Source organism: Uranotaenia lowii, chromosome 2 (genome assembly GCF_029784155.1).
Source record: "Uranotaenia lowii strain MFRU-FL chromosome 2, ASM2978415v1, whole genome shotgun sequence".
In the NCBI taxonomy this organism is placed as follows: domain Eukaryota; kingdom Metazoa; phylum Arthropoda; class Insecta; order Diptera; family Culicidae; genus Uranotaenia; species Uranotaenia lowii.
Genome location: NC_073692.1, coordinates 82,879,531 through 82,951,619, shown reverse-complemented (window position 1 = coordinate 82,951,619; position 72,089 = coordinate 82,879,531). Strand labels below are relative to the sequence as shown.

At 36.8% G+C, this 72,089-nt stretch overlaps 1 protein-coding gene and 1 long non-coding RNA gene across 2 annotated transcripts; one reads left to right on the top strand and one right to left on the bottom strand.

Annotated features, from left to right (window-relative positions):
• Positions 1-15,339: 15,339 nt before the first annotated feature.
• Positions 15,340-48,040, top strand: LOC129749052 (protein vestigial-like). The gene is made up of 4 exons (XM_055743876.1): positions 15,340-15,427; positions 15,498-15,676; positions 15,797-15,870; positions 42,425-48,040. Exons 1-4 carry the CDS (start codon positions 15,350-15,352, stop codon positions 42,472-42,474), a joined length of 381 nt encoding a protein of 126 aa, XP_055599851.1. The 5' UTR covers positions 15,340-15,349; the 3' UTR covers positions 42,475-48,040.
• A 7,652-nt stretch (positions 48,041-55,692) lies between these two features.
• Positions 55,693-57,376, bottom strand: LOC129747951 (uncharacterized). The gene is made up of 4 exons (XR_008737612.1): positions 57,202-57,376; positions 56,995-57,134; positions 56,786-56,922; positions 55,693-56,615 (listed from the first exon to the last, which is right to left on the bottom strand). It is a non-coding gene; the product is annotated as an uncharacterized LOC129747951 (long non-coding RNA).
• Positions 57,377-72,089: the final 14,713 nt, after the last annotated feature.

Sequence of the window (72,089 nt, the reverse complement as noted above, 5' to 3'; positions counted from 1 at the left end):
CAACAACAGGACCATAAAGTACCTTCAAGCACAAGAAAGATGATCAAGTAAAATTTTAGAAAATTTACACTTTATAGGCTAATTGGGCCACAATGGTCTTAAGCCTTGTCTCCCAACGATTGTTTACATTTTTTGATTGTTTTTGTTGACGTTTTATGAACTTAAAACTTGGGTAACGTAATCTATAAAACTGTAATAAAATGTAATGATTTACATTTACACTTTGTGTTACAATGCTGCAATGATATGAATTAGGAAATCCATTTTTTTTTTTTTAAAACTCCGAGAGGGAAAAATTATTAACGAATATCTGCGAGTTTCTATTGATATTTTAGCAAATTTTGTCTTGTGCTATTTGAGATTTAACAATCTTATGAAGTTTATAATTTGTTTTTCGTTCCAAATTCTCACTTTCTTTGCATGCATATTGTATTGATCATTTTAAATAACATTCTTTACTTACTTTTCAATTTTAAATTGTTCTATAAGGCTTCCAAGCAATTTTAACAATTCGCATGATTTAAATTCGCCAAACTGCTCCTGCATTCCTCTCTTTTTTTATTTTTAAATTTTCAAGTTGTCCTTCCAATTCAACTGGAATTCAAAACATTGTATCCAAGTAATTCTCTCGACCTGCATCATTATTCGCATTCATCCCAAGCTGTCTCATCACCTCGCTTGGTTATAATTTCTATGAGATACCAAAGCTGATCTCTCAACAACTTGTTGTTTATCCCAGTTGTCTTCTTGGACTCGCTTGGAATTCGTATCATCTGTACCGTTTAGTTGTGTTCCCAACAAACTCGATAATTCTAAATAATTTGTTCAAGCTGTTCCTCGACTTCCATTTTTGTTTATTCCTATCTAAAGCTTACTTTTCAATCTGCTCCATTATGAATTTTTGTATATTCAGAAACTATCCTCACAATACGTTTTAAGATTTAAAGTTGTTATCTAAATTCATATGAAATTTGAGCAATCTGTTCAAACTGTTCTCTCGACACGCTCCATAAATTTTTCTTATCTCAAGCTGTTATTTCGACACGTTCAGGCCTTTTCAATGCGCCTATAAGTTTTCAAGCTATACTTTCAATTCGCTTTAGTTGAAATTCCAAGCTGTCTCCTCAACTCTTCAATAGTTTTTTTTTACCTTGTTTCAAAATTACTTCAATTTCCTTGAGTTTCCATCCTCCCCTAGATGTCCTCTTAATTCATTTCACGGGTATTTTCCTAAAATTTTCCTCACAAAACGTTCCAAGATGTTTTTTTTTTATTTCTTTCAAGCTGTCCTTTCAACTCTCTTATTGGTGTTTTTTTCATTTATTTCAAGCTGTTCTCTCAATCCACTTGATCACCAAACTGTCCTCTCAACTCGCTTATTGGTGTTATTTTTTTTTAAATGTATTTCAAGCTGTTCTCTCAACACGTTTGATCTTTATTTTATCAATACGTTTAGGCTGTCCTCTAAACTTGTATATTGGTGTTATTATTTTTAAATGTATTTCAAGCTGTCCTCTCAACACGTTTGATCTTTATTTTAAATATATAAGTTTAGGCTGTCCTCTCAATTCGCCTTTCAATTTCAAGCTGTCCTCTCAACTCGCTTAATTTTTTTATCAATAAGTTCAGGCTGTCCTCTCAACTCGCCTTCCAATTTCAAGCTGTCCTCTCAACCCGCTTGATCACCAAGCTGTCCTCTCAACTCGCTTATTGGTGTTATTTTTAAATTTATTTCAAGCTGTCCTCTCAACCCGCTTGATCACCAAGCTGTCCTCTCAACTCGCTTATTGGTGTATTTTTTTAAATTATTTCAAGCTGTCCTCTCAACCCGCTTGATCACCAAGCTGTCCTCTCAACTCGCTTATTGGTGTTATTTTCAAATGAATTTCAAGCTGACCTCTCAACTTGCTTGATTTTTTTTATCAATAAGTTCAGGCTGTCCTCTCAACTCGCCTTCCAATTTCAAGCTGTCCTCTCAACCCGCTTGAAATTGTGAGCACTACCATGCTGTCCTTACGACTCGCTTGCTATTTCATTATCATTCTTATTTCGGCACTTTTTCATAAAAAAAACTGTTTGCTCATTTGCAAAAACACTAGTTATCTATCACATAACGCACTGTGTTTTCTTTTTTTTTCACTTTGCACGAAATAGCTTCCGAAAATCATCCGACTGTTACTTTTTTTACTTGAACTACGAACTACCCATTTTTCGCAGTTTTTTCGCAATGGGTATTTCAGAAAGTGTCTGATTTTAATTCAACTATGATGAAAATTTGTTCACCGTGAATCGTTGATCGCTTTTGTTTACTTTCCTTGATTCGATTTTATAATTTCTCGTTTAATTAAATTCACGAGAAATTACCTGTCACGGTCGCCAAATGTGCAGACTGGCCAAGTCCTCCGAAGCGATGCCGTCGGTGCACTTGACTGCCCCAGCCGGGGAAACTACGCAATGTCCCACTTGGCTCGCTTTCCTGCTCACGCTCGCTCACCAACTGACTGGCCCGCGTACACGCTCGTGTCGGATGAGCAAGTGTCGCTTTCATCCATACACACACCCCCTACTCCCTAAACTCCACCTGGGGCCGCAGACCTGGTTCCCACCTCGAACTGTTTAGTACACTATGCTTCAATAGTGGGAGGTCTATTCGTACTCATTAACGAGACCACTTTCAGCAAAACCTCTCATCCTTACGACTCGACGCCTGAACTCTCCTCTAACGACTTAAGAACCGACATCTCCTCGCAATGACTCGAGATTCCCACACAAACCTCTCCTCTTCGCGACTTGAGGCCTGATCTCTCCTATAACGATTTGAGATCTGACCCCTCCTCGCATCGACTCGAGGTTTACCTCTCCTCTGCACGATTCAAGGCTCGATCTCTCCTCTAACGACTTGAAATCTGACATCTCCTCGTAATAACTCGAGGTGACCACTTGTACCCCTCCTCTTGTTGGTAAGGGGCCTGATCCCTCCTCTTACAACTCGGGACCCGACCTCTTATCATAAAGACTCGGGGTTGACCACACAAACCTCTCCGCCTGAAGGTTTGAGGCCTTATCTCTCCTCTAACGACTCGAAGCCCGACCTCTTATCTTCAGGGTTCGAAGTTTGCCACCTTGCCCGTCGTGTGCCAGATCAAGAGCAGCTTTTCCTGGACTGTCACGGCACACGCGCGGGACTTAACGCAACGACTCGGATGATTCCCGACGAAGACGTCATCCTACTCCGACTCGAATGGCTCACCCGGCGTCGAGAGCCACTCTACCCGTGGGTATGCCCCGAACGTGGAATAACCCTTTCCCAACGATTTCCACTGCGAAGAAGGTCAAGTCTTATCCCGGCAGCTTCTGTCGTTGAGAACCGCTCTACTCGGATACTCCCCGAAGGTGGAGCATCCTACGCACGAACGCGGCGTGAATCTTTGTAACTTCAAACCGTGGGGTCGGACGCACTCTACTCGACAGCCCCCCGTCGATGGGGTTAGTCTACTCCGACCGTTGTCCGGTCTTCTTTATCCCCCTTGGCTGGCAACCCTAGGATTTTTGGCCCGCGGATTTTCCTGCCCGTTGTGTGCCAGATCGAGAGCAGCTTATCCTAGACTCGCGCCTGTCACGGCACACATTCGGGATTTGGAACGCTACGACTCGGATGTTTCCCGACGGTGACGATATCCTACACCGACTCGAGAGGCTCACCCGGCGTCGAGAGCCTCTCTACCCGTGAGTATCCCCCGACAGTGGTTAACCCTCTTCCCTCGAGATCCGCTACGAAGAAGGTAAAGTCTTATCCCCGCAGTTTCCCTCTTAGGAAGCGGAACTACTCGGATACCCCCCGACGTTGGGGTATCCTACACACGTTCGCGGCGCACCCCTGACCACCGCTACGCAGAAGATGTTGCCTTATCTTTGTAGCTTCGATCAAGGGATCGGACGCACACTACTCAGATGCTCCCTGCCGATGGAGTCATCCTACACCGTTCGCGGACTGCCGTTGGTTCCAGCTCCTCTGCAGGGCAGTCATGATCCGGGTGAACCCATCGCTGACCGCATGCCAAGTGTTGGAATCCGCACAGATTTAACAGTTTCGATGTGTTAAGATTCTTATAAATGAAAAATGCGTGAGTAAAACGTTAGTTAATGAGTGGTTTATTACGAAAAAAATCATTTGTTCGTTAATAAGGGTTGAGGAAAGTGATTTGGGTTTTTGGGAAATGGTTTTTCGTTTTTCAGCATATGATTGCCAAAACGCGCTGTGGCCTGCTGTGATTATTTAAAATAAAGATGAAGAAAAATTGAAACCCCGATGAGTCCATCACGAGCAACTGCCAAGGATATGGAAGTGTGGAAGTCACCGCCGGCTGACGATGGATTTTGGTGAGATTGTTTTATGTTGAAACTTTTCAATCCTATCTGCCAAGTAGGATTTCCTATTTTTACCCTTCCAGATCCCTTCTGAAACAGCTTTATGGGTCGTATAAGTTCTCTGCACCTAAAGAGTTTGTTTTGCTGTTACAGAACTTCCCTACCATGATTACATTGACTTGCCGCGGTGTGCAATATGGTACCACACTGATTTTCAAAAGTAACACTTGAAATAAGTACTGAATCCAGGTATTTATTTTGGCATCTCGTGTTGGTTATGATTATCAGTTTTACCTCTTGTATCAGCCAATGCAAGATGTGTGTAGTCACCCCATGCTATGCTATGCTATGCTATGCTATGCTATGCTATGCTATGCTATGCTATTATTTGGTCGTTGAACATGCGTATGTTGTTGTTATGTTTACCCTACCACGATATGCCGAGAAAATGTAAACATGAGAAATCAGCTGTTCGTATTACAAGTGGTGTAATACCTTATTAGAAAGCTTGTTAATGCCTGTTCGGCATGGAATCTTTTATCGATAATTCCACCTCCAAGGAAGTTCATTATTGGAGTAGAATCTGATTTGTGGGATACTTGAGATCAGGGATGCCATTCTCTACCGTGAAAGACGGAGAACGGAGAATAAAAAACTGCCGTGCGATAGCTGCAGAGATTTTTTGTTTCTCTCCACAGATTATTCGCACCCAGGTTTCAAAAGCCACACAAACCTAGTTCCAATAGCTCCACTGTAGAGCACCACGGTGAGAACACAGGACCGTCTGGTTCAAGCTACGAAAAAATAAGCCAAAATCAAACACGATGGTGTGCATAATAATAGCATCAACAAACGATGAATGTTTCGGGCGAGTGTTCAGCTTTGTATGTATTGGTAAACACAATAAGCCAAGCCAGTTGTCGTCGCTGTTGCTCTCCATGGTGAAAACATTTTTTTGGCTGTAGTGTGAGTTCGCTCTGCGATGTTAATTTCCAGATTCTCTAAGGAGGTGGAGCTGAAAATCTCTGCGGTGCGTTTCAGAGAATCTCTACCTTGAATCGAAAACCGAACTCATCGGTGATTCTCGTAAGAGAAATTGCACGCCTGCTTGAGGTAGCTGACGATCTGTGGAATCTTTAAATCAAAAGTGGTGTATAAAGATTGACACAATAATCGATAAAAGTATTCGACACTGCTAACTCGTCGCATTTATTTCAATTTACAGTTACTCTAAAGAATGTGTGATATTTGCATTTTTTATGCCCAAAGGTTCAGAGAAATGTTCTAAATCTATAGTATCAAATTTTCTATACTCAATTGTACTTCCATAAGGCGGAGAGAATATGTTTGAACAACGAAAGAACACTGATTTTGAGGGAATTATTAGAAGGTCATATGTCAAATTTGAGCTATATCTGCAACGGGTGAGGGTTGCTTTGAGTCTGAAGTGTTCAAGGGATTCAGAGAAAATGTGTAAATAAAAAACTGGGTTTTTCATCTAAAACTTTTTTCTCAATTGGTCGATTGCTAGTTTATGTTAATTGGACTTACATCAAAGTTAAAACAAACATTTCATCTGAAAACCGCATCATTATTAGAATTATTATAAAATAGTTATTGTAGTTATTTAAATTTCTGTCGATTTAGATAGATAGCATTTCGTGAAGCAGACATTTGTATTTCGTCAAATTCAATTTTCCTTCTTTTCTCTTTTCCACGCAAGAGATTTGCTACAAGGTGACGCAGAAATCTAGGAGTAATAAGTTTAAAAATATGGATTTCACGATAACTCCTAGAAAATTTCGGTTCATGAAACCTCTTGTATGAAGTTATTTTTTAAAATCGTGAATTGAGTTTCTTAGGTCCCTACTTATAGGTGAGTCCTACACCAAAATAAAATCATCAGCTATAGGTTTCCTGGCACAAAAACCCAAAGTAGTCATCACTTAGTGAGCCCCATCCCAAGTAACATTTTAAGTTTTATTCCAACCTTAACAGTTTGATTAAGACTATTTCCTAAAGCTTATTTACAAGCCAAAGCGTAATCTACGCTTTAGCACAACCACTTTAAAGCTAACATATGGACTAGTTGGCCCTATTTTGTTAACGTCTTTAAAGCTAACTCTATAAGCAATAATAAAAAATTAAACAGAATAGTTTTATTCGGCCTTATAGACATAGATTTAAGAAACCCTCCAGAGCCCTCTTAAGACTATCCACAGCTCTTTTAAAACTACGTCATGGATTCTGATAGGAATTTTACTGTGGAAGCCGTGGAATCTGATAGGAATTTTACTGTGGCAGCTGTAGAATCTGATAGAAATTATACTGTGGAAGCATTCTGTCCGTGTTTTTTTTCTCGTGTTATGACTTTCTGTCCCAAGCATTTGATGATTGGTAAAGATTCCATTTAAAATAATTTAAAAATATTCTCATTTTTATTTTTAAGATATCTTAGCATGAAACTTACTGCAACCTCGGATTTCTGGTGAAATATATACGAAATAGAATTAAAATATAAGCGCGCCTCAAAGAAAATCAAGGTTGACCGCATTTTAAGCATTTTTTTAGTTAAAAAATTATATTTTAAGGAAAATACAAATTTGCTCAAATGATGCAATTTTTACTTTGCATTGAAATTCATTAGCTCTACAACAAATAGTACCGCCAACATTGTCAAATTTGTTGAAAATGTCTAGTTTTTAGTATTATAGTATTATTTCCAGCAAGATGGCGTCAGTAATTTCGATTCAATTTCACAATCAACATGGCGTTCAGTAAGTTAATATTGAAAATCTTAAGGCAGTTGTAAAACAGTTGTTAAATGGTTTTGTGCCGGTTAGAAAAAAGTTGTAATAAAACATTTTTAATAAACAGTTTTGAATTGGTTTTAAGAGACCTTGAATCACAGCTTCAACTGACGTTTCTCTAAATGGAATACACGCTCATGATAGATTTATACATTTTTGAGAAAGAGAAGTTTTGTGCAATAAATGAGAACATTTCGATTTGTTGCTTGGCAAAAGGCATACATGCAACTTTTTGTTTTGTTTCCTTTTGACTCTGATTAGAGGATGGTCAATTATCTTTAAATAATAAGTAGGTATTGTTATCAAATAATCTCAGACTGTTTTTGAATAGATCATTTCCTGTCATAAAAAAAAACTGGCCTCAAAGCTATAAAAAAACCCGCATAAATGAGAATTATAACCAAATGACTTCTTGTAGCACATCATCACTATTGCTACATCTTAAATCGTCAAACGATTATTTGAGGAAGCGTAATAAAACGTTTAACAAACGATCATATAAATTGTAAAATACATTGCCTTAATCGTGAATTCCGAAATGATTGTACTATGAATATGTAATAAGGTTATGTAACTGTTTAAAACTGTTAAAATAATTGTATGGGAAAACTTTTCTGCAAACAGTAGGCTAGCGATCTAGGAAACGATTTTATTAATAATATGCGACATATCAAACTATAAAGGTTATTGTTGCAATTGGAAGCGATAAAACGATTCTATAAAACATGCTTCGGATGTTTTGCTTACGATAATCAGATAATCAGTAATTTTCAATGATCGGCCAATGCTAGTGGTTTTCATTCTGAATATATCATCTGAAACTTGTTGAGACTGATGAAAGCATAGAATGAGTATTTTCGCTTGTGATGAAGCCTTATTTCTCCGCATTTGCTGAGGAGAAGCCGGTGGCTGCAGTCTTCTAGAAATGTTCAAGGGCGGTTTATCCGGAAATAATTTTGTTAACTCTGGATTGGATGACGTAAATATAGATTAACTTCGCATTGAGAGATAAATAAAACAAGTTATATTTTCGGCGTACTTATACATTAATTGTCTATTATATTTATTCTTATCGAATCACAAGAACGTTTATTCACAGTGTGCTTTTATTCGAACCCTAAGAATTGAGCGATTAATGATGTAATTGTATTTAAATTTGAATGCGGATGCAACAAAGTTGATTTTATTTATCACATGAATTTGGCTGTGTTAATTTATATCATTTTTATAGCCCGTTTTTCTCAATTTTGAGTGATAATCTTTTCAAAACAGGTTATGCTATCTCAAAAAAAGGTAAAAAAGTTTAAGCGTGTAAATGTTCGTCTCGATTGTCAAATCATCTGTCACTTAGTTTTATTATGCCTACATTCACTGTGCCAATAAAACAGTTTTTCAACTTGGCTTGAACGCTAGTTTTAAAAGCGCATTGAGCGCATTTTTAAAACTGATACCAAAGCCCTAATAAAAACAGCAGGGCTGGTAGCGGTTTGACAATGAAATAGTAGGGACTTTAGTGACCAAAATTTGAAAAAATGTGACCAAATAGTGACTTTGAGGACCGAAAAAAGTGACCAAATAGTGACTATGAAGAACGAAAAAATAACTTTGAAGTACAAAAAATATGACCAGTCAGGCCCGTGCGATGGACCCTTCCGGGGGGGTTTTCAAAATTCAAATTTAGATAAAATTAATAACAATACCAAAAATAAACAATTGAAAAGGAAAGGGTTTTCTTACACCATTTGTCACTCATGTTCAACACAAAAACTAAAAAAATGACTGATAATCAAAATTTTGGAAACATATTACAATGAATGTTTCAAATTTTCGATAAGTCAAGAAAGTAAGAAATAAATTAGTTTCAAAAGAATTTCTTAGCAAATTTAAAATTAAAAAATATCTGAATTCTAAAATAATTGTCAAATCTTGTACAAAACTTAGCATGAATAGATATTAGGAAAATGATCATAATTGTTAATTTTTATTCATCTAAATTTGGAATTCTTTTCCTCATTTTTAACTGGAAGTTTAGTGAGAAATTCCGCTGTAATTATTTAATTTGAACAAAAAATATTTAAACACGATTTAAAATGTAAATTACCGATTACTGAATAAGAAATGAATTTTGAACAGAATTTATTCAATGTTTGATGTTTTGATTTAATTTTATAAAAAGAAGAATATATTTATAATTATTTTAAAAGTGCCAGTTATAGAAGCCAGACATAAAACCTTTAATAAAGTAAAATCCTCCATGTTCAACTACACTGACAAAGAAATGTTAGAAAATGAGTAATTATGCGAATGATAAAACTGATAAACAATTAAAAATAATGAGTTCAAAACTTTTGTTATTAACACTGCGTATTAAAATTTATTTTGAAGGTTGCTACTTAGAACAATTTTTCAAACTTTTAAGATTAATTTCAAAATCATGATCGATCCAAAAATATGCTTTCATATAAAAAATATTAATAAAAAGTTTTTAAAGTTTCAATCGCAGGTTTTTAAACTTTGAATTACAAGCTCTGAGTATTTTGTCTCTATTGATTAAAATATTGGGTCCTGAAAGAACAGAAGGTTGAAATTATGTTTTTTTATTTAAAATTTGGAGTTAAAGGCTTATGGTTGGAGAACACAAAAATTTAGAATTTAAAAACAAGGAAACAATTGTTAAAAATATGTCTTAAAAATTTAAAAAGTTTGATTAAAAAAAATCCGGCAAGTTGATTATAAAATTGAAAAAAAAACTGTACAATAAAATTCGGTAGATTTATTTAAAAAATTGAAAAAAACAGTATGGAAATAAAAAAGATTAGCTTTTAAAAACATTTCAGGAAGAGTTTTTTTCAATAAACATGTTTCATCATAACCATTTTGGTCAATTATTGATTTGGTAAATGGTGTCCTCAACTAGAAATTTTGTCAAATTCGGCCATTTAGTTTTGGTAATAAAGAGTTTATTACTAGTAAAATTGATAGATAACTGATTATGGAAAAATGTCATTACAAGTATTTTTGACATCACAGCAGAAAGTGTAAAAAAAACTTGATTCTATTTAAAGCTCATTAGTTCATATAAAACTTTTATTTCTAAATAATATGTTTTTGATTTGAGTTTTTGTAAAAAGAAAGTGCAGAAACTTCTCTAAAGATTATAAATTATTTTCATTTCAATAACAAACCCACCGTACGAGGAAAGGTGTGCTCTGATATGTCTAACCTCACTCGAAAAGCGGCAAGGTTTTATATTCGACACATTGACCAACCGTATTGACTGTGCTTACATTCTACAACGTGTTAACATTTATGTACCAACGAGAACACTTCGACAACCTCAGTTTCTTTCAATTCCTCGCCACCGTACTGCCTATGGCCAAAACCACTCTATTGACAAGTGTTGTAAACTTTTTAATTTAGTGTATAATTTGTTTAATTTTAATATGTGCAAACGTCGTTTTAAAATAGGCTTAAGAAGAATTTCCTAGTTTTAAGTCATCAGTTTGTACGGTAATTAAACCAAAGACGAAATAAATAATAATAAATATAAAAGCTGATAGAAATATTGCATACATATTTAGATTCGGGGAAGCCAAATTAGTTGAATTTACCGTTTAAATTCATTGCACCTAAGAAAAATGTAAATTTTGTGGCCTTGTGTAAATTTTTAAAACCATTTTTTTAAGTATTTAGAAGAACAAAAACACGAAATAAAATTGAGTATGAAATTGTTTTTATAAAGAATATTTCATATCAACATAACATTTGTTATGACATAAAAGATTTTTTAATAAAAAAAAATGGTTCGTTTCAATCTCAATCTTAGTTACATTTTTTAATAAAAACCCATTCTAAAGACGAGATAGGGTTTTTGTTCATCAAGTTTTGAGTTTCAATACAAAAGGTTGATTGAACTAAAAATTAAAATCTACAATCAAAGTTAGTTTCAATTCATGAACGTCAAATAATGTCGTAGATCGAAATGTCTCAATCCAAGGGAGATTCATGCCGAAATTCCGCCGGAGGCGGAAAAAATTTGTGTCTGACTGATCAAGTAATTTACCGTTACTACCGTCAATATTAACACGCGCAATTCAAATCACTTTTTCATTGGTTCATTTTCGGTGGAAAAAATGACTTTTGGTGATAAAAGTGACCATTTTTCGGAAAATAGTGACTTTAGTGACCAAATGATGAAAAAAGTGACTTTTTAGTGAGTGACCCAATAAAAGTGACCAAGTCACTAAAAAGTGACTCGCTACCAGCCCTGAAACAGGAAAGTATGTGTTTTATTGATGCTTTAGCAATACTTTTGCAACTTTTTAACAACACTCTTAAGATAGTGTTTTCTTCAAGTTTTAGCAAAACTTTCAGGGCTCTTTTAAAACACACAATAAATTAATCATTTCCTATGTTACAATAAACCCGTTTTAAAAATTGGATGCCAAAGAAAAGTCTTCATAAAACAATATTAAAACTCAAAAAAGCCAATTGGCTCAATCTGTGTTACTTGGGATCCCAAGTAACAATTTAAGTTTTATTCCAACCTTAACAGTTTGCTTAAGACTATTTCCTAAAGCTTATTTACAAGCCAAAGCATAATATACGCTTTAGCACAACCACTTTAAAGCTAACATATGGACTAGTTGGCCCTATTTTGTTAACGTCTTTAAAGCTAACTCTATAAGCAATAATAAAACATCCAACAGAATAGTTTTATTCGACCTTATAGACGTAGATTTAAGAAACCCTCCAGAGCCCTCTTAAGACTATCCACAGCTCTTTTAAAACTACGTCATGGATTCTGATAGAAATTTTACTGTGGGAGCCGTGGAATCTGATAGGAATATTACTGTGGCAGCTGTAGAATCTGATAGAAATTGTACTGTGGAAGCGTTCTGTCCGTGTTTTTTTCTCGTGTTATGACTTTCTCTCCCAAGCATTTGGTGATTGGTAAAGATTCCATTTAAAATAATTTAAAAATATTCTCATTTTTATTTTTAAGATATCTTAGCATGAAACTTACTGCAACCTCGGATTTCTGTTGAAATATATACGAAATAGCATCAAAATATAAGCGCGCCTCATAGAAAATCAAGGTTGACCGCATTTTAAGCTTTTTTTTAGTTAAAAAATCATATTTTAAGGAAAATACAAATTTGCTCAAATGATGCAATTTTTACTTTGCATTGAAATTCATTAGCTCTACAACAAATAGTACCGCCAACATTGTCAAATTTGTTGAAAATGTCTAGTTTTTAGTATTATAGTATTATTTCCAGCAAGATGGCGTCAGTAATTTCGATTCAATTTCACAGTCAACATGGCGTTCAGTAAGTTAATATTGAAAATCTTAAGGCAGTTGTAAAACAGTTGTTAAATGGTTTTGTGACGGTTAGGAAAAAGTTGTAATAAAACATTTTTAATAAACAGTTTTGAAATGGTTTTAAGAGACCTTGAATCACAGCTTCGACTGACGTTTCTCTAAATGGAATACACGCTCATGATAGATTTATACATTTTTGAGAAAGAGAAGTTTTTTGCAATAAATGAGAACATTCCGATTTGTTGCTTGGCAAAAGGCATACATGCAACTTTTTGTTTTGTTTCCTTTTGACTCTGATTAGAGGATGGTCAATTATCTTTAAATAATAAGTAGGTATTGTTATCAAATAATCTCAGACTGTTTTTAAATAGATCATTTCCTGTCATAAAAAAACTGGCCTCAAAGCTAAAAAAAACCCGCATAAATGAGAATTATAACCAAATGACTTCTGAAATCGTCAAACGATGATTTGAGGAAGCGTAATAAAACGTTTAACAAACGATCATATAAATTGTAAAATACATTGCCTTAATCGTGAATTCCGAAATGATTGTACTATGAATATGTAATAAGGTTATGTAACTGTTAAAAACTGTTAAAATAGTTGTATGGGAAAACTTTTCTGCAAACAGTAGGCTAACGATCTAGGAAACGATTTTATTAATAATATGCGACATATCAAACTATGAAGGTTATTGTTGCAATTGGAAGCGATAAAACGATTCTATAAAACGTGCTTCGGATGTTTTGCTTACGATAATCAGATAATCAGTAATTTTCAATGATCGGTCAATGCTAGTGGTTTTCCTTCTGAATATATCATCTGAAACTTGTTGAGACTGATGAAAGCATAAAATGAGTATTTTCGCTTGTGATGAAGCCTTATTTCTCCGCATTTGCTGAGGAGAAGCCGGTGGCTGCAGTCTTCTAGAAATGTTCAAGGGCGGTTTATCCGGAAATAATTTTGTAAACTCTGGATTGGATGACGTAAATATAGATTAACTTCGCATTGAGAGATAAATAAAACAAGTTATATTTTCGGCGTACTTGTAAATTAATTGTCTATTATATTTATTCTTATCGAATCACAAAAACTTTTATTCACAGTGTGCTTTTATTCGAACCCTAAGAATTGAGCGACTAATGATGTAATTGTATTTAAATTTGAATGCGGATGCAACAAAGTTGATTTTATTCATCAGATGAATTTGGCTGTGTTAATTTATATCATTTTTATAGCCCGTTTTTCTCAATTTTGAGTGATAATCCTTTCAAAACAGGTTATGCTATCTCAAAAAGAGGTAATAAAGTTTAAGCGTGTAAATGTTCGTCTCGATTGTCAAATCATCTGTCACTTAGTTTTATTATGCCTACATTCACTGTGCCAATAAAACAATTTTTCAACTAGGCTTGAACGCTTGTTTTAAAAGCGCATTGAGCTCATTTTTAAAACTGATACCAAAGCCCTAATAAAAACAGGAAAGTATGTGTTTTATTGATGCTTTAGCAATACTTTTGCAACTTTTTAACAACACTCTTAAGATAGTGTTTTATTCAAGTTTTAGCGAAACTTTCAGGGCTCTTTTAAAACACACAATAAATGAAGCATTTCCTATGTTACAATAAACCCGTTTTAAAAATTGGATGCCAAAGAAAAGTCTTCATAAAACAATATTGAAACTCAAAAAAGCCAATTGGCTCAATCTGTGTTACTTGGGATGTCAAACTAAGACATTCTCCGGATCAATCGTCCAGTTTCATCAAGATTGTCCGGGGCACAAATTTTCCACACCAAGCCAAAACTATCCCTCTGCCGAAGACGACATTCATCCCGGTCAAATTGAGCCTCCCTGAGAAAGGCCGATGGATGGTGAGATTCCCCTATACCTGCCCGAGTAAAGCAAATGGTCACCGTCAGTGCAGCAGAGTCTTTGTATCGACCGCCATGCTTCCCCAATCGTATCCAAATTGCCACATCTCGCTCTCTTTGATCCGAGCCGTCGCCTGCAGGGAACTTTACCTTTTCTTGTTAACTCCTGAAAACTTTGCGCTTTTCCATCAGCCGCCATTCCTCCGACCTCCTATCTTCCATTCGGGGTTTCCAGGCGTTCATCCCTCCACATACAGTCGAGGGCCAGAACCGTTTCCAAGTTGTGCAATTTCCCCGTCATCCCCGTCGCCATTTGTGTCTCTGTTTCGTTGGAATTTTGTTTTACTCGCTTCCTTCGTACTCCGGTCGAGCTCTCGGTTGTGTTGGGTTGCCCTTTTCCCCCTTATGTGTGTAGTACTAGTATATCCGAAGGTACAACCAAGCTTCCTCCGTGCTTCCCGGAACCACATCTTCTCCACCTTTCCGACCTGGATTTCAAAATCGATTAAATGCTATTGTTATTGCATTTGCTGCGTTGCGTCGTCGTCGCCGTCGTCCGTCGCGGGATGTCCTTTCTACCGTGGAACCGTAATATACACAAGCAAGACCTTAAAACAACACCCGAAGGGCATATTTTCGCTACTGCCGCTCGATGTTTTTACTGTCTTCATTTTCGTGACTTATGCCCCGTTTTTCGTCGGAAGCGATTACATAAAGTTGTGCGTGCTTGTGGCTGTCCATCGTTTTCAGTCGCTGATGGAACAAGATTTTTGGAAAATGTCACTTGCCCTCAGCAGCGGAACCAACGGAAAAGATTAACAATGTTTCTCCTCGCCCCGTTTATGGCAGATAAATCTATCGTGATTTGTTAGTGTTTATCCCAACAAAAGTATCGACTTTTCTTTACAATTGTTATTGAGATCTTCTAAATGATCGATGTTTTCTTCTTTTTTATTTTCAGAAGGTTACAGTTCCATGTCGAGTAGAAACTTTCCCCCATCCTTTTGGAACAGCAATTACGTTCATCCCACCCCTGCGCCGACACACCATCAGGTAAGTAACACCACTTTCCATACGAAAAAAAAATCAATAAAATATATATTAATTTTCTAAAATCCTATAGGTTTCCGATCTGTACTCGACGGACGGGGGCTACTCGGCAGATCCGTGGCACGCGGCGCACTACGGATCGTACGCCCATGCCGCGCACGCACACGCAGCCCATGCGCACGCGTACCATCACAACATGGCGCAGTACGGCAGCTTACTGAGGTTACCACAGCAATACGGACACACGTCCAGGTGGGTTGATTTGTTCAATTTTTTTGGCAGTTATGCTATTTACGCCTTTTTTCCAAACAGCTATATATTTTTTAGTGTTAGACTAAGACTAATTTTTTCAATTGTTTTCGTTTCATGCAGGCTACACCACGACCAACAGACGGCGCACGCGCTGGAAAGTGCCGCCGCTTATTCTAGTTATCCTACCATGGCAGGTGAGTTGTCCAAACACTTATTGATACTACCGAACTTCCTCGGTTGAATAACATTGCTAAACATTTTTCATGAATTGTATTGACTCGAGACAAAATGTTTAAAGGTTGAATCGTTTTTATCAAAATATTTATGAAATAATTTAAAATTTAAAACTCTTAACTCAAATTTTTTTCGCTAGGAAATTCACAGAAGCTTGGATTCGTGATAAGAAACAATTTTTAATCAGCAAAAAAACATATGAATGTAAAAACACCATTTAAATAAGTATGCGGAAACCTTTTTTCAATTCGATTCAAACCCCATTTAAATCTTTTGTATAGCAAAAAAAAAATCAAGCTATGGTTTTGAGTCTATTAAAACACGTTTTTTGGAAAATATGTCACTTTCAATTTTTACTGGTTTTGAAGCTGCGTTAAATGATTCATACAGAATGAATCATTGGTATTCGAAACATTTGAACTTTTGTGAATTTTGAATGTGAGGAAAGTAAATTTTTGGGGACAGTTTGTAAGCTTAATTTATGTTTTTATGTAGCTTAGGCCACTATTTTACAGCATTTTTGAAAACAGTAAACTGAAGGTCATTTCTAATGTGAAATCGGACGCTGAATCCGAAAATGAAATTCAAAAAAATCTCAGTGGAGCCGTTTTTGAGTTATGCTCCAAATATGAAATTTCTAAAAAATTAAAAAAGTTCTTGTACTTAGATTAAAATTTCTCGGACGGCATAACAGTAATTTGAAATCCCTCTTTTGGATATTGAAGGTGAATAAGTTTTCTATCGATCATCTGAACACTGTTTTTGCGTTTGACCAACAGTATTGATGATATTAGTGACTTTATGAGAAAAAAAATTATAAAAAACGCATTTTTTTAGAGAAAATTTTGTTTCAATGAAAGTTTTAGACTCGATGGTAGCATTTAAAAAATCTGATTTTCTTTTGCTCTTAAATGTCAATTCAAAACAAAGATTTCAAGTGGTTATTTATCAAAATCGGTTGAAAATTGAAGAAGTTATTGCTACTTTACAATATCTGAAATTTTTGAAGTTTTTAATAATTTAACAAACCGCAGTACACTTATCATAGTATAGGAAGAATGAAACATGATAAATCTCACTCGCTCCAAGTCAAAATTATTTATTAGCTTATCAGAAGGTCATATGCCAAGTTTCAGGAAGATCTGACCATAGGGAGGGGTTGCTTGAGTCTCAAACGTGAATAATGTTTTGAGGTTATTTGCCCGGAAGGAACGAAAAATACTGGTTTTTCATCAATAACTTTTTTCATCACTAGTTGATTGTTTTTTATGGTTGATTTTCTTAAAGCCTAAGTTGAGACAAATATTTCACCCGAAGACTGTAACTTGATTGGATTTGAAACAGAAAAGTTTTCACACGTCATCAATTACATTATTGATCGTTATGTTCCGAAACGTTTGGTGAATGAAAATTCAAGAGCTCCCTGGATCACCAAAGAACTACGCCAGATGAAAACTTTAAAATGCAAAGCCTTCCGCTATTATAATAGGCACAAAACACAAGACGCTAAAGACCATTACCGTAAACTTAATGCTGCGTATAAAAAAGCTAGCTGCCGATGCTATAGAAACTATCTGACGCGACTGCAACGAAACTTCAAGAATAGTCCTAAATCGTTCTGGAAACATGTCAAAGATCAGCGGAGAGAATTTGGACTTCCAACCAACATGTTCTTGGAGGGCGAAACTGCAAGTTCGGATCTCGGTATATGTAATCTGCTCGCAAAAAAATTCTCTAGTGTTTTTACCACTGGTTTAATCTCTGCCGATCAAATAGCTAACGCTGTTCGAAACGTTCCTTCCCTAAACGCATCTTTAAACATGATTGCAATTGAAGAGGAAACTATTTTAAAGGCGACTGCAAAAATGAAAAACTCTCTTTCCTCGGGACCGGACGGAATACCTGCCACATTTCTGAAACGCTTTATGCCCCATTTATTGTTTCCAATTAAACGAATATTTCAAGCTTCGCTGGACAGAGCCGTTTATCCTTCGCTGTGGAAGGATGCTTATATGTTTCCTGTTCACAAAAAAGGTGACAAAAGGGATATAAATAACTACAGAGGAATATCTGCCTTATGCGCAATTGCAAAATTATTCGAACTGGTCATTCTGGACCCTATTTTCTCATTCTGCAAGGAGTATTTTTCCAATGACCAACATGGGTTTATGCCCAAGCGTTCAACTAGTACGAACTTAATGAACTTTACATCCTATGTGCAAGAAAGTTTTACAGCGGGTATCCAAACCGACGCAATCTACACAGATTTGTCTGCCGCGTTTGACAAAGTTAATCATGAACTTGCTATTGCAAAACTCGAACGTCTTGGAATCTGTGGTTGCCTATTGAATTGGTTCCGTAGCTACCTGATCGGAAGAAAACTGACCGTTCGAACTAAGGATTCGTATTCCAGACAATTCCCTGCTACTTCCGGGGTTCCACAAGGGAGCCATCTAGGACCGATTGTGTTCCTTATTTATTTTAATGACGCTCTTCTACTGCTGGACGGACCCAAACTCGCCTATGCAGATGATCTGAAATTGTTCAACGTAATCAAAGGCCCCGAAGACACTGCTGCACTACAAAGGCAATTCGACCTTTTCGCTACCTGGTGCAACAACAATTGCCTGGCGTTGAACCGCAATAAATGTTCCGTCATAACATTTTCGCGCAAAAGGCATCCCATTTCCGCCGATTATTTCCTTTCGGACCACTTAATTGCCCGTGTGAACCACATCAAAGATTTAGGTGTGATTCTTGATCAAAAACTTGACTTCAAGACACATACAAACTATATAGTGGATAAAGCTTCTCGATGTTTAGGCTTTATTTTCCGCGTGACGAAGGACTTCAGAGACGTATACTGCTTGAAAAGCCTCTATTGCAGCCTCGTTCGCTCCATCCTGGAATATGCATCGGCAGTTTGGAGCCCTTTCTACCAGAATGGCGCTGATCGGATCGAAGCTCTACAACGACGGTTTATGCGATATGCTCTACGCCATTTGAACTGGTCTGACCCGTTCCACCTTCCAAGCTACGAGAACCGCTGCAACCTCATGAGCCTAGACACGCTACAAGCCCGCCGAGCAGCTACACGGGCCTTGTTTGTCTCCGATATCCTGACATCGAAAATTGACTGCCCTTCGCTATTGGAATCAATCAACATTAGTGTCAGACCTCAAGGACTACGGAACCGGAATTTACAGCTCTACACTCCCCTTCGTCAAAACAACTACGGGGCAAATAGTGCATTGATCGGCGTGATCAAGACTTTCAACCGTTACTCTGAACATTTTGATTTCGGTACATCGAGGGATTCCTTTAGAAGAAAAATTTTAATAGCGTTTAGGTCAAGGTAGTTTGTGTAAACTTTTTTTTAATAATTTTAATTATTTTGTTTTGTATCCATTTAATCATTGGGATCAACATGTGATCCGTTGATTTGTTACCAAATAAACAAATAAACAAAGCATCTACGGTTGATCAGCATTCGAATAAGAAGACAAAGATGCTAAAATTAAAAAATATATCTTTTAAAACTTTTTTCTATAACATCAAATATATTTCCTGGGGTACAACTAAGGTTTGTGGTTCGAAATTTGCATACAGTGGTGGTTGCAGTGGTCTAATATGCATGATATGCATAATATGCAACGGAAAAAAGCTGTCATGGAATACGAAAATTTGGTTAAAGAAATTAATTATTGATTATAGACTTTTCTAAAACTTTTGATCCTGTGCAACATAAATTGGGTACTCATTGCAAAGTTGAATCGACTAGGATTCTCGGTTTTGGCACTTGAATGGACCAAATTCAAAATACGCGCTCAAGAATGTTTGCGTCACGAGTACCTCAAAGAAGTCATCTCGGACCCTTGCTGTTCATAATCTTCGTGAATGATCTGTGCATAACTCTTCAGTACGACAGACTCTTTTACGCCTATGATCTGAATTTTTTTAGAAAGATCCATAACATCGTTGACGCCCTTCAGGCTTACCACATTTTTGAGATGGACCTACATTAAGGTGGCAGCCAAATGGGTCATGTCGAATTTCGCAAACCGACCAAACATTTTGTAGATTGGCCCAAAAAACTGATTTTGGCAAAACTTCAGTTCAACCGGACTTGATTTACAATGTTTCGATTTTTTACCAGAAAAAATCACCAAAGGGGGACCAGAGAAAATATCGGAAAAATCAGAAAATTTTAATGTTGACGCCAAATGTCTTAAAAATGCAGAAAACGTAGAAATCTGGCGCTATCTCGTAATTTTTTTTTTGTCAAAAATGGACTTTAGAATTTCAAAAATAACGTAGGGGGGAACCGTAAAAAATCGAAGAATCGAAATGGTCAAATTCACGTTCAGGGACTTCTTCGGGAACGACAAGGGGTTGTTTTTCCTAAAATCAGAGTGTTTTCCAAAAAAAAGTCTCAGAAAGTCGATATTTTACGAAAAAAAAAATTTACTCGATATATCACCAGATATCGACGTTTCATGCATTTTTAAGTCATTTACCATCAAAATTAAACTTTCGATTTACCAATTTTCCTTTGGTCCCCCCTTACGAGATTATTGAAATTTTAAAGTCGATGTTTGTGAAAAAAAAATTCGAGATAATACCAGATATCGACGATTTATGCTTTTTTAAGTCATTTGGCATAAAAATTAAAATTTTGATTTTTCCGATTTCCTTTGGTCCCTTTTTTGGTGATTTTTGAAGGTAAATTTATCGAAATTTGAGCGCTTCGAGGCACCCCTAAATCAAGTCCGATTGAGCTGAAATCATACACAGGTCAGTTTTTTGGGCCAATTTACAAAATGCATATGGTCGGATTCAAACTCTAACCTACATATGTGTACCTCCTACATTCTACACCTAATAACTTTTTGTCATAAAGGCGGCCGTCGGACGTCGCGTCGCGTCAGCGTCGCGTTGACGTTTCATTTTGGGGATACCATATTCCGTTTGATCCACCACAATGGTGCGTCGCGTTAGTGACAGCATTGTACTAAAACGCAAAACTTGTTCTAAACAGCAGCGTTCTCCAGCGTCGATGTTTTTGTTTTGAAATAAATCAAAATTCCAGCGTGTCAGCATGGTTTGAATATTCATTTTTTATGCTTTTTTGTTAAAGTTCGACTCAAATATACTCAAAAATAAAATTAACGTCATTTTTCTGTGTTTTGTAATGTTTGGCACCCCGAGTTTGGTCTCAAAAATTATGGAAAGCTTTGAGAGTGAACGCTGTATTGTGCTGCAAATAAATTCGAGTGCGTCGCGTCAGCGTTTTAGTACTGAACGACAGCGTTTGCAGCTGACGAGACGCGACGTCCGACGTGCTATTGTGCGGGCGCCTTAGCTCTTACCATCTAAGGGTCTTGAAAGGAAATGTGTTAAATTACTTCTAGTGTAAAGAAAACTAAATTTGTAGAGAAACCTCTGCATGCACAAGTTAGATGAAAAAATGGATTTTGCAGTTTCGTTAAAACCAATAATGTCGAATTTCCATACAAACTTGAGCCCCCTCAGAGTAAAATAAATGAGCTGAAATTTGACATGGGGCTTTCTGTCAGACGAAAAAACGAGTTAAGCTCGCAAAGTTTTGATTCCATAATATACCCCTTTTTTGGACCACCCTAATAAAATGCTGTCTAAAATAATTGTTTGTACCGAATGTCAAAAAGGTGCTTAATAAACAAAAAAAACAATAAATTTACAGTCTGAAACGTGTAATTTTTTCAATATGGTTTTGGAATTGTAACTAATATATATCAAAGGGCGGCAAAGGTAGTCAAACTAGTGATCATCATTTTTTCCCTCTCACGTTCCCATCCACATTTCACCCGGTTATCATCCTAAAACAATCATCCACAAGGAATTCCATCGCTCAATCGAATGAGACATGATGATGATGGCAAGATTTCTATCAGCGTCTCTCAGACTGCGTCGTTCCCGCGATACTTGGACCGAAGGTTTTTTTTGGAACCTAACAAAAACACACATTTTTGACAAGTTTGACGATTTGTTGCGGGACCGATGATGATGATGCCTGCGATCGATGGCGGCGGCGGCGGACCCTCACGAAATTTCGTTTGCCGACGGCTCCGGAATCCCTTCCTCCCTACTGACGGACGACGGCGGCGGCGGTGATACATTTTGGAATGCCAACATCGGTCGGCAAATCACGTTAGACAAAGATTGTTGATTGTGACGCCGCGCGCTCGGTTCATGGTAGATTAGGCCGAAATTTTAGTTTCCTTTTTCGATCAAGTTTTCGGTTAAAATTTGCCAGAATTACTGCTGAGCGCTTACTATTTGGGACCGAGAAAATCGATGAACGAATATTACACAAACCTATATACTGCGGTACATACAAGGAAATTTCCTTTTCCCCAATCGACTTGTTCGAATTGTTCGCCTTTAAATTGCTTTTGAACCCGTCTTTCTAAACATACCCAGGCTGAAAATCATTTGACGATCGTGAGGACCGCTTACACACGCATGTTCTGTGAAGATGTGTTCGAAAGCTAGTCCGGTGGACAGAAACGCGTGAATTCGCCTCACGAGATGCAATCCTGTCGGGCCGGGGCATGCGGGACTCTGAAAACTGGTCCCCGGATGATGTCTGTGCGCTGTCCAGGAACGAGAATTCATTGAAGCAGAAGGAATTTCAGGAATTCGATTTTGAAGCGCTACTCGCGCGACAGCCGAACGGCGAGAATCGGAGCAATGGTTTTGATTTTTTTCTACTCTTTTCTGGTTGTTGTTTTTGCGTGTGTTTTAGCGATCCAACAGTAGCCGCAGTGAATCAGCCACGAATTCGGCAGCAAATTAAATATGATGGAAAAAATGTCGCTTCGGATCACATGTTCTTGTGGACAGAACGCGCATTCCTCAGTTTCTGATGGTCCGGCGGAAAGTTGGATGCCCCACTCGATTGTGACGTTTATGACGGGAGGAGTTGTGCGATTTGAGTTCTGTTATTGCATCGCTAAAGATTCACATATGTAGGTATTCAGTGAAAAAAAAAATCATTTTAAAAATTACTTAAAACTTGGGGAAACTTCGATAGTTTTTATTCAAACACAAACAAACTTACGAGAATAAGAATTTACCGTTTTGAGTTTTTTTTACGTTCTAGAAGATATTTTGAGGTTACTTTCAGTTCCATAGTTTGCAAAAACGAATTTTTCTGTTAAATTTTTGTTGAAAACTTTATCAATGGATAAAATATCAATAACAATTAATTTTTGTTCATTGTCCAATCTAGAAGATCCACCTTTTACGTCATTAACGCTTATAAATACATGAGCGAAGCATTAAGTTGATTCATAAATTAAGAGATTCTCATCCTTTTTACTACGAAAAAATAACATTTAGTTTCAATTAACTTTTAAGACACATCCACTACTCCTTATCTCACCGTTTGATAAAGTTTCTATAGTTTTTATATCCATACAATTTTACTCTTGAGAGTATTGAGAAAATTATTTAACGGAAATTTTCAATCGTTGGCATGGTCTTCCACATGCGATTATTCTTTAAATACGCTTCTTCTTATGTTTGTATTATACAAGACAACAAAATTCACATTTCTAGCGTAACATTTCAAAAGGGCGAAACTGCCAAATGTAAACAAATCGAGTTAACGGTTATTCCGGATGCACGCGATTGCACTTTACCTATCAAACGTGGTTCCATCTTAAAATTACTTAAAACTTTCAAAAAATTGATAAAATTCAATTTGGCGAAACTTCCTGTTGATGCATTTTCGTTGGAACGTGAAGTTACGCCTATTCAAAATGGAGTGAATTTTTCTATTCGTGTAGAGCCAAAAGGCGTAACTGAGTTGACCGTGTGTGACAAAACGGCCTAATTAGTTTTTGCGTGTAGGATGAATGGGCGTAACTTCAAAACCAAAACAAAAACGGCCGATCAATTGGGCGAAACTTGCAGGCGTAACTGAAATCGAAAACAATAATAGGGCGAAACTCGAAAATCTCTGAAATTACGTGAAAAAAGTTAAAGTTCTTGATAACCATCGAACAATAAGGGAATATAATGCAAATTTCTTAATTTTGTTGAACAAAAAGTGGTCGATTTTATTTATAGGATTTGAATAGGTGTTCCGAATTTTCAAACGCGTTTTTCTCGTTTCAAGCTAACTGCTAGTTTCGCCCTTTTTAAATGTTACGCTAGATTTTTCCAAAGTGCAAGGAATATAAGAGCTTATTTTCCAAAATTCAAGCATTCATTTAGTTTTTTTTCTATCAGCTCTTCTTTTCTAGATAGCTTAGGTAAAATAGGTAAAGAGTCAATAAACTAAATTAAGCATTTTTTGGCAAAGCTATGGAAAATCTTTATATATAATAACGGATTTCTGTCTACACTCAGAAACTACAGAACTGATTTGCTTAAAACTTGGCAGGAGGGAGTATTGGATTATTGGACTGGCGAAAGTTCCTATTATGGTATTCCCTTACAGGAAGGGGGAGGTGGCCTCCCAAACAAAAGTCAAATGTTTGAATAACTCGATAACCAATCAAGCAAATGGTACCCATTCGGCATGGGATGGTATTAGCAAAAGTATTAGGGTACGATAAATGTTTCTCTGAATCCTTAGTATCCCTCTTCTTCTCCAGTGGCGAGATAGGAAGAGGGAGTATGAAGAGAGCTTATGTACAAATTTTTGCACAACTTGAAAACTATTCAAGCAAATGGAAGTAAATTTTGCTTGCTAGGACATTTGAATACGAGAATTATTTTTATGATTGTTTGAGACCCCTCCCTTCTTCCATTGGGATGATAGGAAGGGAGGTGTGAGACTCCGACACAATTTTATTGCATACCAGCTGACCCGGTGTGCTCTGCTACACCTTTCAAAAACAAATGATATTTTCTGAAATTATTCAAATTTTTATTTTTGTTGGTTTGTGTGTTTTTTTTCACGCTCTTAATTTAGTTAAATTCCAATTGAAATTTTCATTATAAAAAATGTCAAAATCCAGAGTAATCATATTTAGGTCGGTGTAGAAGTCATTAAAAGAAACAAGCAATGTCTGTCCAAGGGTTGTCCCGAGTCATCGGGCACGGACTTCCGCTCCAAGAGTGTACGTCGGTCGTCAAGCGGAAGATTATCGAGTGTGCGAGAAACGAGCAGTGGAGATTAGGAACTCCCTCTCAGCAGATTGTAGTACACCGGTACAAGGGAGCTAGTTACAGCATGGGTCAAATAGACGATGGGTACCCGAAGATTCGAGCTTCAAGCAAAATCCACTTGGAAATCAGCAATGAAAGTCTTAAAGCTAAGTATTCGCTTTAACTTTAACTTCTGCTTCTTCTCAGATTGGCAACGAGTTCTCTAGGTGTTTTAATTTTTGGTTCTAGATCAATGAAGTGAATTAGTTCAATGATTCAGCTTTTGCAGAACTGAAGCGATAGAGATTTTTTGAATTTATGTTTCGTTATGAACTTCCATTAAAATTTGTGTGCATATTCTAGGCCACTTTAAAGATTTTTTTTTTTAAGTTGGAAGAATGAAAAGCTTATAGAACAGACAAACATTAGAGAGAAATTGAAAAATTCATCAAATAAATAAATTTTTTTGATTTTAAGCTTAAAATAAATTTTTCACTTTTTTATTTTTATTTTATTTTTTCTTATCTAAGTTTGGTTAACTTTTGCTCAATTATTAACAAATTAGGAAGGTTTGGTCTAATGATTGTAATGGTTTTTTTGCCAAATAGTCAGCTTTAAATTTTACGAGATCCAGACGTTTGATAGACATAAATTCTAAAATTCAGCTTAAATTTAAGAAAAATTTGGAGTTTGTTTTAAACCAAAAATCGTGCAAACAAATATAAAACTTTCTCTAATTTCAACTGTTTATGTGCTATTATAAACTCAGTTCAATTTTCACCGAGAAATTGGTCTTTGGGGTAGTCGAACTGTTGAAATAATGGTTAAAATTTCACTAAATTTCACTTTAATTCTATCGAAACGTTTGAAATTAAAAAAACAACTTTCCTTTTTTTTATTTTATTTCTCTTCACTGTATTTTGAGAATATATATAACAGAGAATTCAGTTATAACCATTATGATTTTCTTTAAGGTATCATTTGATTGAAGAAATGATCAAAACTCAAATGGATTTTATAGATTCATCAGTACAGTTGATGGAAGAAATGATCGAAATTCAAATGGATTTTTTAGAAGCGAACCAATTAAAGGATTGAAAATTTCACGAAGCCTTTTAGGGAGACAGAGAAGTACCCTTTCATTGAAGACGTTCTAGTATCCTTTTAAAATGGTACGAGGTAAGATGTTAAAATTGTGCGATTTTTTTTACTTTATTCCTACAATCAAAATAGCTTAACTCTATTAAAGGGGATTAGTGGGGGGTTGGACAGGGCATCAAACGAGGGGAAAACTGATATACAATGGATTGTGGGTTCAAGCCAGCCGGAGTACCTCGGCAAATTTGGAATTTTGATTAGGCTACTTAAGCTCCTTTTCAGGATTCTTTATTTGTTTCGAACAGTTTGAAGGGAGTAAGATGAGTCAAACCTGTCCCAAGCCAGTGGTAACGGACCCCTTGGTTGTGCTGCAACTATTGTTGATGAGTTAAGCATGAACAGTATTTGAATGCGCGATCGAGACTTCCCGTACTGCCTCGGGTCGAAAGACCTATCAGCCACTGGTGGGTTCAACTACATACATACATACATACATTTTTATTTTTGTTGGTTTGTTGGCATTATTTTAAATCAAGTTATAACATAATTCATAAGCAACCGCTATAAAATGACAGCTGCAGCTGGAGTTTCGAATTGCAACACAAAGATTACCTAAACTAATTTTCTGAATTTTGATCCGTAAATTTGTGTTAAAGATCTGTTTCTTTCAGCTTCGCCCTGAAAAAGGAGGGTCTCAAATTAATCGTGTACGCAAACAATCTAACTTATTGAAATGGTTGTTTTTGCATGATATTCTCTGGATTTATGCGAAAAACTTATAAGAGAGCCTCCCCTGTCCTTCCCTTCACCCCCTGCTGAATGGAGGTCGTGGTCTTTAATAATCATAGCCTTTTTTTCATGCCCAAAAATCCTCTTAGGTATATCTAATATAACTCCATTGGTTGATAAGTTTTTAAGCTTTCCAACATAATTTATAGGGAGCACTCCTTTCTTCCCCTCTCTACACTGTGAAGTTTAAGGGTCTATAACATTCGTAGAAACATATCTCGTAACCAAGTAACTTTCCATGCCTTATTTGTTTCCATTTGTTGGCTGCATTAGCATGAATTGAGAGTTCATGCTAAAAAAATTGTATTGGGCTCACCTCCTTCCTCCTATTTACCTACTCACTGAAAGAAGGATGGTGAGTCAGATAATCATAGAACCATACCAAAACGATTATTCATGTTAAATTTTGTCCATTTCTTGGATTTTGTAAATAAAAAAGTTGAATGTAAGCTTTCCTCTTCCCTTCCTATATTCCCAATTCTATCCTCCTACTGCTAAAAAAGAATTGTTCCACATAGAAAAATTTCTCGCATTTGAATACCATCCCATGAAAAAAATTTGGTTCCATTTGCTTAATAAGTTATTGAGCTATGCTTATGCTTATGCTTATGATACATACACAGCCAGATCTTGTCAGCATCCCGGTGAGTAATAAAAGTACATTTACTACTCATCTTAACTTGGCCGGGCCCACTGTGCAGTATTGAACGCAGAGACAACTGGAACATAGGGAGGAAGAAACGTGGACAACAGTACCATACGTTTCCATAGCTTTAACTGAGATTTCAACGTTGGAAGCACATATGCTAAATTTCCTGTGCTCCTTGATTATGTTCCGTGTGGATTCGTCCTTGTATGGATGGAAATGATGTTTTTCTGCACAGAAATCCAAAACCTCATTGTCTAAGTAATATTTTCTTCCAATGTCTGTATTTTTTGCTTTAACTATTATTATTCTCAAATTACAATTTAAGTATTGTATTACAGTTTCTAATAGTAAAAAATTAGAGTTTTGGATTTCGATGCACTATCATTTCTGGTTTTTGACCTTGGATATAGTTTCCCCCAGGAAAACTTTTTTCAAATTAATTCAATGATAAATACAAAATTCACATTATACAGCGTCAAATGTGGTTCAAACTACCAATATATTATTGCAGAGAATCCTGTTGAGAAAGTTCTATACTAAAAGTTTCATTCAGTGGGTTAATTTTTATGTGAGCTTTTAGGTGTAATATCTAACTTCGTTTATATGAGTGTAAGGTTGAGATGTTGTTGATGATTATTCATTTTTTAGATTTTGTTTAAATTTTCCTTAAACTCTATTAAAATTCTCTTCTTTTCATTATTAATTTAGCAGAAATTCTACTACTTCATTTCGGTGATCCTGCACTGAACTTCGCTATCTGCAATGTACAAGCAGTACACTCTGTGAACTAAAATTAACCCTTCTTCACCTAACTCTTTCAGAAAATTTGAGGCATAAATGCTGTTAATTGGAAATAGTGAAAAACGAGCGTTTGAATGCAGCACCATAGCGCGGGACAAAGATGCAACAACACCAAGCATATTAAGAACTCTCCACAGAAGAAAATGTGTCCCACTGTATGTGGCTAGGACACCAAGCTGTCTCTATGGTACAGAATGAGAAAAAAACACTGCCTTGGTTCCTTCATGGTAAGGGTCAAACTAAGAACATGAATTGAATTGAATTAAGATACAGAAAGAATATACTTAGCTTTACAGTCGTTCCCCCATAATTTTCACAGCAAACTCAGGACAAACAATCGAAGCAATCCGAGCGAAACCAACAGCCAGCAGTATTTTCGGCCAGCTCGACATCAGCCTTGCTTAATAAGTTATTGAGCTATGTAAAAAATTATAAAAGAGGCCCCCTCCCCTCTTTATGTATCCTAACTGGAAAGAGGGAGGGTTCTCAAATTATCATTGAAATATTTTTCGTATCCAAATACCTTCCCGTGCCAAATTTGGTTCCAATACCTTGATTAGTTTTCGAGTTATATGAAAAATTGTAAGGTAGCCCCAAGGGGCTGAAGAAAGCAAACATTTCCGTAAATTTTATTTTTAAAGATATAACTATTAAACAAGAAATTCTAGGCAAGATCTGAATCGTTGACTGAATGATTGTTTCAAAATAATAATTATTAATTGTTAATCAACTGTTTCAAAAGCATCATTTAGATTTTATGTCGGTTTATTAGTTGATCAGTTATCAAAGATCGATTCACCTAAAACTGACGAATTTAATAATTTCCATACGCCGTATCACAAAAACTAGAGGTGATAGACAAAATCTAAAAAATAATTTGATTTCATAATAATAATAAAGAACATTTTCACTTGATTTTATGCTTCGAGTAATATTCAATTTAATTTTTATTTCGACGATCTGGAAGGAACATAAAGAAACCAAATACGTACCGCTTCTAATTCAGACGAGCAACCGATAATCCCTAAATCTCAAATGAGCTTTCATTACGTCGTTTAAAAAAAAAATGTAAATAAAAATATTTTATAGCGAAAAAAATCAAAAACTGACATGAACTAGTGGCAACTTCTTGCCATTTAAAATATTTGTAGCCTGGACAACATATTCTATGTGTGAAATACAAATTTTATAGTTGTTTTGATAACTTTTGCAGCCGTTTTCTGTGAATTCTTAAGATGTTTCATCGGACGTAATGAAAGCTACAAATTTTAAAGTTGTTTTGATAACTTTTGCAGCCGTTTTCTGTGAATTCTTAAGATGTTTCATCGGACGTAATGAAAGCTCACGCGAGAAATGCAAATTAGAGCGCACAAGCTTAGTTTCCTAATCTTTAAATATTTTAAGTATTTTAACGTGAATCTGTTTAATTGATGTGTTGTTGATACGTGATACGTATGATGATTGTAGGTTAAAGGCTATACTTTAAAGAGAAAAAATGAATCTCTTCAAAAGAAATTCACAGAATTTCAATTCTTTAATCTTTTTTTTAACCCTTGGATAACAATTTTGATGAATGGTAATCTGTCAATTTTAGGCGATTTCCATTGTTAAAGTAACTGTTTAAATAGAAGGTTTGGAATCTATTTTTTCGAAGCATCTATATAAAACTGTCTTCTTTGCAGAACTCTTACTGATGTGGTATTTTTTCTAACAGAAAAAAGACATGACTCGGGTACTTGGCACTGGCGCAAATTAAAATTTTCCCATAAAATATCGCCAGCAATCCGTCAAAATAATTACAAGCAATTAAGAAACATTAATTCACCCAAGTGTGAGAGCGAGACCAGCCATTTCTCAAACCGAAAAAGTGCGTTTTCTTACACAACCACTAAGTCCGAGGACGCCATTACGATCCCAGCCCTCTAAGCATAATACATACAATTTCCCTTTGATCTAATGCCGCCCATTCGAAGCTGGCCCACATAATTGATACCGAAAGCATGAATGCTTAGAGACTGAATCTAATTAAAACTTGCCAGCTCAGAATCTCCGCTACTTCTTCGGTTCTCCCGATTCCGATAGCATCTCGTCCAACTTGCCAAACTTCCCTTCTTCGAGAGAACTGTCCCGCGGCCATCATTCTCCCCCCGGGCGCGATATTGGACGAGATGTTGCCTATATTGGGCATCCTTCTAGACAGTCAGAAACACAACGGCGCGCGCGAACCATTCACGAAGGGGACAGTCTAAATTACCGCAATTACACCCCATATGCCATACTTCGGGTGCACAAACTCTTCGCCTTTTCGCCCAACTTCGGCCAGCGTTCAGTCTGCTACATTCAGATATTGGCAGGGAGAAAGAACCAACGTCGTTCAGTTCGGCTTTGCGCTGACCACTCGAGCATAGATTACAACCACGTCAATGTGCAATTAATTTAGTAAATGACCATTTCGCGTCCCTCCTCCAGCAGCCCACGCACAGCACCTCGCCTGACCTGAGACGGCGGTGCCCATAAAAGTAGTGACGTAATTGAACCACACTGCAGACAAACCAACAAAACTGTTCAGTTCTCCCCTCAGGTCGTCGAAAGCGCTCAAGAACGCGCGAACGACTGGCGGACGAGGCGAATGAATATAAATGTGTTATATTATAATTAAAAATAATTTATGGCTTCGGTGGCCATCGCCTAGGCTGGCCAATGAGAAAACTGGCCCAGAGCGCCGTCGAGCAGCCCACCAGCCTCGAAGTAAACCTAGCCAGCAGAGCAAATTCTGTAGGTACCAATGTTGCCCGTGGAACGTTTCAATTCAGATATGAAGACACGCCTTTTTATCGCGCGCGCACCCGCGCTTGCATTCTTGGTCCGAAGCGCGCTCGCACACACATCCATGCATTGTCGTTGATGTTGGCTTGGCCAGGGGTGTTCTGAAGTAATATTTGAGGGTGAACGGCGTCGTCGTTGGCGTTTGCGATAGTAGCTAAGACGCAACGGAAAGTCACATGGATTTTGTGTTTCCACCGTATGCTACCTGACTAAATTTACCCCTTCGAGATTAGCACTGGATCGCACATTGAAGCACTACATTAATTTGCCATCAAATAACTCCCAAGTCCTTTGATTTTTTGAAAACCAACTCTAGAAATGCTTTGACTCTACTTTACTTATTCTATATGTGTATGAGAAAATTATTTCTTTGAGCAATAGTTAACTCACAATAAATGATATTTAACATAACGGCACAAAAGTTTTATCGCACATAAGCGTATGATGTTTAATCCGTCTCAAACTTCCTTACGTAGCTTGTACCTACAAGATAAAAATAAAAGTGAAGATCATTATAAAACAAACATAACCTAAACGTAAAGTTTAAGTGGCATCAAGTGTTTTGGAACATGTCTTTATCAACACATTAAGGAATAAATCGAAATCGAAAATCAGCGAAATTCAGCATTTTATATTTCAGAAACCAATGGACCAAATTTTAAAAATATAGTTCCTTTGAGTTTCTGGAAGTATGTATTGGACTTAATTTCGTAGAATACCTTATAGCCCTCTCGGAACATGTTGACTCCATCATATCTAAAATAGAATCGAAAATCATTTTGGATCTCAAAAAAGCATTCGACACCCTCAATCATGACATTCTTTCGTCCAAATTGAACAGTTATGGAATAAAGGGAACAGCTAACAATATCCTTCGTAGTTGAACTATTGTGTCAGCTATTGAAAATACAAAAAAGTGAGTTAAGAAACATTCATACCGGTGTACCACAACGAAGCAATATTAGTCCTTTACTTTTTCTATTAATTGAAATGATTTATGTAATTTACCATTACAGGGTACACAACACTTGTTTGCTGATGGCAATTTTTTACTCAGCTGTATCACCAAATGAGATTAAAACCAATCGAAAATGACTTGAAACTACTTTCTAAATACATAAATTCAAGCTTACTTTCGCTAAAATATAAAAAAAACAACTAAATATATGTTATTTTTACATGGGGTTTAACATTATTTACTTCGAGTTATTCTCATCAAACGTGACATATCCTGTTTTTCATAAGACCCTCTTATGAAAAGCCACAACCTCTCATTGAAGTAGGTGTTCATCTGCAGAATTCATTCGCGTCATAAGACAATCTTATGAATTTCCATGATTTTTCTTTTGGCGCCGCTTCATAAGAGAATCTTATGGCATACACAATAGTATTTTTCTTCTATTTTAGTGTAGAATCGTTTCTTGAATCCAAATGCTCTCCTATGCTATTCCGTTTTGTTCGCTCGATTCATTTGATATTTCATTTCAGGCTTTCTCTAGATGTCACTTCAGGACTACTAAACCCTCATGATTCTTAGAGCAGAGTTCGGCTTCTGACTAACTTCAGGCAGCCAAGTTTGAGATGTTTGTGGTTAGTGATCTTTTTGGCAATCCAAATCTGTCGTTTCGCTTTTCCACGAACCGCAATACAGTTTATTGTTGGAAAAATGAATAAATTGCCGCCGCTCGTGGCATAGAGGATAGACGTCTTATCTCATAAGCCAACGGACACGAAATCGAATCCCGATCACGACATACATAGTATGGGAGAGTGGGGAATCATGGGCCACTTTTTTTTCGTTGTTCCATAACTTCTTTATTATAAAAGATAAAATGAAAATAAAAAAGGGTATGGTTTTCTACATTTTCAAGGTATCATAAGGTATTTTTTTAAATTTTTTATAAGTTATTTTCCCCTAATTCTGACTGTTTGAAAAAAGCAATATTTTTTGGATTTTGAAAAATGGTGGGGAATCGTGGGCCACCAAATCCAAATTGACCAAATAACATGCAAAGTTTATGAATTGACCCAAAACTGTGATTTCCTAATTCATTTCGTTATTTAAAAACAATTTCAGATGATGAAATAAAAAAGAGAGCTGTGTATGATCGCATCGATTCCAAAACCTGGCTCGCGAACGTCTTGGCAAAATTTCTTATATAGGATGGACAAAATATTTTTCATAACTCTTCATTTGGCATAAGAAAACTTTGCAGATAGGTAAAACGTATTTTAAGTTCTGAATGTGTATAAAAACATAATAATATAGATGATTCAAGATGTGTGGCCCACGATTCCCCACAAGCTACGATTTGCAAATTGGTTGCGTTTGTGTGACTTTTTGATGTTTCATCAAAAGTTCCTTTTCAACGTGAAAGATCATGACTAAACTAAGATCATAAACGTATCAGAATATTTTTGTTATGATCGATGAAATAAGCGGGTGTTTTTTTTTAATTATGTAAGTAAATTTTTCTAACTTTTTTTAGCTTGATAAATAAAAGAAGCATATGATGCGTATTTCAGTCAACAACATATAGGAATACATGCTCACGCAAAGCGACGACAATGACAGTTGGTTTGAGATTTTTATCTCAACACACATCTGAGATATTAAAAGTGGCCCACGTTTCCCCATGGCCCACGATACCCAACTCTCCCCTACATATTTTATGGGTCGGTGGTGTTAGAATTTGCAAGATGATAGTCATCATTTCCTCAAAAGATGTACGACTGAGTATTTAGTTGAAGGATTTTCTTCGAAGAAACATCAAGTTTCATTGAGATACTCTCGAACTTTTCTTGTGCGGCCTTCGTCGACAGTGCCTTTACTTTTTATCCATTCTTCAATTTAGTCTCATCAAAAGCTCTTCAACTCTTTGGATCTTGTGAGGCTTGTTCATCCTTCAGGTTCCAACGAAGAAGAGGATTTGGTGTCCCTACTGTTTGCTCAATAAGACCCATACAACACGACATAACTGTTCGAGAGCCATTTATCCGAATGACACTCGATTACAAAATACAAACAAATATGTACATGAAGAAATGTAGCAGTTCAGAATTCGTTCAATGTTAAAATGAGGTGTTGAAAACACTTTCTCCTGAATTTGCTTGGAAAGATGTATCGACGTTTTTTTTTCCATAAACATGGAACACGAAACTGATGACATATGTCTGTCTTGTCCATTTTTCATCACTCGTTCTTGTAATCTATATTCGGATACATTTATATGCCCATTCTCAACTTTTCTTTTTTATGACATATTTATTTAAATATAGGGAGTTCCATTATGTCTAAGCACGATTTAAAATGAACAGTCTAAACACAATTTAGGAGCAAATCCAAATTTTATTTCACTTTTATTTTCTGTATACTCTTCTTTTACAGTGATTCAATACAAATTTAGATTCCAGTCAATCGTAGGTCAATGATCGAATTTTTTATCAAAGACTGCTTATTAGCCTCAGCCTGATGACTGATTTGGGATGAATTTGTCGAACTTTTCTCAAATCCGGTTTGTTGAAGGCCCAAATAGTATCAATCGGTCTCGCTTGAGGATAATTTCGCGGATTCATCTCCTTCCGTACGATCTGGGCTTTGTTGGATTGGTACCAAGCCATCGTGTCCTTTGAGAAGTGAATTGTACTACTTTTAGCGAATTTCGTACGGAATGTTTAGTAATTTTTAAGTTACTAAAAACAAATGATTTAATCATCATTTTCATAAACAGCTTCTGTTTCAGAAATTCAGATTTTAATGGTATTGTGAATTCATAAAAAAGTTCTTTCTAAAAAGTCAGATACCGATATACAGTGAAAACCCGATTTTGTCACACACCGATTTTGTCTACCCCCGATATTGTCTACCCCCGATTTTGTCTCATTTTTTCACCCGATTTTGTCATCATTTTTTATTCAACGCAAAAATACTAAATATCGCCTTTTTTTATTTTCGTCGAACATCTTAGGGTTGAAATCATTCTGAAGGGACAAAACTGATGGATGATTACATCAATATTGAAAGTGAAGATGATTGATCAGGGATATATCAAGATTTTTACACAAAAAAGTCAAGTTTTAAACATGTTTTTTGTTATTACTATTTTAACTAAATCTAAGTTGTTGAATACATTTATAACTAAATATAATGGTATTCAAGTTATCTTAATGCTGTGTTTTATTTGTTTGGGCTTTCTTCAAAGCAATCTCTCTTATAAGTTGCAAGAAGATGACATCAACTATCGAGAGATCTGAAGCATCAGCCCAATCAACTATGTTGTCAAACATACCTACAGCTTCAACACTATTTATGTTTCTTGAAGTTTCACATGAATCATTTGGGGTAGATGCCGCTGATTCTGAGTCTGGTGCCACATCCGAAATTTTTAATGGCTCTAATGATTCGAGGGGCTCGTTTAATGCTGACTGATCATCCAACGTCATGTTCAGAATTTCTTCAACCGTAAATGCTTTACTTGCATACGTAGTCGGTGGCGGCGGCAGCAAACGAAAATCAAAATGGGTTGCTCGCCTGCTAATATTATCATCGTTTCGTTTGTTCTGCTAACCAAATTTAAAAAGGGCTTTTTTTTGGAATAATGCCTTCCTGGTTTGGCCGATCTCGGGTACCAAAAGTCCGGGAATATCATAAGATAAGTATAAATCTTGGCTTCAAATTTGATTTTTGTTCCCAGTGATCTAAAATAAGAAATGTGCGCTAGGAAGTGTCGAGTTCATCCACAAAAATCAATCTGAAATATTCCTGTTCAACGATTGATTTTCCTTTTAATTTGTTTTGTGTATAATTATGTTAAAAACAAGATAAAGCTTGTGAGATTTGGCGAAAATTTGGGGAAAAAATTGAGAAAACATAATCCAGTTGATTTATCAGAAATACAGGCACGCCAAAGCAGGATGAAAGAGAAATTAATCATGCCATCTCGTTTACTCGTGTGGTTGCATATGCTTTAGTATGTCAACGATGTTACTGATATTCATTGCTGTTTTTGCCCTAGCGCGGAATGCTTTGCAGTAGTTCTCAATCTTAAAAAAAAATCAAAATCCTACACTGCAAAAAATCAACACTTTTTGTGTATGTTCCTTCACACATAAGCTCATAAATATCAACGACTATATGATTCAAATAAGTTTTATATTTGACACATAGTTTTTATGAACATGATGTTCATAAAAGCTATGTGCCAAATATAAAACTTTGAAAGATTTCACACTTGCAAAATGGCTGCGATTGAGAAAAAACACGTGACACTGATGGAGGAAAATTTATTGAGTTTATTCAGGCGCATCAGGTAAGTATTTAATTTATATAAAAACATCGAAAAAAACGCGAAGACTACAAAGTGTATGTATGTTTCATTACCTCTCTCTCCCCACAGCTAGTGTTGGCGGCTGGCGCAGATCGCTGGTGGCACTTGAACTAAAATTAAACGTGTTCAGTTAACAAACCTCGGCTAACTCGGATCATGAGCCACCGGAAGGTTACAACAGTTAAGCAGAAAATTTTGAAATTAAAAGATTGTGTGCTAAAAAAATTAATAAATCAAAACAATCATTGCAAAAAAAATCATAAATGTTTATCTCATTTTCAAACGTCCGAAGCTACATAAGAACAACAATTTTTATAACAAATTGCTGCCTAGTTTTAGGCGTTTTTCAAACGAATAATTCTTATGTGTCGCACATAAGGTTGAAATATTTCCTGAATCTATGTGAGACACATATTTTTTATATGGGATGCAAATTGCAAAAATCTATATAGGCAGGCACATACCCCTAATGTGTGGAATTTTTGCAGTGTAAGTATTTGAAGAATAAGATTTTGCGGTCTTTGAAATTAGGTATAAAAAGAAAGATTTTCGTGACTCACTTCTTCGTTTAATGTTGATTATTATGTTTTTAATGTTGGTCCATCTATTCAGTACAATACACAAAAAAAACCCTTCGTTTGTGAATCAATGTTTAAAAATGATAATTAAATTCGAATTAATTAATATTGTAAAGGTTCTAAAAAAATGTATTTTTGTCCTAATAACCATTAAGTTTGCATATTATGATAAGCTCGGATAAAAAGTAATATCGGTTGGGTAACACCGACTAAATCAATATCGTCGCCCCATGATTGTGTACTAGCATTACCAAATACCGATGTTAAACGTTGTTAGAAGAGATAGGAAAAAAACATGGTTGCTTTGATATCGTGCTGCGCCAGAGGAAGGGGGATGAAAGATTTTTCTAGCCAGATTGGTATATCTTGCTCGCTCACACTTGAAAATGATGAAAGACGGAAGCTTTAATCAAAATTAAATGAGAAGACGAAAACTGTCCCAGGTGTTTTAAATTTAAATAGGTACTACTTGGGCGAGGGACTGAAATAAGATGAAGAGGTGGGTTTAGTTTGTGTAAGGCGCCATGATGTACATGTTTGGATGTAGATTTTTTATGACTTTTATCTATATTTACTTATATTTCAGTTGTTTTGAGCAAATATTTAATACCCGCTTATGAGTTTTTGAATGAGAAAAGGTTGACCTTTAAAATTGATTACCGAAATTATAATGGCTGATTTTTTACGTATGTTTTTGGTGATTGTTGCTGTAAAACAATTCTTTCAAAAATTATCAATTTAACCTCATTTTAATCAGCTTAATGGATATCTTATGCAACAATGTTTATGGTAATAATAGGAAATAACAAATCCATGAATTTAAGCTAATTTTAAACATAAAAATTGGATTGATTGAAAAGTAGAATACTCATTCTGAACTGAATGTGTAACAGACGTATTTTATTATTCCAATTCTTTGCAGCTGAGTGAAGAATATCGAAACCAATCATTAGTTAATAAATGTATGTAGAATCTCTCGTCAATTTTTTTTTAAATTTTATTAAATCATGACATATTTTTGTAAAAGGCATTAGGTATTGATAAAAATTAGTAGTTTGATAGTTAGTAAAGTTTTATTTTAAAGTGATAAGAAAAAACAGTTCCAAGGATAATATGTCTTCTTTTTGTTTTGAACTTCATTTTCTTGTATTCAATCGCACCAAATCAGGCGTTAAGGTTCAGAGGGATTTAAGTACCGAAAAGTTTCGTAAAAATTTGGTTCAAAGTTGTCAAGGTGCTAATTTTTCAATATTTTTTTCGAATTCGAGTAGTTTCATTTAATCGAAAAAGGTCAATAATTTCTTTTTTTTTTAATGTTGCAGCATATCTAGATTGAGAAATGCAGAGTTGATTAATTTATTCTATAAATTGATGCTTATAGCAATTGTATCCCTCTGATCCAAATAGTTTGAACAATTCTGATCATTTGAAGCTTTGTTCTAAAAAATTTCTTATGAAATCGAATAATTCTTCACAATAAATTTGATTTCAAAGTGTCATTAGTTATAAAATATTTTGGTAAAAGTTTAGACAAAAAAACTGGGAAACTAGGAGGAAAGAAATCAGTTTCAGGCTTAATGGGCTTCTTCATATGCCAAGCATATATTAGCAATTTAAAAAAATGTGAAAAATTTCATGCTACCGTGTTAGCACAAGATCATTTTAAATGAATTCTAAATACATAGATTTGATGTAATGGAACACCAAATTTTGACTTTCAATTATATGAGGCCAAGTTCAGCTAGGAACACATTAGATAGTACAGAACAGTCTTAATTTTGTAAACAAACACCTTTTTAAGGCCTCTAGGTTCGATCAGGAGTTTCAATAGGAAACTTAGGAGTTTTAAGATATTAGGAGCTTAGGTCTCAAGTGGCTTAATCGTCTACCAAGGTGATTTTCCATGCCGCACTACCTTATCCCAAAACACTCAGCGTGGAGATTTGTGGAGGGATGGCGTACAGCCGGTCTCCATTAAACATATCTCCACATGTGCTGCTCTTCCCTTCCTCCTATCGACTACATGGACTTGGCCGGCGTCGTTATTGGTTCATTTGAAAGTAGGAAATTCTCAAAACTGTACAGTGAGATTGTGTTGCTTGTTCCCAGCACCTTTCACTTGGTTCATTGTGCAATGTTGATTATCTCGAACCAATCACGGAGTGCAACCATTATGCCATTGGCCAGGAGGGGCCGCAGGTGGACCGTAGTTGATAGCAAGCTCAAGCTCAAGCTCAACCGTAAATGCTTTACTTGCATATCTCAAGGTCCTGTGGCAAAATAGTTTCATCGCGGTTGTTTACATCAATCAAATGGATCAAGGGAACACCATTTTCGTAAACGATTTTGATTTTCAAAATAACCATGGTCGTGGATACGGTTTTGTTGACACGCCTTTGGTTAACCACAACCATAAATACAAAGATGGAAACCACAAAAACAAACAATTTTCCAAATTCTTGTTCATACCTATTTAAGCATACTTGTAGTTTGAATTTCCACGACGTAAACGTTTGAAAAATATTGTATGATGTTTTGATGTAAAAAGGGCCTATTACTAGTAATCCTATGTCAAAAAAGGGAATATCTGCTGCAAGACCTCTACACTGTTTTATTTGGATAATATACGTTTTTTTGTAGTAATTTATTAGATAAGAACGGATTAAAATCATGTTTTCAAAATCTCCCAATTTTATCACTCTCCCCGATTTATCACTCTAAAATTCATCATAGGGGTGATAAAATCGGGTTTTCACGGTAATATGAAAAAATTATGACCACATTTCGATTAAAAGTTCAGTTTAAAAATTGCACATTTTAGGTTTTTCAAATCAGATTTGAAACTTGAATCAAGAATTCACATACAGTATTCAGGTTCAGTTTTAAGATCAAATACATAGTTTGATTTAGAGTTTAGTGCCCGTATCCCAGAACTTCTAGCGCGATTGTATAATGTACGTATGATACGTAACTATCGTCGCAAGGCGACTCTAACGTCAAGACGCCCTTGAACGTTTGTGACGTAGCAATCAAAACATTGGAAAAACTGAATCTCACACTCGTGGAACGGTAGTCTTATCCCCAACTATAGGTAAACCACATAGGTCACGAACGGCTCGGAAAGCATGCCAGACTCACATAGGGCTTGCCAAACTATTGCCTTTTTACAGAATTTTTCGGTCAAAATTTAGGTCTCTGTTTTATCAACACTTGGCCATCCCGAACACTGTAAAAATACTGGTCACCCGGAAGCGTTTTGTAACCAATTTTGCAAAGCATTTCGTCATTGATGATAATGTACACCGATTTTCCACACAGCAGTTGATCACATAATTTACGAGCTCTGAGATTTGACGGAAGCAGCTTGATTTTAACTCCGCTTTGGCTTCTTCTGCTTCTTATCTATATGCCTATAGACCCAATCATACCTTGGCACGAGGGAAAGTGCTGAGTCATGGAGATCTCACGTTTTGGCCAAATTCCGAACTGAAGCACTGTTCTTACTGGCTTAAGCACGCTTGACTTTCCGGTCCAAAGTTTTGTCCACCGGACTCGATTTTTGCTCAGGAAGCTGTTTCCCTTTCCATACTTCTGAATGGCATTTAGAACCTTACTTCTTCCATTTTCTTCATGTGACTCAGCGCAATGTTTTGGAGGAACAACATTTGTGCACGATATTTTCGAGATTTTCCGAGGACATGCTTTTCATTTTCCCGAAAATTATGAAAACTGGAACTGATGATACACAGAATTTTTGGTTGAACTGTAAAAAACAACACACAGCAGAAATCAGCTGCTTAAACGTTAACTGGAATAAGCAGCGTTGTATCAAAATCGTGCTTAGACATAATGAATTCGGTTTAAAAATTAAGCTAAGTAGACCGCCAATCAACTACCTATGTAGCTATTTCAGTGAATGTTAGATTTCTCTGGTTTAGGCGTGCAAAGTTGAGGGTTTAAAAAGCTCATACATGTTTTAGTTTTTTTTGTAAAAATTACAAATTATAAAGAATGCTCCATGTATTCTGTTCATCATTGTTGGGTATCGTAAAAATTTGCAATTAATAATTGCCCGGACGTATACTTTCAAATCTTCTCCTCGTAAATCAAACCTCCACTTATGTTCAGCTATTGTTTCTGCCTTTGGCCCATCCCTGACAGTTATCCGAGATTTACGCCCGGTCGAGCCTATTCTGTCAGTGTCAACCATAAAGTGTAATAAATAATTGAACTTGTTCCGTTCGCTTAAAACGGGGCAAGCGGCTTTTAATCTGAACATCTTCTGGGTGACTCGCTTGCTAGGACGTTTTCCATGTGTTGTGACATCGTCGTCGTTGTCCTAATGAAAAAGACCGTCCGACGGACCGACTCCCCTGTTCGGTTGAGAAGCGTTTGCAAAATTTATGTGACATACATGATATAAAAGTTTGGCCTTTGTGCCGTTTGATCGTCGTCGTACTCGTACGAATGGGGCAGCGAAATTAGAAAAAGCCTTCTGGCTAAAGCAACAAAACGAGCCCCACTTACAAAGGACAAACTTTTCACCATAGTAGAAGCGTACTATTTTCAAAGGACGAAAACTCATATGTCCTTTGCCGGAAAACTCTGAGAGGTGGATGAAAGTCTATGTGTGTATGTGTGAACTCTAGCAACAAACCAGTGACATACGGGCGAAGGACTGCTTTTAATCTTTGCTGGCGTTTTATTCAGACAAAAGGGTATCCTATAATATTTCCCCAACTCCCGAGAAATGGGCTTTTGCGTCAGTCACCAGCATGACGAACAAAATGTCCTCCGTGCAATTTGTGTATGCTTTCTGAATAAAGATAGAACAATTTCTTCTGCATGCGCTTTGAAAGCAGCTTCAATCTTGCTGGGCTTCTAGAAACAATTATCGAACCTTTTGGATGGAGATTTAGAAAAGTCATTTCAACAAGATTAAACATTTGATGTTCCGAAAAACACTTTTTTTATGCATTTGAATCTCATGCCAAAGCTTTACTAAATATTCAGTGAATGATGAAACTTTTTTTTCTGTGAAAATGAGGAGCAATAACGCAAAAAAATACTGAAGGCTGGAATCTGAGTCATTTCTCGTGATAGAATTTCAATTAAATTTACACCCTCTTCTCTCATTTGATGTAATAATAACTAATATCTAACCTTGCTCTGTCTGCAATTGGGACTTTGAAGGATACCCCAGAATTGAAAAACCAAACAAATTATTCCATCTATTCCTTAACGTCGACAGCCTTGTTTAGAACCAATATTAATTTACATTTCTTTCTTCTTTCTTCCTTTCCAGGTCTGGAGGCGCAGGTGCAAGAATCGTCAAAGGATCTGTACTGGTTTTAGATAGACATAGCGAAATTACTCCCAAATATCCCCTCGGACACAGGCTTGCAGCAATTTGGTTAAGAAACTTAACATCACGCTACCACTGTTCAATGGGTACAAAGCGACCGGATTCACTGTTCACAATTGGTTGCGTATTTTATTCGTTTCGTCGGAGTTTCAGTCCGGAATACCTACGATTTGAAGTCGGAATGTATGGTTTTCGAAAGCACTCTACCGAGAGATGGTGGCCGGATCACACACAAAAAAAACTATGTAAAAGACAGCGCTACAAATGAGCACAAAACACAAACAACAAAAACAGAACGAAAGCACTTGGAAGTGATTTTAGTTTTATGTATTTCTTTTTATTTATAGATCAGTGCACCTAGTTCGCGTTATTTTTACTGTGTACATAAAATTCCAATTCTAGTTAAGCGCTATAGTTGTAATCAAGCATCCACAAAATCAATCACCTCTTTTGCAAAAAGGTAACTAAAGTACTTAATACCGTTACGCATCGAAACAGGTCTAAGAAAGGTATATTTTTCAACCTTGCACGGAAGTTTAAGAAAAAATTGTATAAACAAAACTCTTTATAGACTGGATAAAAATTTTAAAATATAGTCCAATGAAATTGTTTCTCATCTATATATAAACGATATATCGTGTACTCCTATAACCGCAAGTGGTTTTTTACTTCCGTTGAAATTGATATTATGTCTGTATAACGCCGCAATGTTGACAAACTGCTCCAACCTGGCTTAATTGACAACCACAGAATTACTTTACAGTGACAACAGCAGATCATCTTAAACAAAACCATACATACACACAGCTAAGCACAAACATTGATGGCAAGAAATTTAAACCGACGACACTACTCTGAACAAAAAAAAACAACAGGAACGAGGATATGTGCATATATTAAATTTAAAATCGTATATTATATCGCATCCCAGGCAGGGTAACTACATTTTCAACGCAATTTTCATGTTATGAAGTTTGTTTCTCGTTTGTAAGGCAAAATACAGCCCCCCACAATCATGGGTCACACACAATTATTAGTCACCAAATATTTTAACAGCTGATATCTGCTGAACTGAATGAAATGTAATCATTTTATAATTTTTATATTATCGATAACAGTATCTAAATGCATTGAAAATATTATGTGTGCGCTTGGTAACAGTAAAACTGTTATTTGAATAGTTTTTATGATACGTTAACTATTATGTGTTGAACTATCGCATAAAATTTCAATGTTATAAGGTTGACATCTTAAACTGTTATGCCCCTTATGCGAGTATTTCAAAGATTCCAACAAAATACATTTTTCTCATATAAGCACAAAGGACGAGTTAACATTTTTAAAATGAAACTGAGCAAATAAAATGCAAAATTGCAATCATATTTAGAAAAAAAAAAAAAGGGACCCATAATTGTTACAGCACCCACCCAATTCCACACAATTATGGGTCATTTTTTAGCAAGCAAAACAAAACATTTCTTGGTTGCTATAGTAGGGTTACCATACGTACTCTTTTAAGAGTACATGTACTCTTTTTCGATCGAAAAATGGGCGTACTCTTCTTTTTGTGAAATTTTACCAAATGTACTCGTTTTTGTTGAAAGGCATTTGATCAGAATAACCAACGTATTTTTTTCCATTTTATGAAGTTGTTTCACATCTCATGCAAAATCCAGGAAAGGAATACAGCTCACAACAAATAACTTTAACATTTTGTTTTAATAAACATGCATTTTTGTCGTTATAAAAAGTGAGCGCGATAAGCGCCTTTGAGTATGCAAACAGTTATCAGTATGCACAAAATTTATGTAATGTACAAGAATAATTTTTAAAGATAATTTGTAATTGTCATGTGAGTATTTGATTAAATCGAAATATCTCGGTGCCACCTCAGAAAGCACGAAATATGTAGGGGAGAATGAGGATACTTAATCCCTGGGGATACTTGATTCGCAACTAGAATGTCTTACAAAGATCAAATGTTCTAGAAGAATGTGCCAAAACGAGTAAAATAACAATGCTTCTAGTTAAAAAAATTTTAACAAAATAATTGTTTGAGTGATTGAACTTTGTTTGAAAAATTTCACAAAATGTAACTTGAAGATCTTTTTTCATCACTTTAAAATGCTCCTTACATGGAAAAATTATGAAAAAAATATTTGTTCCAATATATCAATCGTTCGAGCGTAAAATGAACTTCATAATGCCATATTATCAAAGCAATGGAAAACTCTCAACTTTTTTCAGAAAAAGTTTTCTAAAATGTTGATTATGGGTACAATTGATCCCCTAGAGTTGGGTATAATTGATCCCCCTTCCAAACGGCATATTCTTCTTCTGAATTGATCGTTATGATTACTGATAACGAAATTACTAATATTTATCCAAAAACTAATATTTATCAAACAATTGTCTGAAGAAAAGAGCAAAAATAATTGATTTTCTCTTAATTATAAAAAATAGCGCCTTTAAGTATGCAATGTTAACAGCGTTGAGACAAAGTTATAGAATTTTCTTCTTATGTCTTCTATAAATTGTGAAATGAGAACAAACATGACCAAAATAGTCAATTAACATTCTATCTTGGGGTTTTGTTTGATTTTTATACAAGGATTAGGGCTTCCTGAATAAAAGATTAAGTCTCCTTCAGTAGGGGATCCAGTCTCCCCTAACTTCAGAAAAATCGCAATTTTTTTTCCTCCCACGAAAATGCTTCTAGTTCATCAACGGGTTCAAGTATCGATCTAATTTTTGGAGCATAGAAACATGAAGTTACAAGCTGTCAGAAAATGTCAAAGACAGCGAGTTGCTAAATTTTTCCAGAAAGAAATGGTGAAAATAAGAAAAGGGGATCAAGTATCCACACTCTCCCCTACAGTATAACCCCGGTCATCAAAGTCTCTGCGTTATCCGAGCCACCATTCTTATCCAAAGTCCATATAAAATGTGATTTATCATCGCGATGTATTCATAAGCTGTTAAATTGACGTCTATGACAAGATTAAAATCTAAACTTGCCAGAGAAGTCGATTAAATATAAAATTGATATTCATATAAGAATCGGGCTTTGCGCCTGGATGATATGCAATACCAGAGCAAAAGTGTTTGTCAATTTAATTCGTTTAATTCACTTATCCGAGGTGGTACCTTGCCCGACTAACTCGGGTAAGCGGGGTTCTACTGTACAACATTTTGCATACGATCCGGGCGTAATGCTCGATAATCTACGGATCTTGAGTCAACCTGATGGCTGTGATAATGCGGGAGCTCAGAAAACCAGAGCTCGGATAAGCGATGAAGTGATTATCTCAATGTACTCTTTTTGGTATCGCGGGATATGGTAACCCTACTATAGCTCAACACAAATGCGCCTTGAATGTATACTAGGAATGAATGCCCCTGAATGTTTGCCAGAATATAGATGATTTCCATGTTGATATTCGGGTGTTGCCATGGACTTCTATGTGACTAATAATTATGAGCAGTTTGACTAATAATTGTGACGGGTTACAATTTTGACTCATGATTGTGGTTTTGAAAAACGTTGATTGTTTCGGTAAATTATGCTATTTTGTATTAATTATTTTTTAGAACGAGCCAACTGTAATTCATGGTGCTTCTCAGGAGTTTTTTTTATAAACAAAAATTTAAATTTACACAGCAACCGAGAAACCAAGGTTTTTAGAATTACAAGTTTCTCCGAGTTTTTAGTGCAGGCGAGGAGTAAGCGGGGCGCTCAATGAGTTTGTTCACAAACATAAGATTATTTGCTCAGCTTTTCTGAACCGTTTTTGAAAGAAATCGGCTGACGGGAACCAAAGTTATTGATGAAAAACTGGTTTTTCATGTTTCTCCTGCACAAAATGTCTCAAATCACATACAAACTTCAGGCTCGTTGAGCGACCCCTTCCTGTGACCCAATCTGGCCCAAATTTGGCATGAGATGTTGTACTAGGACTAGGATCAATTTTAGCCTGCAGCGCATAACTTTTCACAGGTTTTGGATTTCCCATACGAATTTGGGGCAGTCTAATAAACTCACGATGTGGCAAACTACGCACAGAGTGGTAAATTCCTGGAAGAAAAATGGAAATCCAACTACGTGGGTATGTTTTACCCACTTTTTCTTACCAAACATTGACAATTTGTCGGTACAAGTTGTTGTTCAATTGTTCGATCAAAAAAGTCTGTTTGGTAAAAATAACTTATTATTCGGTAAAAATTACCAAAATTCAACTCAACTTTTAATTTCTATTCATTCCAAATTTTTTTTTCAAGTAATTGATACTTAAAAAGTGTCAATAAAAAAAGTGTTTCAGTGACTGATGAATCATGCGAAAAAATTAACCGAAGCAAAACAGCTACAACAAAGTTCAATGAATTATCATGTTCTACAATAATGTACAATGATGTAGCCCTCTATCTTATCATTCTTAGGTAATAATTTTCGGATCTCAGAAATCTTCTGAACCACCTTCAAAAATTCCAGTCAAAATGACCAATGTTGATTGCTGAAAAGATCAGCAAACTCAATTGCTAGGAAACCCACGGTGTCTCTGGAAGAAAACTTTATTTTTCGAAAATTAGCATCGCTAATTTTTGCACCATATGAAAGCTGGGACTTTCCCCTGTCATTTGAGCCCAAATTTGAAATGATCCACCGGGGGGTCTAGAACATTTTATTTTTTTGAAGATTTTTTAACCTTTTTAACAGTTTTTTCATAGACAAAATTATACTAATCACTGTGAAAAGCCTCGTCTTACCTTTAGCGTAAATCTAACATCATATGTCAATAACATGATTTAATAGGAAATTCCCTGGCTATAATTTTGTAGAAGTCATTAAAGTGATACAAATTGAGAGAAAAGAGTTGGAATGTCATAAACAGAGTGATAATTATTTCATTTGAAAAATCTTATATACCTCTTACCACTGATTGTACTAAGAAGACCAGAAAAAGTATTCTACGAGCTTAGTTATTGATTGTAGAGTGTATAAATGTTTAAAACGGTTTATTCACATCAAAAAATCAATCTTTTACATGAAATTAATCAGGATTATCTGAAGTTATGAACATTAGTAGGGTTTTATTCTGGAAAAAATGTCTCCTGCCTTTCTTGAAAATTTAGTTATTTATATATTTGAGCTAAGTAAGTTTGAATACTTTATGAACAAACATTTGAGACTAGGAAACTTATTAGATTTACTTCTAATAATTCCCCTGGATTTCAAAATCAAACATCTTTGTTGAAAATCTTTCATCCTTTTTAATGATTTCTAAAAGTTTTGATACTTTTCACTTTTGATTGATTGTAAAACCTTAGACACGAGCATGATAAAGTGTCATTTATAAAATATGTAAAATAAAAATCAACCTATTGCTTATGTTTGATTGCATAAATTTGTGTTTTTGGAGCCATTTGTTTATGTAAAAATGTGGTCGAATTTAAGTTTTCAAGCACAAATTCTAGATTGTTCATTTTTCTCAAAAGTACACGTCCTAATGTCCTTCATTGATTTTTTTTTATGAAATAGGGAAAAAAAGACTACAAAATCTCAACATCAACTTTGTTTTCAACAATTTTAAGAGGTTGATTTGATGTTATACTACTATCTGAAAATATTCTCTCAAATCACTTCAAGTTGTTAGATCAGTCATAAGATTTTTTGTGAATTATTTGTTTCGTTTACTAAAAATTTTGCATTTATTCAAATTGATGTTTTTTTCAAATTTCAAATAAAAAAAACTTGGATTTTTATCTGGTAATATGGAACACTGCAAACATTTGTCTGTGGATTCCTGCATTTTTGGAATATTATTTTCATACTTCTACGAAAATAAAATATAACATTGTGTCACGAACAGTGGCAGTGGCTTGAATTGCTTAAAATAATTTTTCTACATATATTTTCCCAGATTAGGGACTCATTCAAAATGTAACATTGCTCAAAGTATGAAATGAGTAACTAAATTTTCAAGTCAAGCAGGTGGCATCTTTTTTTATATATGGCCGGAACAAATTTGAAGCCTATTTTTCGTCATTAGGAGATGAAAAATCTAAATGAAGGGGGGGAAAACTTATGAAAATTTTTAATACATTGGAAATAATTGAACCACAGCTGGCTTGTAACAAACTTGAATATACAATCTATTTACATTGCACAAAATAAAAAAAAATCGCGAAAATTAAGATAAAAAATTGGATTTTTTTTCTGAACGACAGGTGATCTGTCACCTGTCGTTCAGAAAAAAATCCAATTTTTTATCTTAATTTTCGCGATTTTTTTTATTTTGTGCAATGTAAATAGATTGTATATTCAAGTTTGTTACAAGCCATCTTTTAAAGTTTGGCTTTCACTCTTACAACTGTTTCAATTTTCGAAGAATGCATCAAGTTTTTATTTAAAATACCTGAAACTTTATTTACTCCCCACTTACGGATTTTCGGAAAAATCGGAGTGACAAAAAAAAAGAATTTGATATTTGTTCAGGAATAATAAAACCCCAAAAATGCTCATAACTTCAGTTAATCCTGATAAACTTTATGTTAAAGATAGATTTTTAAATGTAAATAAACCGTTTTGAACATTTATACACTCTCCAATCAAGAACTGAGCTCGTAGAATACTTTTTCTGATCTTAGTACAATCAGTGGTGAGAAGTTTTATTAGATTTTTCAAATGAAATAATTATCATTCTGTTTATGACATTCCAACTCTTTTCTCTCAATTTGTATCACTTTAATGACTTCTACAAAATTGTAGCCAGAGAAATTTCCAATTAAATCATGTTATTGACATATGATGTTGGATTTACGCTAAAGGTAAGACGAGCCTTTTCACAATGATAAGTATAGTTTTGTCAATGAACAAACCGTTAAAAAGGTTAAAAAATCTTCAAAAAAATAAAATGTTCTAGACCCCCCGGTGGATTATTTCAAATTTGGGCTCAAATGAAAGGGTAAAGTCCCAGCTTTCGAATGGTGCAAAAATTAGCGATGCTAATTTTCAATAAATAAAATCGTTCCATCAGAGACACCGTGAAACCAGCAATCTGAAAAAATGATTTTCTGGAAACCTACAAATGTTCGGATCAATTTAAGGGTGTTTTCAGTCGTTTTTATTCAAGTTTTCTAAATTTAATACTTTTGAAAGCTTTTGTTGGATACATTTAACTTTATATGAGGCATCTGAATGTTCTGATGATGATGATGATGATGATGGCCCACCCCCACTCCCCCGTACATGGGATTTGGGCTATTTATCTTATTAGATATTTTACAGTCTTTAGCCATATGTCAGTTCATTTTCCATCACTTTATTCACTTTTAACTACCCATGTACGTCCATCTTGGTTTTTTTACTGTTCGTGCTACTACTGTCTTTGTTTCAACTTTTGAACAGGGACCATCTGGGATAAGGGTTATTTTGGGAAAAGCCCACACACATATGAGTCCAAGAAAGGGTTTTACCGCGCCCCAAATCGCGTTGCTTTTGCTACAGCCCTTCATTATGTTTTGGCCCATCAGTCGTTTTCCGGCTGGAAATAAAGATTAATAGATAAGTTAACTTCTTCAACTGGGATACTTTAAAAAATATAACTTACCTCGACGCTTTTGCGAGACAAATGTGATAGGAATTTTTCAGGCAAATTTACAGAACTAGAAAAAAGAAAATTCTTTTAGTTATGCTTTGTAGTTCATATTTAAAGTTTTTAAACGATCAACCGAAAAATTCTTTTGGGGGAAAAAATTTCATTCACAAAAATAACACAAGTTTCAATTTTGACAGATCGATTGCTAGTTTGTAAGAAATGCAGATCAAGTGCTGGAAAAATCAGCAATACGGAGAATGTTTGCTGATTTCCAGCAAAATTATGATTGCTGAACGTTTCTAGCAATATTTTTTTTGCTGGAAATCGAGGTCAAAATTTACTGTGAAGGAACCTGAAAAAGATAACACAGGAGTAGTGAGTGTGCAGTAGAGTGTAGGAAAAGTGCAAATTTTGAGATTGGAACAAAAAAAAAATTGATTCCAATTGATGTTTTATGAAGCCTTGGTTCTGAAATAGCATCACAACTTGATCATGCTTCGAACTTTTACTGCTATGAGTATTTGAAATCTTCACAAGCTGTCACGGGGTAAGTGTAAATAATGCCTTTTTATCCTTAGGGAAAAATGATGTGTTGAAGAACAAACTTTTCAAACTTTCAACCAGCAATCGAAAGAGCTCCACCAACAACTTAAAAAATATCACAATAACCTTTATTTTTCTTACAAACGAAAAATAAACTCAATCAAATAACGTTGAAAATCTAGCTACTCTACCACCCACACGCACCCCAACAACTTGAGTATATAGGCAGTTCGCATGTAAGCTATATATATTATCATTAAGTACACACCCGCTACGCCACGGAGCTGTTTGAGCCGGAGATCTGCGATTCTTGAGCCAATTTTACTGGAAAAATCAAAGAGGACATTCTTTAAACATTCAAAACATTAAAAAAATCTCCCAAATCGCTCACCACGAACGCGACAAGCTCGTTGCAACAGCACAAAATCAGCAAAGTCCTTATATTGTAATCTATCCGACAGTCGTACCGTGAAATAATAAAAAAAATCAAAATCAAAATCAACCATAACAATCGAGAGTTTTGTTATATTATTGTTATCCGAAACCCTTCCAAAAAAAAATTTTAACAGTCTCTTCATTTTTTTTTGTTACGATTTTATATTTAAATATAAAGGAATTCCAAAGAAAGAGGGGATATTGTCAATAAACCTGAATTTGAAATCGAATGATTTAAAAAGATTTTCTGCTCCATAATATCTTGCTGATATACTACATGATACAATACTTGATAGAATAGAGGAACGAGACCTGCAAAAAATCATGGAAAAGCTCCAAAACGAAGCTTTAGAGAGTTTGAAAAATTCAAAAATGACCTTGAATAGACTCAGTCAAAGATTTTTTTTCTGCTTGTATTCCTACAAAAATTATCGTTTTTTATTCGATTCTACTTTAAAATTAAAAAAAAACGCTCTCCTAATGAAATCATAAATTGTTGCATTAACTACTCGGAAGCGCTACTTAGAGCTTCCCAGCGTAAAGTCAACGAGGCGTGAGAGATTAAATGAGTGTCGATAAAACGCCACACGACAACGATGAAAATTACGTCGTTTAGATTTGTCCCCACTGCACTGCTGACTCAACACCGGGGGACAGCATCTAGAGGAGGAAGATTGGGCTGGGTTGGGAGATTTCAGCGCTGGCTCAACTAACTGACAGACAGATCAGAAAACAAGATGACAGCAGGGAACATCATCCGTCGTTCTCCGGTCACATCTCGGTGTCAGTCAGTGGCTGCGACGACGTCTTCTGTTCGAAAGATGCCAAGGTAGGTTTAGGTTTTCTTACAGCGAAAGAAAACTCATTCCCATCCAAGTCTTTGGAAAAGTGTGGAACCGAGACGGAAGGGGGTTTAGGTTAAGTAAATGAGAGAACCGCACTTTGGTTAAAAGATACGACAACTGCCGACGACGATGAAGATCTGATCCTTTGGGGTAACCCCCGCTGCTGGCTAGTAATCGTTTTGACTAAGTGGCGTACATCAGTTCCGATTAAAATTAACAAGATAAACAGCACGATCGTTTTCGAATGAGTCTCATTTGTTTTACGGGTGCTTCGAATTATTATTATTGTGCTTGTCGGGTGTTCCAGTATTGTCACCTTGCGTGCATCGGAAGTGTGAACGAAAATGTTTTCGTAGATTTTCTCTCCACATTCTATGATTGAAAGAACCTTGAGATCTTATTGTACAAATGCAACAAAGTCAGTCACATAAAAGTTAATGCAAAAAAATGTCCGCTGCAACTATTTTATCTATGGTTTCGAATTTGAAATCATTGGCCGGGATGAATGGTCATTAGACTGCCCCAATTTTTTATGGGAAATTTCAAGCTTGTGAAATGTTATGCGCAGCAGCAGGCTTAAATTGATCCTAGGCCTAATACAAGGTCTCATGCCAAATTCGGGCCAGATCGGATCACGGGAAAGGGTCGCTCAACGGGCCTAAAGTTTGTATGGGATTTTGAGACATTTTGTTCGGGAATAACATGCAAATCCAGTTTTTCATGAATAACTTTGGTCCTCTTCGGCCGATTTCTTTTGATAACGGATTTTCTTAAAGCCTTAACTGTAGCAAATATTTTATCCGAAGACTGCATTTCCATTCGAGTTATGAGAAAAAAAAGTTATTAGACTTCAAAAATGTGGTAATTTATTTAAGGGTCATGTTGCTGGCAGCCCTGAGATTCAGCATCTGAAGTAGTGTGGTTCCGCGGTGATCAACAGACAATTCATGAAAACATAAACAAATCTCGAGTTCAGTAGAAACACGTTGTTGAGCGGAATAGTTTGGAGAAGTTTATTAGCCTTTATTGATCCTTTAGTCGCAGTTTGGTTTATAAAACGAATTTATCTCGCTTTTTGGCAGGTTTTGCAGTACTTTACAGAAAGTGCTAAATAGCTTATCGGTAACAGAGTGTTCACAATAAGAAGTTAATTCGTTTCTTGTACCCTAACTGAAATTAAATTTACTAGATAGCTCGACTAGTTGATTTCGCCATAGGAAGTATCTTACCTGATGTGTAACCCTCGGGAATTAGTCGGGTAACGTAAGTGATAGTGCCTACTAATTTAATAAGAGTAATTACATGCCACTAACAGTAATTAAAACCTACTGTAATCCAACAGACATCAAAAGCTGATGCTAACGGGTGTCAGAACGTGCTTGAAATAGCAATAGAGCACATTAGAAGGAGCACAAATAGTATGTATTACATTGGAAAGATTAAACAAGCATAATCTAACGTTAGGAAACATAATTTCAGCTTTAAAGCGACTGCTTTGCAAAATTGCGTTTTCTTCACGGCCGTTCCGAACGGGTGATATTAATCATTGTTAATGCTGCGTCAAAATGTTCGAAACAGTGTTCCTCATTAATAGTGATAAATATCACCCTTAAAAAAGATAGCTGTTTTTTTAAGCTTAATAACTTTTTTATCATAACTCGAATCGAAATGCAGTCTTGCGATGAAATATTTGTCATAGTTTAGACTTTAAAAAAACCGTTTTTTAAAGTAATCGGCCGAAGGGAACCAAAGTTATTTATGAAAAACTGGATTTGCATGTTCCTCCCGAACAAAATGTCTCAAAATCCCATACAAACTTTAGGCTCGTTGAGCGACCCTTTCCCGTGATCCGATCTGGCCCGAATTTGGCATGAGACCTTATACTAGGCCTAGGATCAATTTAAGCCTGCAGCGCATAACTTTTTCAAGTGTCGGGTCATTTGGGGCACTCTAATGGTCATCATATAAATAGATTATTTGTGCAAGATTTTAACCCGACGCACAGTGTGAAAATTAGTGTTAAAAATCATACAAAATTTATGAAGCCACATATGTTAATACCTGGAATAAGACTTCTCGTACGTCAAATTTTCTCCGAAATTCTAATCCACTGTCGAATGTGATCAAAGACATAATATAAAATTTGATAATTTATTTTTTGGTAATTTTTGACAAATAATACCCCTGTTAAACAGCTAATAACTTTTTTGCCTCAGCAGTTCACAAGTTCACTGGTGTTGGAAAAAAGTGGTAGAAATTTTGTCACTATTTGCACATTTTGAAAATTTTGCCATGCAAAACCATTTTCAAGATCTGTGGCCTCCAAGTTTTTTCATCAACACGTGTTATAGTTTCGCATGCTGTGATTTATAAGATACAAAGTTAAGGTCTTCGACAAAGTTGTTCAGAGGAAAATTTCCTTTGGGAAATTTATAAATTGACACGAAAACCTGTAACCGGTTGGTTACAAATCGTTTGATTTTTGTCTTCTTTTGTAGTTTTGAATGTTTAGCTCTAGAAAATTCATGTTTCTTGTTGAGTCTGACACCAAGATAGCACCACAGTAGGCTACATTTTACTGCTGGCTGCTGTCAACTAACAGAGGAGGAAAGGAGGAATATTTGGAAAATGAAATGAAAAAGCCGAAAAGGAAGCTTGCTTCCGTTTTTCGAGTCTCTTCTGAATCAGGCGTCCGTGTGTGAAGTCTAGTCCCCGTTTAGTGTTGTGAAGTTCCAAGGAATTCGCCCGGAAACGCCGGTTGGCTTCCCCACGGCTCGGCCCGCAGATCCCTTGTGGTCTCGCGCCTTAACGTAAAGGATCATCATCTTCGTCCTCGGGTTCTGCGGATCCCTAACTCTCAAGGAGGACTTCCCTTCTCGGCCTGTCCGGATACGGGGCACTCTCGTGGGCAGGCCGATTAAACGCCAATGAAGGAAGACGCCTGCAACAACTGAGTCCAGCAACGCCCGCTGGCGCCGACAGTTTCGGCATCCCGTTGATACGCCAATAAATCAACGGCCCTCCTACTTCCGGAACTGGATTTCCGGAGCCACGACGTCGCGACGCAGCAATCGCCAGCAGCACAACCACGGTTAGTGAGAATTTACACGCCACACAAGACACAGAACATTGTTTATACACACAGACAACACGCCACAAGAAAACGTTAATAAAAATGCAAAGTAATATGAATTTCCCGATTTGTTGTATTTTACCCGAAAAGTCCTTGGTTACCCAGTAGCCAGCCGGCCCTGAGGTTCCGTACTTGTAGAGTACCTTGCCTTGGCTGGTCTAGCCGCTGCTTTTCTATCCGTAACAAATGGCGCCCAACTAAAAGTCCGCGAAAGGTAACCAAGAGACGACCGCGTAGAATACAAAAATCTAAGGGTTTTTTTCTGACGGGAGGTGGCAGGGATTCGTGCGATCCACGAATGGCTGTCGCCGTACACCCATCAATTTAATGTAAAAAAGTGCTTGATATGATGTTTTGCGTTTGGTAAAGGTCTCGACCAGAAGAAGGACCTTAAAAGTTTTTCAAAACCATTTTTCCCACTGAAGAATTCGATGGTTTTGGTTGTTCGCGTCCTTAGATAAAATCTATGTTGAGTTTTAATGTTGTAGCAGAGCATAATTTTATTTTAACATGTTTTTTTAAATCAAATTTCATGGCAACACTTTTAACCCACACCTGTTTTCTTTGTAGCATAAAAAAGCTGTCACTACTAACCAGTCCGCTTAATCAAAACAAACATGGTTAAGCGGAAGAGATTCAAAGTGAAATATGAGCCAGTGGTGTTTCAATCCGTGGACTACGACGCTGACGATTCTGATTGCGATGGGTTAACGGAGATGCCGTGTCCGGTTAGCTCATCACATCCTAATTATCCAGTTGAGAGGCTAGCCGCAGATTTGCAAACATCGCTGACTTCATGGAGTAACCTGAATGCTCAGGGAAAGCTAGCGCCGAAGGATTTGGTAAGTACTCGGAAGCTCATGCACGCTTTGCAGCACGGTCTTCAGATCTTGTTGAAGGATGCAGAGACGAGATACTTACCGATCATTGGTACTTGCGAGTACCGTCAACATGAACCATTAAATGATGAGCCCAAATCAGTGTTTTCAAATTATGATTCTAGTACGATAAATTCAAGTCCCGATTCCTGTTCTCAATCCTTAACATCAATCGGAACATCATCAAAACTTCGCCAACCCGGTTCTGAATCTGGATCTGAAATAGACGGATGTTACTGGAAACATAACCCTCCGAACAATCGTAAAGCGGATTACGATTCTAGTACATCCGGATATAGAACCAAAGACGACAGGTTGGAAGAAAATATGATGCGAATTGTTGAGTGTCTAGTAGATGCTCGTTTAAATCCTCTATTAGAAAAATTCAAATATGCTAAAGTCAGAAAGAAATTATAAAACTATTTTTCAAATTCGAAATATTAAAAACGGCTGAAAATTGGATCTGTGATTTAGGAATATGGAAGACACTGTGATATACTTGTTTCGTAAACCTTTTTCTTTATTTATTCAATTTGTCTGTTAGTTCTTTTTAATTCTTCAAGTTCATTTATTGATCGCGGAGAGGCTTGATTTAGTTGGATTGGTTATTCGGACGGCATTCCTGGTGCAATGGTGTATCCATGGGAGCAGAGGAGAATGGACGAACCCATCTGAATCAGGTCACCCGTATCAGTAATGAACCTAGAAAAAGAAAGAATAAAGAGATATAAATTCATTAAAATTTCCAACATTAGTATCAACACACCCACGCAATAGACTAGAGTTGCAGAACTTTGCTAGTCGTCATAGGTGGGGTGTTTAAGTGACAAAACCAAAAAAAAAAAAGAAATAATAAACCAATTGGTACTGACCTCAACAATTAATCTGGGAATCCGTAGCGGCACAGGCAACCGCCGACGATGGAAGAGGAAACCCGTTGTGGCTCTTCCATGGTGCTTCGTTATGCGGTGTGTTCGCGGGGGGATTGCCCACCGAGCATTGGCCAGCTCTAAAAATAAAGAAAGAAGGATCACTCTAACCATTCAATGATGGTTATTAAATACTTGTTTCGTGTACTCACCTATTTTATCTTTCGCTGCAAAGTTTTTTTAATATGGTGTTCTGGGATCATTATACGGTTCGCTGCATGTCTCTTTTACTTCAGAAAGATGACATTTAGCAGCAACCTTCCATCCCCAAATTTGTGCGACGATCGTCAACCTAAAAAGAAAATATATTAAATAAATAAATGAACCCTTAACACGTCCTAATGTTTATTAAAACATACCTTAACATATCGATGCAATGCTGCCTAAATCCGTGGTCGTAAAATGAGTCGAATGATCGCAAGTTTTCAACATTATCAACTAAAAAATAAACATATTAACACGCATCGGTATGTATAGTGACAAGTCGATATGACGTCTGTTGATCTGTCATGATCATGATATTGCCCGCCCCGTATTTGCCCGCTCGTGAGGATCATTTTGAAAGTGATCTAAATCACAAATAGGGTACTGTATATATTCGTGTTGTAAATAGGGTAGTGTAATTTTGCAAATTTATAGTTGTAATGTTTAGTAATATTTAGTACGATCGATCGTTTAAGTGTTGCGCAACATAGTGATAAGTATTTTAGTTTATTTTAAATTGTTTTTTTTTACACTAGTGCTTGTTGAATTAAAAATTATGTTGATTTTGGTGAAACAAATAAAGTGGAAATTGAAAGCTTGATTGTGCATGTAATTACAATAGTGATATAAGTTAAGTGAATAGTTTTAGATTATATTTGTGATGCACGTTTAAATGAATTTAACCTGTTGTGTGTTACTTATTACCACGTTTGGATTTTTATTTAATGTGCGTTCTCAAATATGATCTGTGATATTCATGTTAATTTATTATTCTCTAGTTGTAAGATACTTTTAGTGATTCGTGCACGTTTATTTATAATTTGGCCTGTTTATCATTTATTTATTTATTTATTTATTTATTCACCATAGTCTTAAAATAATTTTAATTTTCAGTGCACGTTGAATTGAAGTTTGTTTTTATTTATTATTTTATGCATGTTTAGCCCTTAAGATGCATTGCAAAAATAAAAAATTAAATTATGCTTTGTCGTTTTAAAAGTAATCTGTCTGCCACAATTCGATAAATGCGAAGGATTGTTCGGGAAACAAAAAAATGCAAAACACTTCGTATTTTCACATTTTTTCATTGGAGTGGTGGATAGTGTAACCGGTTGGTTACAAATCGTTTGATTTTTGTCTTCTTTTGTAGTTTTGAATGTTTAGCTCTAGAAAATTCATGTTTCTTGTTGAGTCTGACACCAAGATAGCACCACAGTAGGCTACATTTTACTGCTGGCTGCTGTCAACTAACAGAGGAGGAAAGGAGGAATATTTGGAAAATGAAATGAAAAAGCCGAAAAGGAAGCTTGCTTCCGTTTTTCGAGTCTCTTCTGAATCAGGCGTCCGTGTGTGAAGTCTAGTCCCCGTTTAGTGTTGTGAAGTTCCAAGGAATTCGCCCGGAAACGCCGGTTGGCTTCCCCACGGCTCGGCCCGCAGATCCCTTGTGGTCTCGCGCCTTAACGTAAAGGATCAGCATCTTCGTCCTCGGGTTCTGCGGATCCCTAACTCTCAAGGAGGACTTCCCTTCTCGGCCTGTCCGGATACGGGGTACTCTCGTGGGCAGGCCGATTAAACGCCAATGAAGGAAGACGCCTGCAACAACTGAGTCCAGCAACGCCCGCTGGCGCCGACAGTTTCGGCATCCCGTTGATACGCCAATAAATCAACGGCCCTCCTACTTCCGGAACTGGATTTCCGGAGCCACGACGTCGCGACGCAGCAATCGCCAGCAGCACAACCACGGTTAGTGAGAATTTACACGCCACACAAGACACAGAACATTGTTTATACACACAGACAACACGCCACAAGAAAACGTTAATAAAAATGCAAAGTAATATGAATTTCCCGATTTGTTGTATTTTACCCGAAAAGTCCTTGGTTACCCAGTAGCCAGCCGGCCCTGAGGTTCCGTACTTGTAGAGTACCTTGCCTTGGCTGGTCTAGCCGCTGCTTTTCTATCCGTAACAAACCATAAGCAGGCTCATTTCCGCAGAAGAAACAAAAATGATGTTGATTTTTATCAGAACAAAATATTCAACTTTCCCATACAAACCAAAAAGTTCAAATTTACTCATGTAAACGTAACTTAAAATTTCCCGAGAGCGCCGATGTGGTCTAGCGGATAGGCTGGCGCGAGTCTGGTATTGGTATGCCAGGCGTATTGGGTTCGATTTCTGGTATCGGCAAGAAAAAAACTTTTGGGTTCGAATCCCATTAGTGACCGACAGGTAAGATGTGTTTCATTCTATAACTTACTATATAAAAGGAATGTTCAATCAGTTGCCAGCTGGTCAGGTATATACACGGATGCCGGAATACCTGTAAGTAAACTTTGCCCACCTGATTGAATCGTTCTTCCAAAATATACCTACATCAATATACGCAATACATTCACTTCATAACAGTTCATACGAAGCCATGGGGTCCGGGTATGGTGGCGCGATGCATTAGAGATTTGTCGAACTTAATAATCAAAAGAATGGGAGTGAGCACATACTTTGGCAGAAACTGCGGTGAATCCGTGCACCCATGGTGGATTACCAATATATCAACATAAACGTAACTTAAAATTTCCCAAAAACCACCTCATGAACGAGTTTTGAACAAAAACAAAGCTTTTTAAGCCCCATGGTTTGAGAAATTCAAAAATGACCCCAAATCGACTCAGTCTAGTGGGACACCCTTTAGAAGTTTCATAAGACACCGTCCATTAATTACGTAACGCAAAAAATGCCTTTTTTTGACCACCTATCCTCCGTATGTCACAAATCGTAACGCTGTGACAAACCCCCTATGAAAATTACGTAACGCGGATAATAATCCCCCCCCCTCTCATATTTTTTTTATTTTTATGTTCGAAGGCTAAAAAAGAGAAGAATATTTTTTGATGTTCCTCAAAATACATACAATAATATAAACTGAGTTAATATCTTTCCAGATCGCTTCTTAATACTCAATAATAGCTTCGTTCAATCGTAAGTAGAAATTGGTTTCTACTGGATTCTGTCAACTGTTAGTTGTTCAATGAGCCAATGTTTTGGGCGAAACTAGTCAGGTCGTTGTTCAATGGAGCAAGTTGAAAGTAGTCAAAACCGATCCAGCTCAGCAGCAGGATTCGCTTAGACCTGGTAGAAATCCATCGAAGTCAATTGGAAAGAGACAGAGAGATTTATACTGGCTTCGACCTATTTCGACCAGACTTCGTTAAACAGTTTTAATAATAACTACTCTATACTTCTTGATTGTATTTACTTTATTTATTTTGCTCAAAGAGCACAACTCGCTGTGCAAAATATACTTCACTTAGTAATAAGCGGAGGAATTGATAAATCTTGCATTTTTTTCAATCGAGAAAGCGAAATTGAGTTCATGGAGGTCTTAAATTCGGCTTTCCAACAGTTGTTTCGTAAATTTTCAATACCGAACTTATGAAGTCTTTCAGAATTTTTATAAGAGGAAAAGATACAAAGCAGCTAAAATCATGTTTAAAAAAACGAACACTAACAGATGCAGGATCTGAATAGAACTTAATGTTTTCTCGAAGAGATTCCTTTTTCTTAGTTCTAAGCGTACATCTTTCATAGATATGATGGCGTGCATCTTACAAATGCTGAAACCACCAACTCACAGAAAGTGTACTATGCATGCCGTGACCGAGATTCGATCTCATGAGCCATTGGCCTAGAAGACTTGGAAGCTATCCTCTACGCCACGGGCTGCGGGTTTGAAGCTGTTGAAGCTTATAAATTTACAAATTTGGTGTGCTCATCACTTCCCTGCAGAAATTGCATGACATCAAATTAGCTGCGATTGAAATAAAAAAAATTCCTAAGGAAAAAATCGTAACGTAATGATAATCATACCTCATCCCCCCCTTCCCGGTGTCACAATTCGTAGCGCTCAAGCTTACTTCCTCCCCCCCCCCTAGTAGCGTTACGTAATAAATGGATGCCTCATAAGAAGCTTCCTGGATCGGAGCGTATCTCACAAATGGACCGATTACTGTCAAAAGAAAGGTGGTGTTAAAAACGTCCGATATTTGTTCGATTTTTGTGTAGGTTCGGTTTTGTTTGGAGTTCGGTCAGTTTTTCTGGGATTAGCTAAAACCACTGACCACACTGCAATGACAATTAGAACAAAAATTCAACCATTTTCTGTCTATTTGTTTGTCAGATTTTGTAGGTTTGCAATACCGACGGCAGGTGGCGTCCTGAAAAGTTTGAAAAAAAAAATTCCCTGTATGAAAAATGTACCTGTTTAGCCCGATTTTATCTTAGAAATTGCCTGTTTTTATTTTAAAGTTGGATGACATTTCCTAACTTGGATAGCATTTCTTCATATTGTTCGATATTGCGTACTGTTGGAAAAATTATCCAGAAAACGAAATCGAGTGTCCAGTCAGTGCTAAAACTACTTGAAAACAAAACAATTAGTTTTGGTTTTCATTCGCAGCAATCTGGTTTTTCATAATGTTCTGTCATTTGGGAACCGAATGCCGAAAGAGGACGAAGCTTGGGCCTTCACATTGAAACTCTTCTGGTAAGTTTGTAGATATATTTTCGATTCAAAGTTACTTATATTTTATTATTAACATTCTAGAGAGTGCCATAATCGCATCAAACACCTCTACAAAATCATGTGCATGATCGGTGATTAAATGCCACCCAGGAAAGTGCAGAACCTCCTGCATCATCGTCGTCGCATTGAGACCCGAGTCAACTGAATTGGCCAGAAAAGCCTATTTATTGTCTATAAATTTATCTAAAAAAATCAATAACAGAATGTAAATTGACTAAACTTTATTTCCAAACAAATATAATTCCCGAAAACTTCAATGAAAATGCATACAATAGGGTAGAAAAATCAACAAAAATAACAGGGCAGAACGTTCGGATCCAGACCATTTATTTCCGAAAACTGGTCAATTTCAGTTGGAAAACTGTCCGAATGTTATCAGAAAACAAACTGATTGTTTTGACAACTCACTCGCAAAAACTTATCGTCGTCAGGAAAGTTGTGTCTCCAGGGCACTGAATTGGTCCGAATTTGGTTGGTTTTCTGGTCTGTTTTCTAACCGATTCACGGGTTGATCGGACCAAATTCCAACCGATTGTGGTACGATTTTTCGATCCGGGATTTGTAGTAGTTATCGATATTGTATTTTTTTGATACTCTCAATATACGCTTCACTGCACTTTATCCCCGTGAAAATTGTTTTTTTTTAAAGAAGAGTATGAAAATCAGTTTCATGATGTAAAAACACCAATCATTAGGTAGTAGGTAATAACAAAAAAAAACAGAAGCAAATAGAATAATGATTATACATAAATATGTTAATATGAAATTCCCTTTCAAATACTCAAACAATGTAAAACTTAAGCTTTCCGATAAACCATAAGACAAATTCCATACACACCCCGGGATGACAACCGCTAATCGTTGATCCGTCGACTCGTGGGAAGTTTTGTACAACACGCATCCATTTGCACTTCTAAAGTGCATTCCGCGAGGCTATAAAATGGGCGCGTCGCCCGCAATGAGCCATACCGAGTGCAAATAAAAACACCTCCCAAGGAGCGAGCGCAAATGTTCTCGAGTGTCATCGGCAATTCATACCAACTTCATTAGCATGTGATTAATAGCAGTCACGCCCAGCCGAACATATGTCGCTCTTTTATGAGGGCGATGATAATAATGCATGCAAAGTGGATCTCGTTCGACGATTCTCTTTCTCTGATTCCTTGGGATCGTCCTTCTTATTCGGCTCACAGCAGCGGACGGACGACACAAAAACAAACGCGCTAAATGATGCATTCTTATCTGACATGGTTGTGTTTTTGTGTCCCGTCCCATGTTTCGCTTCCTAAGCCCTAAGGGATGTCCTCTCATTCCGCTGGGAACCATTTCGGGATGCATCACGATTATGCTTATGGGTTTATTAGTAACGCCCAGTGCTCGTCTGCTTTCCCTGGCCTGGCTGGAGGCGTTCTATCGAACGATCATGGCGAGAGGTGTCAAACAAGTACAAAACTACCTCAAAGATACGATCTCCTGTGCTTCTTCGAAGGAAGTAAACTGCAACAGAATAAAAACTGACAGCATGAAGACAGCGTTTAGCATGCATATGCTAATGCAAATTGTGACTGAAAGCCGCATGTGTTTGGTCGAGGAAAGTCCAACACCTCGTTATGCAATTTAGGTTTAAAAGCCGCCACGCCACGAGACGCTTCAGAATTGTCGGGCTTGGTGTCGGATGCATTGAAATTTGAGGCAACGTGTAAACGGGACAAGTGAAACTGAACGAATGTCCCAGCCCAGGGACCTTCCCGGGCGCGCTTCAATTTGGAAGAAGTCCCGCAAAAGGAACACTAATAATTAAAATGTTTGTGGTAATAAATCAGTTTTTGTGACAACCGACACAGAACATCTACGCCGGGTTTTATCAAAATGGGAAATATTAATTTCTGTGGGAATCTTTGACTGTCTTCCGGCAGCACGATTTGTAGCGGGATGTAGCATGTTTGAAATATGTTTTTTTCTTGAGATCTTCTGATTTATTAGGAGTCCTTTTGAAAAACAATTTTTTTCTGAACAATCATACATTAAATTGTGAATTATTGGGAATTATTTGGTTTATAAACAGTCAGATTTTATCTCATTAAAAGGAGAAAGCATGTATTCCCGCAAAAATTATTATAGAAGAGCTTTTATATGATGTTTTCGAAATTCAAAGCGGTTTTATAACAAGTTTCATAACAGCCTTGCAATTTCTGATAGAACCTGAATTGTTACTTGTTTGTATAGAAATTAAGCTCCTTGAAGGAAATTTTCTACCGAAAACAACGAGGACTATTGCATGAAAAAATAGATTTGTGATTTAACACACTCAGCAGTTCTGAAAAAATAACACATTGCACAACAGAAAAAAAAAATTACCCCAAAATCCCAAAAAAAAATTCGAAGCCACAGTTTTATGGACCTGAAAACACTTATTTAATGTGAAATTTTCTGAGAAATTCAAATCTGCCGTGAGATTCGCCCGGAGACATCTCAGTGCGGTGATATTTGACCATAATTACACAGGAATAAGCTGTTTTCCTTATATCTCTTATCAACATGAGGTTTAAAGTCGGTTAATGGGTTACATTGAGTGTGGTATGTCTCTCTTTTACCCTTCATAACTTTTTTATTGAAGCACCTATCATCATACATTCTTCAATGATAATTTGTGAAATTATATCTAGATTTAGAAAATTTAATTTGCAGACCAACCGGCGCATGTGCATAAAAGTTACAGCCTAAAATGTGGGTTTTGCTGTTTAGCTAGAAAAAATGATCGAGGATCGTTGAGCCACGTTCAGCGACTCCTTAGCTGTAAATTGGCATGGGGCCTTCTGGTAAGCCAAGGAACGATATCAGCCCCAAGCTTTTGATCAAGGGACATACCTTTTTGTTGGATAACTGCAATTGGTCATGCAATTGCTCAAATCAATTTTCTTGGTGAATTTCAACATGGCGATGGGTATGGGCGATCCTTTATTTTACCCAGGATAGCAATGAATGGCAGGGCCAGTTCGAATTTCTTTCTTGTTTAAAAGACGTGTTTCCCCAGAGAAGTTCACTTCACACAATCAGCCAGAAAAAATGTCAAAACCAAGATATCACTTTACACAAGAGTAAAGTTTAGTAACATTTGTTATTGGTTTGCGATAGATTTCAAAAATTCGTTAAACACGTTTTTAACTAGTTTATCTAATCCATAAATTTATTGATTTTAGCCGAGAAATAAATCTTTTTGTAAATACTTAACAAAATGCAGATTTTTTTTTTAGGTTTCAGTAGTGACAATAGTTTTTTTTTAACAATTTCTTTATTTGAAACGGCTCATACCTTTGAGTTTTAAGGAGCCAAACTCGTGTTTTGCTTATACAATTGATAACTTAAGTCTAGCACTTTTTTGTGTAGGATCAAAGAAGATAGAAAGGGAGATGTGAAAAATAAAAAGAATTATAGACGGAGATCGATAGTTTTTAGAAAGAGGTAAATTTCGAACATGTAGTCCAAGTCTATCACAGCCAGCACATCTCTCACTGGAACATAGGGTGGTTTTCCTCGGGCCCTAAGGGAGTCTATAAAATTCGTTCTGGCGACAAGATGGACCTCGCACGACCAAACAATATGCTCGATGTCATGGTAACCTTGGCCACAACCACATAGATTGCTGCCAGCAATATCAAAACGATAGAGTACCGCGTCTAAGGAACAATGATTGGACATGAGACGGGAAAATATACGAATAAAATCCCGACTCAAGTTCAATCTATTGAACCATGGTTTAAGGCTAACCTTTGGGATAATCGAGTGGAACCACCGACCATCCTCATCCTCGTCCCATTTGCGTTGCCAGTTGACAAGAGAGTTTCTTCGAGCCAAATAGTAAAATTCGCTGAAGACGATTTCACGTTGATACGTGTCGCCTTCCATCGCTCCCACCTTTGCCAGAGAGTCTGCCTTCTCATTGCCCACTATCGAGCAATGAGAGGGAACCCAAACAAAGGTGATGGTAAAGCGACGTTTTGATAAAGCACTCAAATTATTTCGTATCTTCTCGAGGAAGTACGGCGAGTGCTTTCCCGGTTTTATCGAATGGATTGCTTCAACAGAGCTCAGACTATCCGTAACAATATAGTAGTGTCCACTTGGCCGTGATGCGATACTGTCCAGAGCCCAGTGAATAGCTGCTAACTCCGCTACATATACAGAGCATGGTGGCTGAAGACTGTGTGAGGCGCTAGATATTTCGTTGAACACTCCAAATCCTGTTGTTTCCTCTATAAGAGATCCATCGGTAAAGTACATTTTATCAGCATCGACGTGTCTATATTTAGCTTCGAAAATTCTTGGAATCAGAAGAGGACGATGCGAGACCGGGATTCCACGAATTTCCTGCTGCATAGACAAATCAAACTGGACAGAAGAATGATCGTAGTCTGGGCTACAAACACGAGTTGGAGAATACGAAGAAGGGTTTACCTGCATTGACATGAGGACATGGTATATAGACATAAATCTAGTATGAAGATTTTGCTCAAGTAACCTTTCAAAATTCACAATCACCAATGGGTTCATGACCTCACACCTGATGAGGAACCGGAGTGATAGTAAATTGAATCGATCTTTAAGAGGAAGTATTCCTGCCAAAACTTCGAGACTCATGTTATGCGTTGAGGGCATACAGCCCAGAGCGATACGGAGGCAGCGGTATTGGATACGCTCGAGTTTGATGAGGTGAGATTTGGCAGCTGACTGGAAGCAGAAGCTACCATATTCCATCACTGAGAGGATGGTTGTTCGATACAGTTTTAAAAGATCTTCTGGATGGGCTCCCCACCAGGTGCCAGTGATTGATCGAAGAAAATTGATTCTTTGTTGGCATTTTCCTTTCAGATACTCAATATGGGCTCTCCAAGTACATTTGGAATCAAACCAAACCCCAAGATACTTAAAACACCTCGATTGAGTGATCGTTCTGCCTAGGAGTTGAAGCTTAGGTTGAGCAGGTCTATGTTTCTTAGTGAAAACAACCATCTCCGTTTTCTGGGGGGAAAACTCAATCCCAAGCCCCAAAGCCCAGGAAGACAATCTGTCTAAAGTATCTTGTAAAGGTCTGTGCAGATGAGACTCGGAGGATCCTGTTACAGACACCACGCCGTCATCTGCAAGTTGTCTTAGAGTGCAGCCTTCAGAGAGACAACTGTCGATGTCACTTACGTAAAAGTTGTACAAAAGTGGACTCAAACATGAACCCTGCGGAAGGCCCATGTAAGAGATTCTTCTAACTGCAATATCTCCGTGAGCAAAGTTCAGATGTTTCTCACAAAGCAAGCTGTATAAGATGTTGTTCAATAGTGGAGGTAGACCCCGGGAGTGCAACTTTTCTGACAACACCTCTATTGAGACGGCATCAAAAGCTCCCTTTATGTCTAGAAACACTGAAGCCATTTGCTCACGTTTAGCGTACGCCATTTGTATCTCTGAAGACAGCAGAGCAAGACAATCGTTTGTCCCTTTGCCCCTTCGAAACCCAAATTGAGTATCTGAAAGGAGACCATTTGTTTCCACCCATTTGTCCAAACGAAACAAGATCATTTTCTCCATCAATTTGCGTATACAAGACAACATCGCTATTGGACGGTACGAATTAGGATCAGACGCTGGTTTTCCGGGCTTCTGGATAGCAATGACTCTCACTTGTCTCCACTCTTGAGGAACAATGTTGTGCTCCAAGAATTGATTAAATAAATTTAACAAGCGAAATTTTGCGGCATCCGGAAGGTTTTTCAACAAGTTAAACTTGATTTTATCAATTCCCGGAGCTGAATTGTTGCAAGAGAGGAGGGCAATTGAGAATTCGACCATCGAAAATCTGGAATCCAGATCGCACCTGTCTGTAGACACATTCCGAACAATTTTTTTGTTCGGTGTGGAATCGGGACAGACTTTCCGTGCAAAGTTGAATATCCATCTATGTGAATGTTCCTCACTTTCATTTGTTGAAGATCGATTACGCATGTTTCGTGCTACTCTCCACAAGGTATACTCAAGGACGTTTCCCGTGATAAACCCTCCACGAATATACGCCAATGTGCTAGTTTTTTCCCTTTAATCAATTTTTTGAATTGATTTTCAAGGCACAGATACGCTTGAAAATGATCGAGGGTTCCATGTTTTCTAAAATCTTTGAATGCTTTTGATTTGTCCTTGTATAGCTTAGAACACTGGTTGTCCCACCATGGATTAGGAGGCCTTCGACGTACAGATGAATCAAGGATGGGTTTCGTTTGAGCACAAACTGCACTATCATGTATCAAATCAGCGAGAAAGTTATACTCTTCCAAAGGAGGTAGAACATTCATAGAATTGATGGCTGTTGTAACCGTGTCCACATATTTTTTCCAGTCGATGTGTCTTGTAAGGTCATATGCCATATTTGTTTGATTGGAAGTGCTGGCCCCATTGGTGATTGTAATTTTGATTGGTAAGTGGTCACTACCATTGGGATCAGGGATTACCTTCCACTGGCAATCCAATGAAAGTGAATTTGAGCAGAGTGAGAGGTCAATTGCACTTGGTCTTGCAGGAGGTTTAGGTACCCGTGTTTTTTCACCCGTGTTCAAAATTGTTAAATTGAAACTGTCACAAATGTCATAAATAAGAGTAGAACGACTATCGTCAATTTGTTCTCCCCAGACAGTTCCATGTGAATTGAAGTCACCCAGGATCAACCTTGGCTCAGGAAGCACTGAGCACAGGTCTTCTAGGTGACTTCGATCCACTGCAACTCTATGAGGCCAGTACAAACTGACAACGCATAAGTCCTTACCTCTTATAGTTGTATGACATGCAACAGCTTCAATTCCTCCTGATAAAGGGAGGTGGATTCTATAAAAGGAGTGGCGCTTATTGATCCCCAAAAGCACCCCTCCATAAGAATCGTTGCGATCCAGGCGGATAATGTTAAAATCGTGGAAGGAGATGTTTGATTCAGAAGAAAGCCATGTTTCAGAAAGGGCAAAAATATCGCAACTTGTTTCATGAAGAAGAAATTTGAACGGATCCAGTTTAGGGATAATACTACGACAATTCCACTGTAACACAGTGATATCTCCGACCTCTTGGCGTAAATTAGCCATCGAGAGAGATAAACACTGAAAGAAGGGGCCAAGTTTGCATCAATTGCTTCAAAAATGTCTTTACTACAGGTAGCATTGATGTTACAATGCCCCTGATCGATTCCGATGCGTTAAAAAACGTGAAAACTCCTTTTAAAATGTCAGACAACTTGAACAGTCCCAATTGAACAGATGAGTCTGACATAACTTCATTCGATTTGGGGGCCTTAGAAGTCTCCGAAACTTGTGTTTTATTCTGGGATGCAAAGTTCATGGAGAATCCGGGAGGGACAGGCTTTCCTTTTCCAGAAGTTGTCGGTTTTTGTGTGGCGTCAATTTGGGAGCTAAATGTTGGAACCTTTTTTGGAACTCTGGGGGTCTTAGGAGCAGGTTTCGCTCGTTTCCGAGAATTAGCAACAAAAATTACTGGGTTATCTTGATCTGTGGAGTCTGTGTCATCATTTTCCACTGGCAGCACTGAAAAAATGTTAGAGGACTGAGGTTGGATCGGAGGCGCCGCGCCCTTTAAAATTGCGGCATAAGACCGCTTCGACCGTTCTTTTAAAGAGCGCTTTTGACTATCCCAGCGACTCTTATATGCCTCGCACGAGGAGATATCATGGGGTGAGCCCCCGCAATAGACACATTTCTGTTCTATTGCCGAGCACGCTCCAACCCCATGATTCTCCCCGCATTGGGGACACCGCTGCTTGTTGCAACAGTGCGATGCAGTGTGCCCCAACTTAATGCAATTTTTGCAATCCATTGGGCGAGGCACAAAGAGTCGCACGGGTAACCTTAAAACTCCGTCAATCAAGACGTAGTGAGGGAGGGCGGTACCCGCAAAGGTCACACGGAATGAGGCTGAAGGCGAGTACTTTTTAACTCCATTCACGACGTTGGCAGTATTAAGTTGGCGGCAGTCCAAGATTTCAACCGAAGTCGAATCAAGGTTCTTAAACTTACCAACGCCGTTGGATTTAACATACTCTGCCTCCAGGCTCATTTCTGTTATCACACCATCAATCTCTACGTCCCGTGATGGAATGTAAACTTGGTACTCCAAGGTTAAGAACTTACTAGCTACAATCTCATTTGCGGCTTTTCGGTTACCCACAACTACGCGCAACTTGTTCGGTCGCACTTTCGTTACGCTGGATACAGAGGACCACCTCGCCAGATCTTTCGTGATCTGAACAACATTAAGGTGCTTACCGTTCATTTTGGGCCGGATGAACACCACCCATGGCCCAGAGGGAGACGAACCTTCTGTATATTGTCGGAGCCGGGTGGTTCTACTCTCAACTGAAGGCGATGATAAATTATCCATAAGGGAATCGTTAGCATTTGAGGGACCAGCATCATCTGGATCCTCTAATCGCTCCTCATTCTCAAAGGTTAAATTATCATCATCATCAGTTGAGGGGTTTAACCCCCCGCCTTCGTCCATATCTCTGCACGAGGGACACGAATGCCTCCCGTGAAAATATGACCGAAGCGAACAATGATCGAAATTAAATTTATAGGGAAATGTATAGAAAAAGAAAAGGGAAAAAAGAGTAAATTAGACTTACAAATTCTAGCACTTCACAATTGTATATTTTGTTCAGTGTTCAGTATCCACGTGGTCTTCTTTGGTTGAAGATGGCGACTCAGATGGCCTTGGCTCTGATGAAATGGTTGGAGGTGGTGATTATCGATCCGACTCCGAGCCGTTTTGTGTCCAGTCACCTACGGCAAACAAAACCGGGTCCAACGGTAACCGCTTCCCTAGGTTCTCTCACTCGGGTATATCAGGGAAACAAGACACTCCACATATATCGATGGCCTCGATGTCGATGATAATGGCAGCTGCTATCCAAACCAGATTGCAGCAAACGCACGTTTCTGGAAGCAAACGCAAATTCCTCCTTTCGTGTCGATGGAATTCGGCAAAGCACTATTAAACCAGTAGGAAAAAAAACCTCAGACAACTGCACTGTTTAATTTACAACACTTGTAGCGGAAAAAAAAACACCCCGTTCGGACAATGGAAAAATTCGTCCGCACTCCTCGAACGATTGAGATGGAATGAAGTGACAATAGTTTTGATCACACTAGTCAAAAGTGTCTCCCGATCAAATCCTTTAACCTATACTTCCAAACAAAAATTATTTTGCTAGATTGCAGAGCTGATCTCGGTTCTAAAGGACAAAATTGATCATTCATCCTTTTCTACCTTTTTCAATCTATCCATTGTTTACTAGGACGTGTCCGGCGCCGTTATTGATGTTCAAAGAGAGAGCATCAGGTTTGAGCATTGTGAATGCGTTGCCAATCCCAGGCTCCATTCATTCGACCTCTGAACAAAACTGATGGCTTCGGTCAATCACGGAGTAGCAACCATTGGCGATGTGGAACTTCTTCTACTGAGCCACGCCTGTGATCAATAAATTTGAAATGCTTTTATTTTCAAATTGAAAATATTTCAAAATAACTTCAACTTGTATTGGTTGATTTATACGAAAAAAAATGCTAATAAAGAATTTCGGATTCAATGATTAGATGTGGATGTGAGTAGTCAATCAAGCTTAGCTAAGCTAAGAACTCAATTATTTGTGTTAGTTTTTTTTACTATCACCATCCGAAAAAGTCATTTTTTTTTAAATATACTTTACGCTGCAGTTCCTAGAAAAATTATCTGGTGTGGATTCCTACAACAAGCAGAAGTTTATTGCCGAAAATGCTTTGTTCGACATTGTAACGTTTAATCTGAGAGGCTGCGGATTTCAGTTTCTACGCAAATTTGTCACACGACGATTTTTTTACACGACGAACGCTGATGTTCGGAAGATCAACATTGAGTATAAGGGATGCATAAAATTTTGGATATCTTTTCATTCAAAATCTATATCATCGAAACATATTTATTTTTCAGGTAAAAACAAACGGTTGTTCGGTAAAAATTATCAGAAGTACGTAAGAAGTACGAATGGTCAGAAAAAGTACCGAGTGTTCGGCAAAGATTAACGAATTCGGTAAAAAATTATCGAGCTCTATCCAAAATTATTGCCAAATCGATATATTTTTTACAGCTTGTTTGGAAAATGTAACTGCTATATCAGAAGTTTTGCATGCAAAGTGATAATAATCTACTATACAAAACTTAAATATTAAACAATTCTTTCTCACGGAGCACAACAATAGCTGAATATCAGCTCTAATAAATCAGTGATTTATGGGTTCCGAATCGTTCCAACGCACGGCTACTCCCTGGAAATCACATAAATATCAATTAATAAACGATCGAAGACCCATTCAGAGAACCTCCAAAATATGGTCCAACGAAAAGGGAGGCTCTATTTGTTTTGATTTTTTCTCCCATGTTT

Excerpts from the sequence above, each read along its gene's own strand:
- LOC129749052 (XM_055743876.1), top strand. The coding sequence starts at position 15,350 with ATGTCGAGTAGAAACTTTCCCCCATCCTTTTGGAACAGCAATTACGTT. Across the intron at positions 15,428-15,497 it reads CTGCGCCGACACACCATCAG|GTTTCCGATCTGTACTCGAC; the intron begins GTAAGTAACACC and ends AAAATCCTATAG. Across the intron at positions 15,677-15,796 it reads CAATACGGACACACGTCCAG|GCTACACCACGACCAACAGA; the intron begins GTGGGTTGATTT and ends CGTTTCATGCAG.